The sequence below is a fragment of the Phyllostomus discolor genome, chromosome 4 (assembly GCF_004126475.2).
Source record: "Phyllostomus discolor isolate MPI-MPIP mPhyDis1 chromosome 4, mPhyDis1.pri.v3, whole genome shotgun sequence".
NCBI lineage: Eukaryota > Metazoa > Chordata > Mammalia > Chiroptera > Phyllostomidae > Phyllostomus > Phyllostomus discolor.
The window spans coordinates 91,524,588-91,585,535 of record NC_040906.2 but is presented as its reverse complement, the minus strand read 5'-3'; the positions used below and the strand labels follow the sequence as shown (position 1 = coordinate 91,585,535).

At 38.6% G+C, this 60,948-nt stretch overlaps 1 protein-coding gene across 7 annotated transcripts; it reads left to right on the top strand.

Moving 5' to 3' along the window:
* Nucleotides 1–7,734: 7,734 nt before the first annotated feature.
* Nucleotides 7,735–35,776, top strand: INSIG2 (insulin induced gene 2). Of its 7 annotated transcripts, none has more exons than XM_028533484.2 (6): nt 7,735–7,790; nt 17,460–17,835; nt 28,033–28,157; nt 32,411–32,577; nt 32,756–32,855; nt 33,926–35,776. In XM_028533484.2, the coding sequence occupies exons 2-6, from the start codon at nt 17,592–17,594 to the stop codon at nt 33,965–33,967; spliced, it is 678 nt and encodes a 225-aa protein (XP_028389285.1). In that variant the 5' UTR covers nt 7,735–7,790; nt 17,460–17,591; the 3' UTR covers nt 33,968–35,776. The 7 variants fall into 7 exon arrangements, with proteins under 7 accessions (XP_028389285.1, XP_035879524.1, XP_035879527.1 ...); XM_036023631.1 differs by having other exon boundaries at nt 7,744–7,852; XM_036023634.1 differs by lacking the exon at nt 7,735–7,790 and adding an exon at nt 7,862–7,882.
* The last annotated feature ends 25,172 nt before the right edge of the window (nt 35,777–60,948 follow it).

The following is a 60,948-nucleotide window of genomic DNA, read 5'->3' as shown; positions in this document are numbered from 1 at the left end:
CAGAAAAATCCAAACACCCCAAAATTTGACCCACAACCATAAAAGAACAGGATAGAGAAAATGTGGTTTGTGCACGTGAAGAGTATTTAAGTTTGTTTAAATTTAACAACTTAATACAACTTAATAATGAGATGTAGCTGCCAAAAGTGCTATGGTAAATGGATGTGTTAAAAGGAGGATCCAGAACAAGGGATGTGATGCTGCTGCACTCTTTTCTCTGGAAGTGATTCTAGGGAGGGGATATTGTCAGATTAAAGTATATCTATAAGAAAACAACAATTATGGTCAGAGGATAGAGAACCCTTCATATAGAAAATGACTATAGAAATGGGGTATATTTAGCCAGGACAAGAATCTTTGGTGAGTGCACTATGGGAGGAAGATTATAGAACTTTAAGGGTCATCATGTGAAATGGAGTCAAGGGATGGGTGCTGTAAAGGAGCTGAGTACAGATGAACCCTAGGAAAACCTTTCTCATATTTGGAGTTATGTAAAGATGAAAATAGTTACCTTAAGAGGTGATGAATTACTAATCTTGGAGGCAGTCAACAGAAATAAGGAGGTCATTTGTCAACAAGAATATCAAAGTGATTAATAATACCCACAAAACTACAACCTGTTTTGACTTCATGAGATATATTCCCTATAATTATAAGTAGTTTATAACAAAAAGTAGTTTAATGATGAGGAAATGAAGGCTCAGAGAAGTCAAGTATCTTGCCTAGCAGATTAACAGAGAGCAAAGACTGGAAACTGGATCTGCCTCATTCTAAACAGGGCATCCTTTCCTACTTCCCCAGCCTTCCTAAAATAGAACGGAGCTCTAGGAGAGGACATTGTGTCAATCTTTCAGTTAACAGAGGAGCTACTGGATCTACTGGAGCTTGAGGTCTGATAAACCCTCTGAGACTAGTAAGCATCACTAGGACTCTCCAAGCCATCATTTAGCTACACATATTGTGTCTCAGTTTGGAATGTCTTGTATGGTTCTATCATACTTCAATACTAAAATTAATTTTAGACTTCCGGCAAGATGGAGGAATAGGTGGACGCACCGTGCCTCCTCGCACAACCAAGATTAGAAAACCAATAATTTACAACAATAATTTACTATCAGAATAACACCCAGATCCGGCAGAGGATTTATCTGAATGGAAGTTGGGCAGCCAAGAAGTTGAAGTAGACGCGTTCATCCGGACTGGTAGGAGAAGACGAGCCAGGCAGACAGGCGCTAGGCTGGCTTGGGTCGGCGGCACGCGGAGGTCGGGGGAAGGTTTGGCGCGAAATCGGCGCAAAAGCCATCCAGCGCTCAAGAAGGCAGCGGTGATCCCTGAGTACGCGAGCTGCGGCTGGCAGACCCAGAGGGGTAGCAATTGTGGACCAGGGCAGAACTCGCGGCCCAGAAGCCCAGAAAAGGGTCTGAGTCCAGGGGAACGGAACTACCGCCATTGTTTTCTCCCGCCCCGCCCCCACATATAACGTCACAATCTAGCGACAGGGGTGCCCAGCCCCGGTGAGCACCTAAGGCTCTGCCCCCCACCGTAACAAAAGCAACCAGACCGGAAAAAAAAAAAAAGGAGAGACAGGGGGAAAAAACAAAAAACTATGTTTTCAACAGAGCAGATCAGTCCCCCAGGACTCATCCTTTTGAGTGACCAAGAACTAGCCAATCTATCAGATGTGCAGTTCAAAACACTGGTGATCAGAAAGCTCACGGAACTGGTGGATTTTGGACGAAATTTAGATGAAAGAATGCAGATTACCATAAAACAGATGCAGGAAGACACGCGGAGGAGAGCCAATAGTGAAAGGAAGGAATATGAGTCTCAAAACAATACAGTGGACCAGAAGGAAGATAGAATCAACCAAGCAGGAAAGCATGATGAAATAAGAATTCAAAAAATTGAGGAAAAGATTAAGAGCATCCAAGACACCTTTAAACGTTCCAACATCCGAATTATAGGGGTACCAGAATCGGAAGGGGAAAAGCAACAGATTGAGCACGTATTTGAACAAATAATAAAGGAGAACTTCCCCAATCTGGCAAAGGGAACAGTCTTCCAAGAAATCCAAGAAGCTCAGAGAGCCCCAAAGAAGTTGGACCCAAGAAGAAACACACCAAGGCACATCATAATTACATTAGCCAAGGTAAAAACGAAGGAGAGAATCCTAGAAGCAGCAAGAGGTAAGGGGACAGTCACCTACAAAGGAGTTCCCATCAGACTGTCAGCTGATTTCTCCAAAGAGACCTTACAGGCAAGAAGGGGCTGGAAAGAAATATTCCAAGTCATGAAAGACAAGGACCTACAACCCAGATTGCTCTATCCAGCAAAGCTTTCATTTAGAATGGAAGGGCAGATAAAGTGCTTCTCAGATAAGGTCAAGTTAAAGGAGCTCATCATCACCAAGCCCTTATTTTATGAAATGCTAAAGGGACTTATCTAAGAAAAGAAGATAAAGAAAAGACATGTATAGTAAAAGGGCAGCAAACTCACAAATATTAACAACCACACCTAAAGCAAAACCAAAAGAAACTAAGTAAACAATTAGAACAGGAACAGAACCACAGAAATGGAGGGCACATGGAGGGTTAGCATCGGGGGGTGGGAGGAGGAGAGAGGGGGAAAAGGTGTAGAAAATAAGTAGCATAGAATGTAGGTTGAAAATAGATAGGGGGAGGGCAAGAATAGTATGGGAAATGTAGAAACTAAAGAACTCATAAGTATGACATGGACATGAACTAAAGGGGGAAATGTGGGTGGGAGGGGGGTACAGGGTAGAGGGGAGAGAAGGGGGGAAATGGGACAACTGTAATAGCATAATCAATAAAATATATTAAAAAACAAAACAAAACAAAAACAAAAAAATAAATAAATAATAAAATTAATTTTATAAGTCTAAGATCTGCTTCTGAAAAGTCTAAGTTTTTAAAATTCTCTTTAATCACTACCAGAGCATTAATTCCTAGCCTTTGAAAAAATAAATCCTTCTCAAATTCCAAAGACATTAAATTTAAAATAATTTCAAATGCTTTATTTTTATGGAAAATTCTTTTGCTTTTGGCAAATCTGAGTCCCAGAAGAAATCTAAATTCAAGCCCAAGAGTTTCCATAAGTATGTTTTATGTCTATTATATCACCTAGCCTTATACATGTCTCTTGAAAAATTTTTAGCTATTTGATCTTTTGGGTCCTCCATCTATTATCAGATAAAATCCTCTGCTTTGTGAATCTCTCTCTACACACACACACACAGTTAGCAAATCACAGGAAATTCAATCTGAATGAGTCACAGAGCTGAATTAGCACAAGAAAAGTCTTTTAGAGAACACCTTATGTTTTTTTACCTCAAATTGTGTGGGCCCTTGTAATAACAGCTAGTGTTGCCTCTTTATCCTTGTTCTCTATTATTGCCTCTCTGACAAACAGTTTATAGCCTATGATCTTTCCAGTTGTCTTCTCACCCGATATTTTATACCTCAGGGACTTTGTCTTAGAGCTCTTCTGCATTTGCTTGCTCATCCATGGTGACCTTGTTTGGGCTTTGTTTAGTTTATTTGTTGCCCCACGATACATACCAAGCCTTACAGGGACCATTGACTTTATATACATTCAATTTATTAACTTTAGTCATCACTGCTTCCTTACAGACTCAAAAAGCACCCTGAAAGGGGTACGCCAAGGTCACCCTTTAAAGGTGAATGCCCTTTTCATTGCTGTCTTCTTTCAGAGATGTGGAGGTTCAACCTGTTCTATCCCGCATCCAGCCACAACCAGTCCCCCACTTTGGCCATGGTTTTTTTTTTTTTTTCTGAAACCAGCATTGATCTTACTGATAATCATAGATTGCAGCAATGCAACCATGAAAATTCAGGTTAGTTTGCTTGCTTGTGACTAGATTGATTTATAAGCACCTCTGTCATTCCCCCTACCCCTTTTTTCAGTTTGTTTGAATGCAGTATAGAGTTTGTCATTGATTTAAAAATTAAAATCAGGTCAGTAATAGCAGAAAACATTTAATGAATTTACATCCAAGAAGGTAAGCATCCCTATTAGGAAACCGCCTCACATTTGCTAACTACTTACTACTAAATGGTGGGTGACCTCAATATAGAGAGTTACAAGATGATAAGTAATACTGAATATTCTGGGCATATTATCAAGGAAATGTATAAAAGCTTTATCTACAAATATACCAAGAATTATCCATTACCATCTCAAAGTCCATTAAATTAATACAACAGAAAAAATTTTATTTTACATGATCTAAATGATTTAAAACATGGTCCTTTGTGGAAAAAAAATCACTGGATTAGGAAATAAAGGATCTTATACCTTTTTTGACCCAAGAACTAGTAAACCTTGAGCAAACTCTTCCTCTCTGTGAGCCTCTCTTGTCTATCTCACATCATTGACAAATGATGGTCCTGTGTGCTTAAAACAACAGCCTCTTTTCCCTGCTAGAATCTATTTATTCCTGGATCTAGTTGCCCCATGCACTCACAGCCCATCAACTAAGTTGTGTGTCTATTAAGAGTCTGTTGTGATTGTTGCCAGTTGTGTCCTTGTAATTACATATTGTAATACAAAATTTGTAAGTTGATGAACTGAAAATATAAAAGGGCAGTTTTATGTCTATGACAAATAAGTTAAAAGCTATGGAGACCTGGATAAGGAGAATGTTACAAAAGAAACGTGCATATGTATTTATTAACTGTGAGCTAGATATTTGTATAAGGCTGGACACAATATTTAGAAGGGTTCACATCACAGGCATTTTGGACCCTATATCAGTCTAAGACCATTTTAAACAAAATTAAGGACAGAAAGTTTTTGTATTTACTGAGCTGGGGTGTGAATTTGCAATGCAAATTTGCCCAAGGGCCAGCTGGTGGCCACGTTTCCACAGGTACTTATTTTTTATGCTTTTATTTCTCTCAGCTCTAGTCATTCTATGCTGTGGGACAGCGGTATACTTCATATTACTCTAATCGTGCTGTACTTTGGGGTCCTGCCTCTTAAATTTGAGGCCTCTGAATCTCAAGTTTAGCAGGCCCAATAATTTTATATTTGTTTTCTTATCTGAAAAAATCTGTCAAAGCAGAATTTCAATATTTTTCAATCAGTAAAAAATTTCACGGTAAGAGTGCCTTTCTTGCTCTGTTCAGTCTTATAGGGTCCTACTTTCTCTTAGATTTGGTTTTGTAATCCCTCTTCACTTTTTCAGCCCTTTGATGATACTTAAAATATATTCTAACGGTTTTGTTTTCAGCAGGATTTTTCTTTATAACCTGTTCTACATTATATGCCATAGACTTTCTATAGGCCACATACTCATGATTCTTGTTGAAAAACCAAATTGGCTTTTGAAATTGACACATCCCTCTGGAAGAGGTTGGTACCAGGTAAAACTTAATATTGCTGAAACTCAAACTTTTCCCGAAGTAAAACTAAAACTACTGAACTTTGCATTACCTAATTCTGTTTCCAATATGCTAAAAGACCTTATAAATTTTAGGTGGCCTGATTGTTGGTAGGTAATGATTTCATTTCACCTCCATGCCTTGATTTTCTTCTAACCTTATCAGCATTTTGAGAAAGCTAAATTTATATGAATCATCTAATACAGGGCTTTCCAGTAAAAGCCCCATGTGGGGCTTTTGTATACTTGTTACATGGCTAGTGTGACTGAGGAATTGGATTTTAAATTTATAAGCTGCACATGGCTAGGGCCTGCCCTACTTGGACGGCACAGATTCTAAGACAAATTTATTTATGATACTGTAGGGCAAATATTGGTTGTAGAAGAAGGCTTCATAAAAACATTTTTGTAAGCACGGTAGAACTGCAAACACTACACTCAATCTTACTTATTTGGTTTTTGGTCTTTGTTGTGGTGTTCTGATGAGGGCATCCACATTGACAGGGACACAAAAGTAGCCAAGGGATTTTGTCTTTTTGAGGTTATAGGAGGATCATTTATTAATCTATTCATCCCTCAAAATCTATCACCTGAATACCTAGCACATCCAAACACTTGGCACTGGACCTCCTAAGGAAAACAAAACAAGGTTCCTACTCCTTTGCAGTTTGCAGTCTAGTTGGGGAAACGTGCAGTAAACAGTTAATATATAATATACAATTTTAAATAGAGACAGGTGCTACAAAAATGATATCTCCATACTTTTTTTTTTTCCTGGATGTTTTTGAGTTAGGCATCCATTCAGGTCCAGGATTCTTAGAAGCTTACTAAAGGCTTAGTAATCAACCCCTGTACAATTATGTTAATCTAACAATATCTCACTTCAACAAGCCAAATAAATGTGTTTGTGTTTGTATTAGCTAAGCAAAGAGTTTTTTTTTTTTTTTTGGTTTGTTTTCTAGTTTACCTCTTGGCCCATTCAGTTGGAAGACCAAACATGTAAGGTTAAGGGAAAAAAACTTTCTCTGAAGTCACAGATTTACCAAATTGTTGATAACTTTGCCTCTGAAAAGGGCCCTAGAAATATCTAGACTAATCCTTTATTTTATAAATGAGAAAGGAAGCCTAAAAAATGAATTTACTGTACATGAATATGCAGTTGCTGTCACAGCATCAGGTTTTAAGGTCCTTCATCAGTGTTCTATTGACCATATTACACCAACTTTGGATCACATCAAAGTAATCCAAAGTAGTGGTGATTTCTCAAAGTTCTTAGTCAATTTACATTCTATCATCAATTAATTTAAGATTTTAATGTTTCCATTAAATTGTGTCTTTTCAGGGGATTCTTTTAAATTCCTGATCTATTTAGTATGTAATCAGCTCAGATTGTATTATTTACTTATTTTTAATTGGTAGTGTAAAAAGCTATAAAAGAGAAATTTAAGAGCTGTAGAAAACATTACAGAAACAAGGTCATATAAATTTAATTTCTCCTTTAATTTTATAAATAAATGTACCGCTAAAAAGGTCAGAAACATAAAAATCCATCTTATCACCAGTTCAAAGCAAAAACAACAAAGGAATTTCACCAATTGTCACGCTTTTGCAAAGCTTTTAAGCAATTATTCTAGGCCCAAATTTCATCTAAAACTTTCCTCAGCCCACTGTAACCTAACCACATCCATTCCACATCACTTTATGAGGATTGACAATCATTCAGCAGATTCAACCAGGTAACGTGGTTTTCATACGAACAGTTTGAGAGGTTTACAGCAAAGAAAGGAAGACATAGAACATTATAACTTATTTATCAGGAGTACAATAATATGGACGTGGTTAGATTACAACAGTCTTGAACAAGGAAAAAAGGTAAACAGCAGAGCCCAGCAAAAGCACAAAGGTACAGTCAGCATCCTTGGTGGGCCGGGTGGCCGGCACTCCAGAGCCATCTATTCGGCTCCGAGGAAAGGGACCTGCTGACAGGGGCGCCTTTGAAAGAGCGTGCGTGTGTCAGTGCCCATTACCTTACACAGCCCACAGGGTCTGGGCACTCGTCACAACCCACGACGGCCTAGTCAGCAAGTAAGAGCTGATCTGACACCCTCCCATTACCTAGACCGCCCACGCCTACAACCAACCGCCAATTTCGCGTGGACCGGATACCCTTTTGCCTCGGATACCCTTTTGCCTCGGTTCGCAGGTCTACCAACCAGGCAGGTCAGAACCGGAAGCTTTTCTGCCCCGGTCTTCGGGCGTGTCTACGTCAGCAGCACAGGCGCAGTAGAGCTCAGGCGGAGTTGTGGGAGGAGAAAAGGAAGAGGCGGAGGGGGGGTGGAACTGGTCCCAGAAGATGGCGGAGGCGGGGGTGAGTTGGGGTCTTCCTGCGAAGCGCCAGTGATTTGATCCTGAGGGAAGTGGCCCGAGGAAGTGGGTGGCCTGTGCGAAGAGGATCTGCTGGTGATTTTGCATTCTAGGAACTCTACTGCCAAGGGCGGGGAGCCAGGACTACAGATGGGGCCTGAAGGCCGAGGAGTTCCACTCACCTGGAGACTGGTCGGCGAGGTTCAAGGGGACAACGGGGTTGGGGAGAGGTGATAGGAGTGGTCGAGGCTCCCCAGACAGTGTAAGAGCGTCGTAGAGGAAAGAAGGCTGGGGGACGGCGCGAAGGGCGACTCTGGAGATCTGATGGGGGTGGAGAAGGTCGGCGAGCTGTCTAGCATAGAGCTGTTAGGACTTTGGAGGCTTGTAGCCAGGGAGAGTGGTGGATCCAAAAGGTAGATATTGCAGTAAGTTTGGAATCTACAGGACGGCAATGTTGACATTGGGTTGAGGAGTGGGGCTTTGGCATTTAGGATTGGAATTGGAAACTTTTGGAGAAGCTTTGGGTATGCCAAAGAGAATTCTCTCCAAGACCCAGAAGTCGGTTGGTGATAACTCTCACTACGCTATTCTAGAGTTGTCGATGGAAAATAGCTGTCTGGCAAAGGAAGGCAGTGTGGATGATGGGGGACGGGGAGAGGGTGCTAAAAGTGACAAGGACCAATGCGCAGTTAGTGTTGGAAAGAAGTTATTAAAGTGTTAGCTAGATCTGAAAATATACCATGAAGAGCTTACTATTTGGTAGGATTGATGAAGAAATGCTTTAAGAAGGATAGACTTGACAGCTGGGTCACTGGAAATGACCCGGATCAGTATTGCAGTGGAGCTGAGGATTGCAGGGAAGGCACACTCCTATCCTGGATGCAGGAAGAATGAAGGCAGCCAAGCAGTAGTTAGTGTTTCCCAACCTTTGGGTTTGGACTTGGTATAAGCCACTTTGTGAAAACAAAGAGGATGCTGACACTAACAGGGTTCCCACAGGAAAAAAAATAATAACTATATTGTCTTTCTACTTTCCACCGTCATTCTTTCTCTGGACATTTTGTCCAGCAGTGTGTTTTGTTAGAGTTCTCAGTAGATATTTGATATAAAGTGACCAACCTGTGAATTGGGTACATTTGGGAAAGAGATTGATTCTTTTTAAACTGACAACTGTTGCTTTTACAAATGATGGGCTGAAAAGGAAAGGATAAAATGTAACTCATAAGTTTAAAGACAGCTCGTTTTCATTGTTATCAGAAAATTACTCCCAAGCAGTGTAGGAACATTTTTAGAGTGAAATTTGACATTTAAAAGCAGTAATGGAATGTGAATGCTGCTTGGTTAATGGTTTCTGTGTCTGGATTTTAATGTGGAGAGGAAAGGTGAGTTTCAGTGTCTTCAAGGCAAACATTTTTCTTCCTGGAAGCTTTTAGTGTGTGTAGCCTATGATTCACATGTGTGTGCTTATATTTAAGAAGAGTTAATTTTTTTTTATTGATTTAAGTGTGTTTTTCCTAGTGCTAATGCTTATTCTATTTTGAGAATGCCATTCTAATTAAGAGACATATGATAAAAAAAGATGTGAGGTAGTAATTTAATTTAACTATTGAGTAGCTTTTGTGACCTAAGCACCTGAACAGACAGGATAATCCGAGGGAGCAAACATACTTCTGTGACTACTACTTATTGTATAGTGAATGATCTTGTTTGATTTTAGGGGTTGTTGCAATTATTAGATGCAACTGGTTCATAAGGTCACTAGGAGATTTTGTTTGTGTGTTTGTTTTCAGTAGCTTATTGCCTGAAATTGTTTTAGTGGCAAATGTCAATTTTGATTTTCATTCACAAAGTTCAGAATCACTTGTAATGCTCATTTATTTAGAAGTAATTAATATCAATCCACTAACAGGTAACCATGTACCTGGAATAATGTCTTTCCAGTTTTGATGATTTGTTACGTATCTATCCAAACTATTTGAACTGTTTTTCTTTTTGTTCAGTAATGTACGTGATGAAAATTGTAGGTCAAGTGAACAGAGGGGAGAGGGGAGGGAATTTCAGGGGAAAAGGGTAAGGGTTTACAGGAACAAGTATAAAAGACATGGCCAAATACAGGGGGGAGTGAAAATGGGAGGGAGGTGGGGAGGGCTGGGTGAGGGGTGGGCCGGGATGGGAGTAAAGGACAGAAAGCTGTACTTGAACAACAATTAAAATAAAAAAAAATTGTAGGTCAGGGCCCAAGGTAGAATTTTTCATGCCCTCTGGAAGTTTTTCTTTGTCAGTTGAAAAAAAAAGCTTATTTTGGTATTAACAGTTCTTGATCCACATGACTTTAAAAACTGTTTCTTGTGTAGCACTTAAATTGTTTTTGTGTGGTGTTTGTAGAGGGAGGCAAGGAAGTGAAATGGGAAGTGCTCTGGACATGGAACCAGAAGGCTTGAGGCTAATATTGGTACTAGCTGGTAACAGTTTTATGATCTCAGAAAGTTACTTAACCTATTTTATTTTATAAAGTGAGGATTAAAAACACCTGCCTACTTACCAAGATTATTGTTGAGGATCTATTGAGATATTATCCTCTAAAGGGTATCTTGTACCAGAGACTTCTTTCCTGATCAGCGAAGTGTTTCTCGAGTAATGAAAATTTTTCAAATAGTTATTTTTTAATTTTGGAGAATCAGATTTATTATTGATATAGGTAATATTTAAAGCTATATGTGTGCTTTGTTTAAAGAAAATAATTTCAACACATAATCAGAAAAACAAACTTTAAAACAAACAAATTAGGGAATACTTATTCTAAGAGCTTTCACTTTAAAATAATCCACTCCCTTTTTTTATCATTAATGCTATTACAGCTGTCCCCAATTTTCCCCCACTTTGTCCCCTTCCACCCAGTCTCCACCCCCCAAGCCTTCACCACAAAAAAACTGTGGTAATTTACATTACATATATTTACAAAAAAAAATCCACATCCCATAATTATAATATGACTGAATATTTTTCTAGAGAATTTTGTGTTAGGGATGTTCACCTGCTCCTAACTAAGCCAACTGTAGTCCCTTTCCCATCACAAGGGTTAGTACCAGTGGTAGGCAACTGGCTCAAAGAAGCCCTATAATAGTCCCTTATCTGAAGATTTGAAGTTAAGTTCCAGAGAGCCAAGACTGTATCATTATTTAACAAAATCTACTGTTTAGCTAAATTTTAAGTATGTATATTCACAAAATTATAATAATAAAGAGTACAAGAGACAACAAAATAAAATAACCCACTCCCCTAGTGTGTGACTAATATTATAAACAATATTATTTTCCAGTAACTTAATTGTTCCACAGTAGAGAATGAATGGTCTAGTGAAATTTCTTATCCCTTTGATGAGTATGGCCATTTCCAAGAATTCACTTTACATGTTTGTGGTAGTGAGATCCAGTAGAACACAGTCTTGACCTTGTCATTGCACATGACCACATTGAGTCTCATTTGCATCACGAGTAAAATGAGAGAACAGTCAGATCACTGGTTCTTAACTTCTTTGGGATTGTGGATTTTGTGAGTACCTGATATACCCTGCAGAACTCTCTTCCGAGAACAATGCATATATGCACAACTTTTTTGTTTGTTTTTGTTCTGCATTAGGCTCACATACCCCTTAGAATGGATGATCACCCATTTCACTGTCATTTCTTAAATTTTAGGATACTATGATTCTAAAGCATTTAACTTTTATTTTTGTCTACAGTAATTATATTCTATTATATAGTCAGAAAATTAGGGTTTTAGACTTTTCAAAGATCTTTAAAAAACTCATTCAAATTAACATCAAAGAAATATCATGCTATTTTTAAAGAAAACTTTTAGGGTGAAGGAGGAAACTATAAACAAGCACTACTAGGAAAGGTTGAATAAACAGCTGTGGTAGAATAACGTAAACAGTTTAGAAAGTCTCTAGCAGCCTTGAAACAGAATGAGGAAAGAGTCTCTAGCAATCAGTGGCTCTCAGTGGAGAGTATTGCATCTCTGGGGGCATTTGGAAATCTGCGGGGACATTTTTAATCGTCTCAAATTGGGAAAGAGGCATGTAGTGGCATCTGGTGGGCACAAGCCAGGGATGCCCAGTGTTTTGCAATGTTTAGGGAGGTTCCACATAACAAGGAATCGTCCAGCCCCAAATTACGAAGCCTTTTGACAGCCACTGGTGAGTGATTGTGAGATGGGGTCTATCACAACTGAAATAACTGCATGAACAAATGATTTACTAGAGCAGTTTGGGTAACTTAAAATGTATATACAGTTCATCCTTGAACAACACGGGTTTGAACTGCATGAGCCCATTCATATACAGATTCCCCCCCGCCACCCCAGTAAAATTCATTTGGCCCTTGGTACTGTGGGTTTTGCATCCACAGATTCAATCAACCCTGTATTGAAAACAGTATTTCCAATCCTTAGTTGGGAATCCACAGATGTGAGAACTGACTGTATGCATTGCTGTATGCCATATTATATAAGGAGCATGAACATCTGTGGATTTTGGTATCTGTGGGCAATCCTAGAACCAACCCCTTGTGGATACTGAGAGTCAACTGTAGTTAAGTTTTTTGGAGAGTCGGAAATTATACACAGACTTTCAACTGCAAGTACAGCACCCCCAACCCGTGTTGTACAAGGGTGAACTAGTTTTAACAGCAACAAAGGGGTTTTGCTGTGTCTACTCGAAGTTTGGAAAGTAAAGAGTCTATTGTTGGTCTAATGCAGCCTGTAAAGTTGGCAATACGGTTTTTTTTTTTTTCTTTAAAACATTTTTTTTATTCCTTGATTAGTACATTTAAAGAAAATTTTGCCCTGGCTGGTGTGGCTCAGAGTGGACTGAGTGCTGGCCTGCAGACTGAAAGAAAATTTCAGGATGTTTGTACATTTATTGTCATGGTCTTTGTGTTACTATATAGTCGCCTATTTATATTGGCATTAGTACCTTGAGAATGTATTGTAGTTGAGATTGTTTTCTAATGTCTACCTGTTAGCAGAGTGTTAGACCTTGGTTCAAGAGTTCAGCAAAGGAAGAATTCAGAACCAAGAACTCTAGTGCAAGAAGATTATTTAGAAAGTCACAGAGGTAGAAGAAGTGAGCCAGCTGGGCTGTGTGAACTCAGGAAACAAGTTACAGAGGCAAAAGAAGGACCCTTGGAGCTTAGAAGAAAGAAAACAAAGGTACACATGCCTGAGGGAAGAAAGTGGTGGAGGGGAGGTATGGACTTGCCCCAGAGAGAGAGCATACACTGGGTTCTTTGTCTTAGGGGTTTTTATCTGCTTTCTAAAGGTGAGAATTTTAGGGGAGATATCAGGGGAAGACCTCAGTAGAACATTCATCAACTTTCTAGGTGTGTTCTTTCAGGATCATGGTCTCTACTGATTGGTTAGTTCTGGGGTAGGTTTCATTAGTCATTGCATCTGGTCCTGATGTCATCCATGGCATTGCTTCATCTGCTTTTGTTGCTTTTCTGGGCCTGGAGCTGAAATACAGCTGTGGCCACAGAGACAGAGTTTTGGTCAACAGACTCAAGGCTTTGTTCCTAAGATTATTTGATGCTTCTCAGAACCCCCTTGTCCTGCGGACTTAAAACTTAAGGGAGTGGTCCTGCAAGGGAGGAGGAGGCAGGTGGGTAAGGGTTTTGGATGTGGCCAGCTTGAATCAACTTCTGCCCTGGCTGGTGTGGCTCAGTGGGTTGAGTGCCCGCCTACCAACCAAAGGGTTGCTGGTTTGATTCCCAGTCAGGGTGCATGCCTGGGTTGCAGGCTAGGGGTCAGAGGTGTGTGAGAGGCAACCACACATTGATGTTTCTCCCCCCCCCCCCCTCTAAAAATAAGTAAATAAAATCTTTCTAATTTTTTTTAAATCTTAAAAAAAAAAAAAGAACTAGCTTCTGTTTCAGTTTCCTCATTTCAATGGCCAAGGAATTTTCCAAGCTTCTTACTACCCTGCTTCATATCCATCTTTTCAGTAACCAAATCCTCTTCTATAGACCCAGGTGCCTGAGAAGTTAGGCTGGAATGAGACTCAAGGATTAGAGGGGAGAGAAAGGGCTTTGGAATCAGTCAAATATAAGGAAAAATCTCAGTTCTAATATTGCATATCATGTGACCATAAGCAAGTTGCTAAATCTCTTTGACTTAATATCTTCATTTATAAAATGGGGTGATAATACTTATGTTTAGGGTTATTTTGAAGATTAGAGTTACTATATGTCTGGCATGGACTAGGCCCTCTGTAAATGGGTGCTACATCAATAGTGATGATGATGATAATGAAGATGAAGAAGATTTCTGTAGCTACTGAATAGCTTGCTTAAGTGACTAGAACACATGACCTGCTGACATGCCACATACTTACAGCAAGAAATGGTCTGTGAGACCAGGTCAGGAGGAGGTGTTTTCTGGGCATTTTCAAATGGTGTTCAATCTATTTTCCCATGAGTCAGCTGTAATGTGTACCATTTTCTCTAGTTTCCTAAGCTGTGCAGGGGTGTCCAATCTTTTGGTGTTTTTAGGCCACACTAGAAGAAGAGTTGTCCTGGGCCACACATTAAATACACTGTGACACATAATCACACAAAAATCTTACAATGTTTTAAGTAAATTTACAGTTTTGTGTTGGGCCACATTCATAGCCACCCTTAGCGTCATGCAGCCTGCAGGCCACAGATTGGACACACCTGCTGAGAGCTTAGTTATGCTATAGACTAAATAGGTTTGTGAGGGCTGGCTTGAGGACAGAATTCCTCCCTTGATTGTTGAATACAGAGCTTCGGGTGTAGCAGAGGCTTAGTAAAAGAGTGTGCTGTTTGTTTTTATCATATGAAACTGATAGGCTGTGAAAATTGCTAGTACTTAACAGACATTTTCATACTGATTATTTCTAAAGGCAGTACCCCTTCCTGCCAATTCACACATGGGTTTTGTTCCAAAGTTCATTTGTAAGGTAATTTGAAACTTGGAAACTCAAGAGGAAATGCACTGTACTTTCCCATGTATAATGTGGTCCTATATATAATATATACCCATGGTTTTAGCACTGTACATCTATAATGCACACGAATCAGTACTACCCATGTAGAATGAGCATCCTTATTTTTCCCTTAAAAATTTGGTCAAAAAGTGTGCATTATACATGGCAATATACAGTATTTTAAATGATGATCAAGTGCTCAGTTTACTTTCCCAAAGGCCTGTTTAGCCCAGGGAATTTGATTCAAAAAGAATTAACCCAATTTCTTTAAACGAATGTGAATATATAGAACTCACACTGTGGTCTAGGCAAGTTACCTTTCTGGATACATAGGCACAGTAGTGACTTAATAGTGAATAGGACCTATATAAAAAGTTAATAATTCTTCGATTCCCAGCCAGGGTACATGCTTGGGTTGCAGGCCATAACCCCCAGCAACCGCACATTGATGTTTCTCTCTCTATCTCTGTCTCTATCTCTATCTCCCTCCCTTCCCTCTCTAAAATAAATAAATAAATAAATAAATAAAATCTTAAAAAAGTTAATAATTCATAAAACACTATACATATTATCATAAGATAGCTATTAGAAGTACCATCGTAACCGTTTAAATAAACTGCTTTGAGATTCAAGGGAAACATCATATATGTGCTGACTTGTGATGATATCCAAGATATGTTATTTTGGGGTGGGATAAAAATAAGTTACAAAAATAGTGTAATTAGTATTTTCCCATTAAAAATGATAATATTTATAGAAAACACACTTTGGGAGGAATTTCATGATTAGAATGAGGGCTTTGGAGTGAGATAGCATGGGTTTGGTTTCCAGCTCAGCTTCTTATTAGGGATGTAAACTTGGTTAAATGACTTAACTTATTTGGCTTTCTCATCTCACCTATAAAATGAATAATCGCACTTACCTTTTAGAGTTATTGTGAGAGTTCTATGAGTGACCATGTGTCAAATGCTTTGAACAGCTCATAGAAAGCCTCAAATGTTGTCTTAAACAAAAAAGAAAGATTACTTTGGTTAGAGGAGTGAACAAATACCTACACTGATTATACTAGCAAAATTCTAGCTTTTAGAAATCAGGATCTATGTGGATAAAATTTGTTAGAATCTAGCTTCTTTGTTAGAATCTAGGTTATTCTTCATTTCCTTAGCTTCCTTTCTTCTGCTTCCTACTCCAGCTTTCTCATAAAAGCTCCCATGATTACAATAAGGGTGGATTGAGTCAAGGCTGGGGTGGGACACAGCTGTGGCTGTGGAGAGAACAGGTCAGATCTGGTTTCTATGCTTGGTATTTGTGTAGGTGACTGGGTAGTGGTTTATGTTTGGTAAGACACTTTGTACAGAAATTCAAATATATATGCATTAAATACTAAAACATGTTGGGGACCGCCCTGCCTGGCCTCAGGAAGCTCTAACCCCCCTCCCCGTGACTTAGGCTGAGTGAGAGACGTCTGGACCAGGAGCCACTAAGGAGAGATGGGTAAGATGTCCCATGGAGGGAATCACTTAAGACAGGCATGATCACGAGGAGGCCTCTGGGAAGAGACTCGGGGCTGTGGAAATGAAGGGGTGATTGACATCAACTCCTGCCCCCTCGGCTTTGTCAAAACCTGAGTCCTTGTTCTTAGAAGTGAGAAATCCAAGTCTCCTGGCTGCCTTTGTCTCCTTTGTTGACTCAGGCCTGTGGAAATAACAGGGGCAGTGCACCCCAGACCAGAGACGGCGGACCCCTGGGGTAATCAGGCCTGGGACATAGAATATGCAAGATCCTGTGAGATCTGTTTGTTGAAGGATGTTATTAAATTAGAATATGAAGGCACAAGCAGGAAATGAGACTAGCCTTTTAGGTCCTGTAGTGATAAAACCCCAAACTCTGCCCAGAATCACAGCGGGGGTTCTGTCTGCACCTTTGTAAGTCACCTACTTCTTTTGATCTTTTCTGTCAGACTGTGAATCCACAAACTAAGTCTGTATTCTTAATAAAAATCTGCTTGGGAACAGACACAGGGCGCTCTCTACTAGAGAGAGTGGCCGTTCTGTCCCTATTTCCCCACAGGACCTGGAGGTCTCTGTGTATGTTTTTCTCGTGTTTCAATAAGCATCCGCAGCAGAGATGGATACTGCTGGCTGGTATCCGCCACAAAAACACATCATTGTGTCCCCCACTAAAGGTTATCCTCATGAGCAAGTCACAATTTATTGTGAACAATTCATCATTTTCAATCAGAATGTGTTAATTTTCTGTAAAGTATAAATTTCTGTGAAGTGTAAAGATTTAGGTATGAGAAACAGAAATCTGAATTTTGATCTTTCAGATTCTAATGGAAGTGTCTCATATAACCTGTTCTACTTTTCTCTCAGGTGGGGGAAGCTGTTCTTACTATTATTCTTGCTTTTGTCTCTTAAGTTACTTGTTCTGTCGTAGTCAATGTTAAGTGTTACACTTTAAAAAAAATTACATCATTCATATAGAAATTGTTTTAAACCTCAGAGAGGTTTAAATTGTTTTATTTAGTAACTAATTTAAATAATTATATGATTGTTAATTCATTATTTGTTCTTTTAAATTAATTAGTATTGAAATCAGAAAAATTATATAATCATTTATTCCGTATTAGACCCACATTGATTTTTTTTTTCTTATCTTTTGCAGGATTTCTGGTAGGTCCTATTTTTAGGACAAGATGTGGTACTATTGAAACGCCAATCTACTTTGATTCACAGACACTTACCTTTTCAGCTGGGAAGCCTTTTTTTCCCCCCAGCTTACTGAACCTATGAAACCATGGCGGAAGGAGAGACAGAGTCACCTGGGCCCAAAAAATGTGGCCCCTATATCTCATCTGTGACTAGTCGTAGTGTAAATTTGATGATTCGAGGAGTAGTGCTTTTTTTTATTGGAGTATTTCTGGCATTAGTGTTAAATTTACTTCAGATTCAGAGAAATGTGACGCTTTTTCCACCTGATGTGATTGCAAGCATCTTTTCTTCAGCATGGTGGGTACCACCATGCTGTGGCACAGCTTCAGGTATGTGTAGGTTATTTCTGTAATGCTTAGAAAGAAAATGGGGTGAGTGTGGATGTTGTCAGAGCAACACTTTGTTTAAAAATCAACTTTATTGAGGTATAATTTAAATGTAATCAATGTACCTGTTTTAAATGAACAGTTTGTTGAGTTAGAGCAAATACATACAGTCATGCAGCTACCACCACAATCCAATGATGGGACATTTCCATTACCCTCAGATTCTCTTGTGCCCTCTTATAGTCTACTTCCCACCCCCAGCTTTAGGCTTCCACTGATTTTTCTATAACTAGTGTATTTTTGCCTGTTATAAAATATAATACGAATGGAATCATGGAGTATGTACTCTTTTGTGTCTGATTTCTATCTGACCTGTGACTTTAAAGAATATAATCCTAAAAACCTGATTCCCTTAGGGATGATGCTTTCAACCTCTTAATTTTGTTCTATCTTCAACCCATCTCACGTAAGTCTTATTTTAAGTTATGTTGATGATCACCACTGTTTGGTTTGAAGGGTTTGGTTTTAAGGGTGTATTATGGTCTTCTTGAAGTAACTAAAAATTTGAAAGCCAGAATAGTTTGTTCAAGTTTACAGCTTCGTGTTATTTTTCAGGTTTTTGTATGTTTCTTTCTTTGGCATCATGTTTTTAAATGTACCTTACAAATAATGAATGCTTAAAGAGATCAATAAGGTAAATTCTCTTTGCTTAAAATCATTATAATCTTATACTTGGGATCCTTTTTTGGTGGACAGTATGTAGTGGATAAAGCTGTGCATTTCAGAAGCCCTATTGATGATGCTGATCTTTCGTAATGGGTAGCTCTTTAGCTTTTTCTAGTGACTGAGACCAATAGATTAATGATATTTTATACAATAAGGTAATGGAAGTCATACTTGTGTGGTAGGAGGGAGTTCTGATGAGGGAGAAAGTTGCTCATTTGAATTTGTATTTGGTGTCTCCTACTTAATATACACAAATAATTTACACTATAATGTAGATCCTTCTTGACTTACATCCTAGAGCTGGAGGTCAAAGGGTAAGGAGTTAGTTGTGAGATGTATTGAACAACCTCCTAAAACCTACCAGATAATTACATAATTCCATTGCTTGGATGGGTGTTGTCATGGTAAGATTTTAGTGTAGTTTATATGTTGATGTCTCACTATTATAATATTCACATCAAAAGAAAAGTTATAAAGGTGATGATTCTTAGCTTCCACAGGTTTATTATTCTCTGAGAGAATAGGTAAAATAGTCCAAAGACAAGACAGCATAAATGATAATTTGTCATTCTCTGTTGTAGCATGTACTTTCCTTTCTTTCATTTTAATTTGGAAAGAGGAAAAGTTTTCCCAACAACTTCTTCTAGTTCTTTCTTTATTTTCTACTGCAGTATAACTGCTGTCTGGCTACCAATAAAAACTTTTGGTGACTTGGAAGAACATGTCTTTTAAGAATAGACAAATGGAAAGTCAGAGGAGGGAAATAATTACTTACTGAATGTCTACTCATGTGCTAGGCCACATCCTTTAACCCCAAAGATCTTCAGGGCAACTTTGGGAGTCAGAAGTATGGCACCATGCCTGTTTTGGAGGGATGGGGAACCTGAAATGATGAGAGGATATTTTTTTGTTTGTTTTAAATTTTAATATATTTTATTGATTATGCTATTACAGTTCCATTTTTTTCTCCCCTTTATTCCCCTCTGCCCTTAACCCCCTGCCCACCATCAGTTCCCCACCTTTGTTTATGTCCATGGGTCATACATATAAATTATTTGACTTCTCCACTTCCCATATTATTCTTAACCTTCCCCTTTCTATTTTGTAGCTACTGTTCATGCTTCTTATCCCTGTACCTTTTCCCCCATTCTCCCACCTTCCCCCACTCCCTGCCCCGCTGAAAATCCTCCATCTGATCTCTATTTCTGTGAATCTTTTCCTATTCTAGTTGTTTGCTAAGTTTGTTTTTGTTTTTTTTTAGGTTCAGTTGTTGAAAGTTGTGAGTTTCTTGTCATTTTATGTTTGTGTTTTTGATCTTCTTCTTTATGTTAGATGAGTCCCTTTAACATTTCATATAATAAGAGCTTGGTGATGATGAACTCCTTTAACTTGACCTTATCTGAGAAGCATTTTATCTGCCCTTCCATTCTAAATGATAGCTTTGCTGGATAGAGTCATCTTGGATGTAGGTCTTTGCCTTTCATGACTTTGAATACTTCTTTCCAGCCTCTTCTTGCCTATAAGGTTTCTTTTGAGCAATCAGCTTACAGTCTTATGGGAACTCCTTTGTAGGTAACTGTCTCCTTTTCTCTTGCTGCTTTTAAGATTCTCTTCTTCTCTTTCATCTTGGGCAATGTAATTACGATGTGTCTTGGTGAGTGCTTCCGTGGGTCCCACTTCTTTGGGACTCTCTGAGCTTCCTGGACTTCCTGGAAGTCTATTTCCTTTGCCAGATTAGGGAAGTTCTTCATTAAGTTTTCAGTTATTTGCTGTTGTTCTTTTCCTTCTGGATCCCTGTAATTCAGATGTTGGAACACTGAAAGTTTTCCCGGCAGTTCCTAAGCCTGTCCTCATATTTTTGAATTCTTATTTTTTTATTCTGTTCTGGTTGAATGTTTATTTCTTCCTTCTGCTCCAAATTGTTGATATGAGTCCCTGTTTCCTTCCCATCACTGTTGGTTCCCTATGCATTTTCCTTTAATTCACTTTTTATGGCCTTTGCTTTCCTCTGTTTTGCAACCATACTCAACCATTTCTGTGTGCATCGGGATTACCAGTGTTTTGAGCTGTACGTCTGATAGGTTGGCTATCTCTTCATTGCTTAGTTGTATTTTTTCTGGAGCTTTGATCTGTTCTTTCATTTGGACCATATTTTTTGTCTCGGCATACCTGTTATGTAGTCAGAGGCGGATCCTTAGGTATTCACCAGGGCAGGGCAACTCAGGTCACTGTGTTATGGTGCTATATGTGGGGCAGGGGTCTGAGAGGGGACAGTGCCACTTGCTGAGTTTTCTGTGGGCTTTCAGTCACTTCCTCTGCTACCCACAAGCAAATTGGGCTCTTCTGGTGCTGATTCCCAGGTGGGTGGTTTTGTGTATGTTCTAGGACCCTGTGAGTCTCCCCAAAGAACTCTCCTATGAGGCTGGGAGTTTCTCTTGCCCCCCCAAACTCCTACAGGTTTCTCAGAGGTTTTGAGGCTTTATTTCCCTGTACTCAAGCCCTGGGTTGCATGGTCTCTCTGGCTCCCCAGTTGTTCCGATTTATCTGCATGTAAATGTGGGACCACCTGCTCCACCAGGAGCCACCTCGCCTGCCCTGTCCTCTAGCCACTGCCTTGCTGTGAGTCCTCTCCACCCTGGCTGCCTGTGTCTGCCCCTCGTACCCGTCTGGATGAATGTTTTTTCTTTAACATCTTGGTTGTTGGACTTCCATACAGTTTGATTTTCTAGCAGTTCTAGTTGGTTTTTTGTTTTTAAAAATGTTGTTGTCCTTTTGGTTGTGTGAGGAGGCGAAGCGTGTCTAACCTATGCCTCCATCTTGGCCGGAAGTCCCAAAATGATGAAAGGATATTAAAGGAATCCAGGGTCCCAGAGGCAGTGAATGGTGTGGCTAGGTCAAATGTCCTATGCTGGTGAAGGGGAAAGAGGGAGCTACTCTACACCTGGTGCATCTTTTTAACACCTGTGGCCTAATAAGTGTGAGGGAGGCTTGGATGGAATGCGCTGTCATGGGTTGCACATCCTGGCTGGGGTAAGAGAACTTAACTAAGGTTATATTGTACCTCCACTGCAGATATGAATGGAGCGATGTGGGCGCTTCTGCCACAAACTCACGGTTAGGAAGGAAAATTCTGAATATTAATGTCACTCACTTCGTCCCTGTTTTCCTTCCTTTTCCCAGCTACTAGGTTTCTCACACTTGCAAACTTAACATCATACCTTTTCATTTGGGAATTTGCAGTTCTTGCTAAATTGTTTCTTCTGAAAGCAGTGTATTCTGTGATGCACCTGGGCAAAAGAAATTAAGAGGCATTAGGAGATTTATATTTCATTTACCTGTGCTACTGATTCTTTTTGGAAGATTTGTGTTGTTTAGTAGATGAGGATGAAGATATCAGATTTGTGGAAGTTGCCAAGGATGGGCAACCTCCCATCCTTGGAAATGAATTCTTGCATAATTGCTGCTCCCCCAACCCTCAATTTTAGGGAAAATATCAAGGAAAAATAAATGATGTAAGAAACAATGTGTACAAGTTTGTGTGTATGTAGCATGCATATTTTTTCTGTATATGTGTTGGTATACATTTTCAAAACTGTCTAGGCTTTCACCATCTTAAATCAGAAAAACTGGTGATTGTCCTTTGATTTTCCTGTCCAGCTAATATAGACTGAGCAGCTACCTCCTGGAGGGTCTCTACAATAACCACTTTCTATGTGTAAACACAAGGGCCCCTGATTATCTGCTGCCTTTCTGTATAACACATAGGGCTGGGGAATTTGCTATGGGTGCTTTTGGAGAGACAGCTAGTAGAGAACGTTGTTAAATTGCTTTTGATATGATTTTCCTTTTCTTAGTTCTCTATTTTTAGGTTAGTAATGACTAGTGTTTTAAGTTGATTAACTTCTTTATGTTCAGTGAATTAGAATTGGCATTAGAAACCTCTTCAGCATTAGTGAGGGCCTCTAAAGGAACCTTTCTGAAGAATAAATAGAAAGAAAAAGATAACTGTAATTGTAGTGCAAAATAAGTAGAGAAATTGATTAAAAAATCATAAGTTTTACCAGATGGTACTCATACCTATGAAACCAACGTCTGATTTAAAAAGAAAAACAAGTCTTTCCTACTTAGCCATGTAGTCAGTTACCCAGTTTCTGGAGAGCCCTGCAAGACTCCTGTCTCTCTAACTCTCACATCCATTTTCCAAGTTTTACATCTTTCCTCTATCTCTTTCTTGGGCCAGGCCCTCAGCCATTCTGCTTAGAATTTTCAGCTTTTTCTTTGTCTACCTCTAATTTTGTCTTCTCCTTCAGCCTTCCATGTAAGAGCAGTTTCCTTTCCATTTGGTACAAGTGTGATGGCATTATTTTCCTGGCTCCCCAACATCTGTAGGGTAAAGTCTCTGTGATTTGGCTCTTGCCTTTTCTTATCTTCCTCAGAGTCTTTCTGTATCCTGAGCTCCCTTTCTGAGTAATGCTTACAATGTCTATGCAGTACTGGGTATTTTCTCTTCCCAAATGCTTCACTTTGGTTAGAAAGCTCTTTCTTTCTTTTTTTCTTTTTTTTTAAATTTTATTTTAATCATTGTTCAAATATAGTTTTCTCTTTTTTACTCCCAATCCAGCCCCTCTCCCACCCCTTCCCACTTCCCTCCCATTACCACCCTCCCCTTAGTTTATGACCATGTGTCCTTTAAGTTTGTTCCCGTGAACCCTTCCCACTGTCCCCTGAAATTCCCTCTGTTCTCTTCTGTGGGCACTGTCAGCCTGACCTCTATTTCAGTGTCTTTGATTATATTTTGCTTGTTTCTTTGTTTTGTTATTTAGGTTCCTGTTAAAGGTGAGATCATATGGTATTTGTCTTTCACTGCCTGGCTTGTTTCGCTAAGCATAATGTTTTCCAGCTCCATCTATGCTGTGGCAAAGGGTAGGAGCTCCTTCTTTCTTTCTGCTGCATAGAATTCCATTGTGTAAATGTACCATAGTTTTTTGATCCATTCATTTTACTGATGGGCATCTTGGTTGCTTCCAGCATCTAGCTATTGTAAATTGTGCTGCTATGAACATTGGGATGCATAGGTTCTTTTGGATTGGTGTTTTAGTATTCTTAGGATAGAGTCCCAGCAGTGGAATCGTGGGGTCAAAAGGCAGATCCACTTTTAGTTTTCTGAGGAAGTTCCATACTGCTTCGAAAGCTCTTTCTATACCACTTATCTGATGAATGCTCCTGCCTGAAGTAGCCCCTCTTCTGTGAAGCTTTCCTGACACCTCTCCTCCCCTCAGAGCATGCCAGGAGGAGCCTGGGACCTCACTGGACTCTGTCAGTGCTACCCCTAACACGTTACTCTATTAATTGTTTCTGTGGTCACTTTGGAAGCTTAAGTATTTGTTGAATGAAAACATTGCCTATCCTATAATATTCCATAGTTTTCCATGAAAGTACATCTCATTAAGTGGTTTTGTTTTTTTCAGTCTTTTTTCCTGACAAAATGGTTGATTTAACTGTTCCTTTTAGTGTATCACTGCACTAAACACATTACCATGAAAAAGATGATCATATTGATGTTTTACAAACTTTTCTTGCTTATAGCCTTAGTAGCCTGTCACTAGTCACTGGAAAATAAATATACAGGTGTACTTGGGAGATATTGTAGGTTTGATTCCAGACCACTAATAAAGCAATACTGCAATAAAATGAGTCACATGAATATTTTGGTTTTCTAGTGCATATAGAAATTATGTTTACATTATACTTTAGTATGTTAAGTGTGCAATAGCACTATGTCCAAAAAAATGTACATACCTTTATTAAAAAATACAATACCAGCTAAAAAATGCTAACTATTGTCTGAGCTTGCACTGAGTTGTAATCTTTTTGCTTAAATTGGTAAAAATCCCTCAATATCTGCAAAGCTCAGTAAAACAAAGTGTAAAAAATAAGGTATGTGGGTGTCCTAAGAAATATGATTTTGCATCAGAGAACCATCTAACTAACCAGGATTTGTTTGCATATGATTTTACGCAGGCAAGCTTATAACAATCTTTTTTGTTAAAATACAAAAGTAGAGAAAGAGGAAAAGAAGACCAAAATACCTATGCTGAGCTCGTAAATAGGAGAGCATCATTGTGCTGTAGATATTGCTATCAGACTCTGCCTTGCTTTTATGTAAAGGGAAGAGAGAAGACATTTAATGGGAAGTGACAAGCTTCCTTGAAATCTCCCTCTCAGTGAGCATTGGAGAACTGTGCACTCAATGGATTTGATTTTTATTGGCAAATCCCAAGGTTGGCAGCATGGCAGTTTGAATTCCTTTTGTGTTTTTTGCTTTCTCTCCTCAGTTGTCTCTCACTTTCGAGTCAGATATCAAATGCATAAAAATATAGTCAATTTTACTTATTTATATCTTTGCACACATGTCAGTCCTCTCTATGTGATAATTCTTTACCTATGGTGTCAACTGCTGAGGAAAATTGACTTGGAATGCCTGATCTTAGTTGGTTTTACTTAGCAGCAGACAAAGGGAGGAGAGAGAGGGCAAGAATGAGAGTGAGGAATGACATATGAGCTGTTAGTTTTATGACCCATTAAGAAAAAAAAGAGGTAATATTCATTTAGATACACTGCAGCTCTAGATACGCTTGTTGCCACTTTAATTTTGTAGAAATTTGGAAATGCTGTCAGTTAATTTTACAGGATTTTAGAGCATAGCCTTTCAAATAGGAATATGTAGTAAATTCTCATTCAAAGTCTTCAGTAGGTTCTGCAGTTTTAATTGAAATAACAGATAACAAAGCCAGTTCACAGGCTAATTGGTGTAAACAAGAGTTTAAGTTCCTACAGAGTTGTAATGAAATGGCAGTGAATGAAGTGACCTTATTCAAGGACCTGTTGTAATGTAAAACTTTTAAATTTACTGGTAGTCTTTGGAGCTCTGCATTACTGAAGTTTGTTGTTAATCTCTTGATAGTCTGTGAACCTATATAAAGCCAAAGCCTAACTCAAAAGAGCATATTCAAGTGTTTTGTGGATTACAAAATGCATACATCATTGCAGCATCTCACCTCCAGATGGAAGGGCAGTCCTACAGCCTATTTTTCATGCTGCCCCATTGGTCTGCTAGCCTGTGATTTTTGATATTAATTTCCATTTTCCTTGAAGATGGAATGCATCATTTGTGAGGTATAGCTACCCAGTATCAAGCCAAGCAGAAGCTTCTGACCCTCAGGCACATAGTTTGGTACAACAGTTTTGTGATATGTCATAGGTAGTATTGGATGTTTTAGACATGCTTTTCAACTGATGTGACAGTTGTGTCTTTGTTTCCTTATGGGAGCATAACCATTTTGTTTTTAGGAAGATTAATAGGAAGTAGCTAGGCAGCTTTGATGTGCTAAATTTAATCTGTGAAAATACATTTTCCTTATAACTTGTGAAGAAAGTTCTGGTTCATTAGTCTATTTTTTATGACTAAGCATTTTTAATCTTCTCCAACCAGATGAATAAAAAGTTCAGGATTGACAAGTATTTAAGTTAAAAATTGGGTGAGACTGATATGTTCCCTAGAGCAAGGGATATAAAAGAAAGAAACAAATAGGACTTTATCAAAATAAAAAGCTTCTGCACAGCTAAAGAAAACATCAGTAAAATGAAAAGGGAACCAACTGTATTGGAAAATATGTTTGCAAATGATAACTCGGACAAGGGTTTGATCTCCAAAATATGTAAAGAACTCACACGAGTCCACTCCAGGAAGATAAACAACCCAAGTAAAAAATGGGCAAAGGACTTGAACAGACACTTCTCCAAGGAGGACATGCAGAGGGCCCAGAGACACATGAAAGGATGCCCAGCATCACTGGCCATCAGAGAGATGTAAATTAAAACCACAATGAGATACTACTTCACACTGGTCAGAATGTCCATCACAAACAAATCAACAAACAACAAGTGCTGGTGAGGTTGTAGAGAAAAGGGAACCCTAGTGCACTGTTGGTGGGAATGTAGACTGTTGCAGCCACTATGGAAAACAGTATTGAATTTCCTCAGAAAGCTAAAATGGAACTGCCTTTTGACCCAAAAATTCCACTGCTGGGATTATACCCTAAGAATCCTGAAATACCAATTCAAAAGAACCTATGCACCCCAATGTTCATAGTAGCCAAGTGTTGGAAGCAACCTAAGTGCGCATCAGTAAATGAGTGGGTCAAAATATTATGGTACATTTACACAATGGGATGCTCTGCAGCAGAAAGAAAGAAGGAGCTCCTACCCTTCCCAACCACATGGATAGATCTGGAGAGTATTATGCTGAGTGAAATAAGTCAGGCAATGAAAGACAAATATCATATGATCTCACCTATAAGTGGAACCTAATCAACAAAACAAACAAGCAAGCAAAACAGAAGCAGAGACATTGAAATAAAGAACAAACTGATAGTAACCAGAGGGGAGGGAGATGAAGGATACTGGGGGAAAATAGAGGAAGGGTCGTCAAGGAACATGTATAAAGGACACATGGACAAAGCCAAAGGGGGTAGGACTGAGGGTGCGAGGCAGGGATAGGTGGGGCGGGGGGAGTATTGGGAGGAAAATGGAAACCACTGTACTTGAATGATAATAAAAGAATTAAAAAAAACTGGGTGAGAATATTTTGAGTCTCAATTGTAGACATTTTGCATATACTTTTTCATAGTTAATTACACAATTAGCAGTCAAGATGGTCTTTCCAAAAGTAAGTAATGTACTAAAACAATATGTTATATTTTAAGTGAATTTAAATTTTTACCAAAAATTTAGAATTCTTATATAGACCATGTTTTCTCCATATTTTTCTATGTGTAGATTGAATCTTATGTGTAGATTTGTGTTGCGAGTTTTTCTGCTTTAACAGTATGACCTAGTCTCATTATAGGGCCAGGGTGGGAGGGAGTGTCAGATCAAGGCACTAGAAGCAGGAGACTGAGACAAGATGATGAAGAGGCAAAGATGATCTGTGTAACAGGATAGCCATAGCCATTTGCATATTGTGTGTATGATGAACTTATTGTATGTGTTTAGCTCCTAGCTTTTCTTTAGGTTGATGGCGTTTAATACAATATTTCATGGTTACATACTTAGAACATTGCTTAACTGGCAAATAGTTTGATGCTTTTCAGGTCTCAGAGATATTGGTAGTAGAAAAGTAGCATGAATCATTGAGTCCAGTCTGCTAAATTGCGAATCATAGACTGAAATAGTGTTGTGCCTTTTATAATTTAGAATACTGTTGTACTCATTTACAGTACTTTCATCAGTAGTGTTCTCATATTTTATTCCTTTTGGAAGGTAAGTTTAAAATATCATCAGTTGTCATTAAGTAACTTAAAGAGTTTTTTAAAAGGATCTTTCAAATGCTTATGGTGATCGTAGTGACTCAGTGTTAAGTTTTGAGAGTATAGCACTGGAGATGACTTAATTTTTTTCTCTTTTTATCTGCAGCTGCAATTGGGTTATTATACCCCTGTATTGACAAGCATCTAGGAGAACCACATAAATTTAAAAGAGAGTGGTCCAGTGTAATGCGGTGTGTAGCTGTCTTTGTTGGTATAAATCATGCCAGCGCTGTATCCTTTTGCTATAATGAAATGCATAATAAAAAAGCAGCTCCCAACAAACCAAAGGTTAACCGATTTCTTGCAACTTAACTGTTGTCAGATTGTGATTATGCCCACTTAGTCATAAAAAGAATGTGTGTCCTATTGTTGAAACATCACGATAGCATCTGTACGATGCTGCTACTGTGTGGGGTTTAGCCTTTCATTTGAATGTCATTTTTTCAAATATAACTTAGAAAATTTGCATGTTTAAAACACATGTTTTTGTTAAATTAGGTCACTAAACTACTTATATACAGGTTTTTAATGCTAGCATTGAAAGAGGTAAATTTTCAAAGGATTCTGCTCCTCTCTCTTCATTTAATATTTGCCACGGAGGACATGTGGTGGCTTCATGTGCTGTTTTTTTGTTTTTTGTTTTTAATTTCAAGAACCTATAAATACTGCCTGCCCCCACCCCGACAGACTGTCATTTGTTGGTTTTAATTAACACCAGCAAACCACATAAATGTTCTTAAAGGTGCCATAGTAGAAATATCCAGCTTAGACCTTGGTTAAAAACAACTTTTTTCTCTAAGGTACATATTTTTATAGTTTGATCATTTAAGGATTCTCATGTTTGATTTAGTGATTAATGATCATTTTTATAACTAGGAGGGCAAGGTAGCCTCCCTCTACTTCCCTTCTCCCCTTCTGTTTTCTACCTCTCAGAAAAAAAAAATTTCTACCCTTAGAACAAAAGTTTTTGCTCAAATAAGGTTTTAATTTTGTCATCCTCATTACTTTCTTCGCTCTCGCCCCCAGCTTTCCTTTGTAGAAGAGGATTTGGGAAATGCCTATTCAATCTTCCCTTTTCTACAGGGGTGGCTTAGAGACCTGGTGGGAGTCTGGTATTGGGAAGAGCAGGAAGTGTGTGTGACTCAGGGCTACCCAATGTTTCCTCTTGTAACCCTGCACTAGGCTTAGGGCTGGCATTCAGTTGGAGATAGGGTGAGTCATGTGGCCAGTCGATTGCTGTGCCTTTTACGGAAAGTATTGACATGTTTTGAAGAAGCTTGGGGAAGAGGCAGGGTCTTACATGCTTGAGAACACATCTGCCTTTCTGTTCCCATTGTGTGTGGCCCTTGAATATCTGTGGATTTGGAAGGCCCTCAGGGGCTGTTACTATGTTGGTTTTCCATTTCCTTTTGTATGAAACAATTTCCTAATATGTTTAGTTTGGGGAAATCTTTGATATTTAGGATTTTATAGTGAACAAATCTAGTGGTTAGGAGGACTTAAAAAGATTGACTCATAGAATATTATATCTAGAAGAAAACTTAGAAATCACCTACTTCCATATGTTCTTTATAAAGATGATAAGACAAATAAAAGCTAGAGGGGTTAGGTACTTTGCTATGTCATTTGTGCTGCAAGGCTGTGCGAGAGCTGAGACTAGACCCCAGAGATCCTGACTCCAATCTGGGAATGTTCACTCTCCTACCAAGGAGCCCCACAAGTGTGTAAATTTTCTCTATCTAGCAGATTAGACCATTCTTTCTCAGACATTTTAGCTATTTAAAAAATATTTTATTTATTTATTTTTAGAGAGGGTAAGGGAGGGAGAAAGAGAAGGGGAGAAACCTCAGTGTGTGGTTGCTTCTTGCATACTCACTACTGGGCACCTGGCCTGCAACCCAGGCATGTGCTCTGACTGGGAATCAAACCAGTAACCCTTTGGTTTGCAGGCCAGCACTCAATCCACAGAGCCACACCAGCCAAGGCATTTTAGCTATTTTTAAGTTGAGAAACTTAAATAGCCTTTTTCTGGAATTTAAAAATGTTTATATATCTAAATTCTTTGCTTTGGTCTTTCTTTTTCATCTCCAGGAAATGCTTAAAGTATTTCAGTCTTATACTTAAACTGTGACGGTCTTAGGTGGACATCCTTTATGCAATATCCAAAGTGTTTACAAATTTGTAACATACAGTTAATTTGACTTCATAAAATCACATGGTACTATTTTTAAGATTGATGTTTTACCTGTTTGCATTTCCTTTACCTATTTCCATTTCCTTTTGTATGAAACAATTTCCTAATATGTTTAGTTTGGGGAAATCTTTGATATTTAGGATTTTATAGTGAACAAATCTAGTGGTTAGGAGGAGTAACCACTAACCATCTAGTTGGTCAGGTTTAGTATGTGTACCCTAGAAGCTTCCTTATTTTGTATTGACTCTTAATGAAGTTAATTTAGTTAGCAAAGGTAGTACCCAGTTAATGTCAAAATCTACTCTTTATGTCAACGTAAGAAATGGCCAACCCTGTAAGAATTTTTATGAGTTTATTTGAGCCAAACTGACAACAGTTGCTGGGGAAAAAAACCTCAATAGATTGAGAAAGTGCTCCGGAAAATGGCATTTTTGCATCTTATTTTATACATCAGAATCAAAGGAGAAGACATAAGGGGGTTAACATAAAATCTATTGATGATAGATTAGGGAGGTGGGAGAAAGCAAAGCAGGGAAAACCTCCGGGATTGAATAAAAGGTAACATGATAGACACATACTTTTACACAGGTGAGTAGCAGATCGTTTTCAGTTAACAATTAACATGATAACATTAACAATGAGGAGGCTCGTGGTCTATCCTTGTACAGTGCCTATGCTTTGAGGGGTCCTGAAAAAGAAAATCTGACATGCAAAAAGACAACCGACATGCTTCGTTGAGGTCAAGATCAACTTTTGTTGGGGAATATTCTAGCCTAGGACAGTGACTGTCCACTATGACTTGCTTTTAGTTAAAAGTTTTTAATTTCAGACCATCTTCTGTGGTTGCTTTCGGTCTCTGAGTTTGTAAGGCTACCATGCAGGCCTCCTCTGAGTTGGTCAGGTTTAGTATGTGGCCCTTTTTCTTCCACATTTACAATATTGTTTATTGCATAGAGAAATTAGAGTTTACAGCTCTTTGGGGAGTTTTGGGTATTAATGCCTGCTAAAGAATAAGAAAAGCTAAAAAAAAAAAAAGAATAAGAAAAGCTGGCCCTGACCAGTGTGGCTCAGTTGGTTGGAGTGTTGTCCTGCAGAGTGAAAGAATAAGAAAAGCTTTTTCTGAAAGCATACTCATAAACTATAGGTTTTTTTGATAAATCAAGCTTCAACAGGGAATGACCTTGGAGGAGTGCCCATAGCTGAGAAGTAAGCACTGGGTGTTCAGGATACTAGCTGGTTGGGTAGGGGAGGGAGAAGGGTGGTAAACAACAGAGTGTTAAAGGAAGTAGGGAGTGGTTTCTTATCTGGGTTTTGTTTGTTTGTTTGTTTGTTTGGTTTTTTGCAGTCTACTCTCTTCTCTGTAGTTGCAGCTTGATGAGTTAGTTTGGTGAGATACGTAGTTTCTGCTGGGGAGCTGGATATAAAACCACAATGTGGGCTTTGGGACATAGATAACATCCTTTTAGTGATACTTGAAATTAATTCTTTTAGTGTAATCCTCTAGCAAAGAAATGAGAAAACTGAATGTGTAAAGCTTCGTTTTGCTCAGAGATTTTGGAATATAAAAGGGCTGTACATTTGTGAAATAGTGCTTAAGTAGGTGATGGAAATAAAACATCATTTGAGCAAACTGTCCTATACCAGAATGTCTCAGGCACCAAACTAATTTGACAGGTTGCAAGATAATGTTCGCTTCAAGGCTTTATCCTCAACAAATTAAAACTAGAGCAGTTGACATAATAGAAAGGGATACTGTGTCCTTGGTACTCTTGTTTCCAAACTGCATTATTATAAAATGTGTCTGTCAGTAAATCATATAGAGAATGTAGACCCTGTTAAATAGCTGTCAGCTCTTCTATTTTCAAATTCCTGTTTCTCAACTAATTCTCAGCCTGTTTGAGAAGTAATATTGGTTTTCTTTTTAGCAAAAGCGTGTTTCTTTAGCAGAACTTGTGTTCTCAGGCTTCCTGGTAACACATGCAAAGAAAGCAGTTCTCAAATAATGAATCTGCTCTTATAATTGGCGGTGTGTATAGAGTGTTTTTGTTTTGTTTTAGGAATTACAGGTTGGTAGGATCTGTTAATGAAATGCTATGCCCTCTGTGTGTCTTTAATAAATATGAGAGACCATTTTAATCCCATCTAATCTCAGACATTGTATCAAAAGACTGAATGCACTGTAGAATAAGCAATTAATTTCCTTTTAACAGTAACATCTCTTATTTTGAGAAATGAATGGTTTAAATTATTTGGTTATAAATTTTAAGATGACTCTTTAACATGACCTCAGAAAGTGGACTTTGATAACAACATACAGTTGTCTCTCACATTGGCTGCACTATCCATTGGACTGTGGTGGACTTTTGATAGATCTAGAACTGGTTTTGGCCTTGGAGTAGGAATTGCTTTTTTGGCAACATTGGTCACTCAACTGCTAGTCTACAATGGTGTTTATCAGTAAGTATTCTTTTTGGTGCTTGTTTGGTAAAAGAGATCAGTGATAACTGAATTCAGAATTGAGATGTTAAAATTGGTTTAGCCAGATTAATCTGAAAAGTAACTTATTTTTATTGTAATTATTTTAATAAATGTCATTATACATTTATTAATGTTAAAAACATTTCTATTATTTTAGATATACATCTCCAGATTTTCTTTATGTTCGTTCTTGGTTACCATGTATATTTTTTGCTGGAGGTATAACAATGGGAAACATTGGCCGACAACTGGCAATGGTAAGCTAATGCTTATTTAATCACTTTTATTGAGATGTAAGACAAGTTTTCTTTAAATGATAGTCACTTTTTAAGGGAAAGCAATTTGTGAAGACAGCATTCTTTGATTTCTCTCTGCAATTCCACTGAAATAAGCCATTTAGAAGAATTTAGTCACAAGTGTATTAAAAGTTGAAGGAACCACTGGAAAGGAAAGCTAAAATGGATTATGAATAGGGTGATATGATTTATTTCCCCTCTTTTTTAAACTAATTTTATAGGTTTCTACTCCTCAAAAGGGAACAATTTTAAAAGTGAAAAGAGGCTCTATTAATAATGACATTGCAACAATAATATAAATTAGAACTATCTCCAGCAAATCAAGATGTTTCATCATTTTAGTTGAAAAAGAAAGGACATTATTTACAACCCCAATCATGAGTGGCAAAGGTTGGGCAGTAGCATTCAGCAGCCACATCAGTTTCCAGAATAAGTGGTGTGACTTTTACCATTTTATTGAGTAGGGGAATTGGGTAGTGTATGTTACTTTCTTTTTGATAATCCAAGTACCCAATTATTCTAAGTATACCTGTTCCCTTTATTTTGAATTGTGGGTGTACATTTTTATAGTTGTACTTTTAAAGTATTGCTTTGAATAGAAACTTTTGTTAATGTAATAGATATTTTCCTTTAAATTGTAAAGTGATTTGAAAATAAATTATCTGAATTCACTGTATAAGTCTTGTCCTTAAGTTCATAACCTTTCCTTCACTGATTGACCTTACTGAGCACTCAAAGAAACCTACTTTCATATTCTAGAACTCATCTGAATCATAAACTGTCACTATTTGCTTGTAATGCAGAAACTTCATCTTCTGCTTTTGGCTATGGCACTTTCACTTCTAGAATGTGATTTTTTTTTTTGCCCTGTCACATTTGTCATTTAATCCTTATAGTTGTGTAACTCTGATAGTCTTTGGGGAATAAAGTGAGCATAGATTAATAACATTAATTTTTTAAAATTTTTAGTTTAAATTGCTATTCAAAATAAACCTTTATTTGTTAACCTTTTAACCTTTTCAATTTTACAGTATGAATGTAAAGTTATCGCAGAAAAATCTCATCAGGAATGAAGAAGGCAAAAATGTGTTTTTTGTACAGAAAAACAAGTCGAAAAGGGCATGTAAATGATATATACCAATGAAACTATGGACTCTAAAATTGCTAGGATGCAGTTTTTACCTTGATTTTATATATATATATATATATATATATATATATATATATATACACACACACACATATATGCATATATTACTGCAATCTGTGATTGCTTCATCTGTAAATCAGTTACAAACCTTTATGTATTTGACTTAAATAATTGTAAAATATATATGCACTACATTAAAAATGTAGATTAATAAATGAAATTCTTAACTAATTTTTTAAACATACCATATATTGTATCGCAATGTTGATGTGCCAAAATATTCTGTTACTGTCAATCAGAGTATAAGAATGCTTTGAACAATTTATAAACTTAGTGTAATAAAACAAGAGGAAAGCCAAAAAAAGAAAAAAAAGGAAATGGAAAGCTGGTATATTCTCTTCGCTTACTGTTGTGCCTGTTTATCATAACAGTATGAGTATGAATGCCCTAGTTAGTGTCCACAGGGTGGGGCAAAAGTAGGTTTACAGTTGTTCATATGGAAAATAATATAATAAATAATACAAGAACAACTGTGTTTCACATGCTTGCAACTGTAAACCTACTTTTACCCTACCCTGTATTTTAATGTTGTTTCAGAGAACTTTGGATGTTTTAATTAAAATGTGATACAAATGAACTTCCATAGAACATTTTTCAAACTTGCATTACTGGAGAGAGTTCAGAGAGTAATTCTTCTTTTGACAGATTTTATTGGAGGTAAAAGTGATAAGTGGGAAAGGCTATCAGCATTAAATTGTTTTTAGTCTAAACCTAACATATATAATTAAAACTAAGGACCTCTGGGGAATTTAGTTTTAGAAATACAAAGACCTAATTCAGTGCTACAAAGTGTTAAGTCATAACTGTCATTTGCAATATAGAAACCTGCGGCTTTTGCACAAGGAACACCTAAAAACCTCCAAACAGATCTAGATGAAGTTTCTAATTCTATTGAGTTCTGTTCAATAGATTGTAAAATCTGTTGGTTTGCATAAATTAAATAACTTTGGTTGGGCTGCCTCATGTGACAGGTTGTAGAGGAATGCCATCTGGGGAATGGATGAGCACATAATTTCTTATGTATTCCTATGCCCATTAGTGGGTAGTTCAAACCAGTTTAAGAATGTATTGAGATGGCACACGTTAGAAATCTTGATAACAATTTTGTGCTTATCTTTTAAACAACTAGAGTCATTTAAATATGTTTGAACGTATTTTTAATTAATTTTCCCCACTTTTTATTTTTGAAATTGATGGCAATTATCAGATACACAAGGGTGAATGAAATCTGCTTACTCTGTGTGTGTTTGTGTGTGTATGTGCTGAATTGAGTGAGAGAGAATATATATGTGTATTTGGATGTTATGTACCTATGTTCTCTTAATGTGTTAACTGTGTATTCGTTTTTTGGTTTTAAAACCAATGCTGTCAGACTGAGGTCTTGTATGCCAAACTTTAATGTGCTTTTTACATTTTAAGGCTGAAAGTGTTAAAGTCCTAAGAGCATTTTATATTGAATATATGTATACATTCAAGACTATAGTGGTGATAAACATATTGCTGTAATTTATTATTCTGTCTTCCAGATAATGTTATTCATTTAGACCAAATAAGGTATATTTTTAGAATCAACTTTGTAAGCACTATAAATCTTTAATAAGTTATAAGGTCTATGATGTGTTTACTTTGAAAATTGCTGTTAAAAGCAAAGTACATTAAATATATAATTATATTCTTGGTTAAGAGTCATTTTTTCTTTTTCATGTTAAGTCATAGAATATAGTCCTGAGGATTAATTTAATTGATATTAACATGTATGGTTGAATTTACTAAGATATGAAAGGATATTAAGTTTAGCATTACAGGAATTGAATGATGTCATTTTGAGTGTTCTTAAATTATTTTCAGATTATCTAGAAAGCATGAAAATATCACAAAATTGTTTTGATATTTTGATAAATGTATAAATATATTACATCTTTATTTTGCAGTGAAAGTAAGTAGTAAAATGTTTTAATGTTGTTACATTGGCAGTGATTTCTTGATTTTATTATTTTAAAGTAATAGAAATTCAGGGGTTGGAACTGAGACTAAATTCTACAAAAACACAAGAATACAATTAAAATTAACTAGCCAGAACCCTGCTAATACTTTCTTATAAAATATTGAGCTGAACTATTTTAACATCTTTAATGTTGAAACCTAAGTGGTGCATAGACTTCACACATCTTGCATTTTCTAGATAGAATCTAGACTTGTTCAACATTTTTAAATACCTCTCTGGTTTTCTTGGCTAGCTCACCTGCATAATGAAGTATATTATTTGTAAGGCAATTCTTTCAGTGGTGGTCTTTGAACAGTAGAGTCTTATGTTCATGTGTCTGAAAAAGTCTACCATATTTTACCATGTATAATGCTCACTTTTTTGCCCAAATTTTTGAGGGAAAAATAAGGGTGCCCATTATACATGGGTGTAATGATTACCTACCGTGGGTGAAGTAATAGATATCCTGTATATAATGCACATAAAAATGTGGGTGCACATTGTACATGGCAAAATACAGTATTTCATTCTTTTTTATTTTTATTTTTTTAAATATATTTTATTGATTATGCAGTTGTCCCATTTTCCCCCCTTCACTCCCCTCCACCCTGCACACCCCCTCCCACCCACATTCCCCTCCTTTAGTTCATGGCCATGTGTCATACTTGTACGTTCTTTAGCTTCTACATTTCCCATACTATTCTTGCCCTCCCCCTGTCTATTTTCTACCTACCTTCTATGCTACTTATTCTCTATACCTTTTCCCCTTCTCTCCTCCTCCCACTCCCCTGTTGCTAACCCTCCATGTGATCTCCATTTCTATGGTTCTGTTCCTGTTCTAGTTGTTTGCTTAGTTTGGTTTTGTTTTCGGTGTGGTTGTTAATAATTGTGAGTTTGCTGTCATTTTACTATACATGTTTTTTGTCTTTTTCTTAGATAAGTCCCTTTAACATTTCATAAAATAAGGGCTTAGTGATGATGAGCTCCTTTAACTTGACCTTATCTGAGAAGCACTTTATCTGCCCTTCCATTCTAAATGAAAGCTTTGCTGGATAGAGCAATCTTAGATGGAGGTCCTTGCCTTTCATTACTTGGAATACTTCTTTCCAGCCCCTTCTTGCCTGCAAAGTCTCTTTTGAGAAATCAGCTGACAGTCTGATGGGAACCTCCTTTGTAGGTTACTGTCCCCCTATCTCTTGCTGCTTCTAGGATTCTCTGCTTCATTTTAATCTTGAGTAATGTAATTATGATGTGCCTTGGTGTGTTCCTCCTTGGGTCCAACTTTGGGACTCTCTAAGGTTCCTGGACTTCCTGGACGTCTATTTCCTTAGCCAGATTGGGGAAGTTCTCCTTTATTATTTGTTCAAATAACTTTTCCACTTGTTGCTCTTCCTCTTCTCCTTCTGGTACCCTTATAATTCAGACATTGGAATGTTTAAAGATGTCCTGGAGGTTCCTAAGCCTCTCCTCATTTTTTTAAATTCTTGTTTCTTCATTCTTTTCTGATTAGGTGTTTCTTTCTTCCTTCTGGTCTACTCCATTGATTTGAGTCACAGTTTCCTTCCCATCACTGTTGGTTCCCTGTACATTTTCCTTTATTTCACTTAGCATAGCCTTCACTTTTTCATCTAATTTGCAACCAAATTCAGCCAATTCTGTGAGCATCCTGATTACCAGTGTTTTGAACTGTGCATCTGATAGGTTGGCTATCTCTTCATCACTTAGTTATATTTTTTTCTGGAGCTTTGATCTGTTCTTTCATTTGAGCTATTTTTTTTTTTTGTCTCAACATGCCTGTTATGTAATGAAGGGTGGAGCCTTAGGTGTTCACCTGGGCAGGGAAACCCAGGTCACTATGTTGTGATAAATGTGGGGCAGGGATCCAACAGGGAACAGTGGCACTTGCTCCACTCTCTGCCAGATTTTAGTCACTTCCCCCGCTTTCCCCAAGCAAATTGGGCCCTTCTGGTGCTGATTCCCATGTGGGTGGGTTTGTGTACGTTCTAGGACCCTTTGGGTCTCTCCAGTGTGAGGCTGGGAGTTTCTCCCAGCACCTCAACCCCCACAGGTGTTTTTAGTTGGTGTTTTGAGGCTTTATTTGCCCACGCTGGGACCCTGGGTTATGTGGTCTGTCTTGCTCCCCAGTTTCGCCTGGTTTATCTGGGCATGAATGTGGGACTGCCTGGTCCGCCAGCCTCCTTGTGCGCAGCACTCCTCCACAATCCAACACCTCACTGGTCCGCCAGCTGCTGCCTTGTGCACCCGGGGTCCGCCAGCTATTGCTTTGCCGAGACCCCTCTCAGCCTGGCCGCCCAACTTTGCCCCTCCTACCGCTCTGGATGAATGTGTCTACTTTAACTCCTTGGTTGTTGGACTTCCATACAGTTCAATTTTCTGTCAGTACTGGTTGTTTTTTGTTTCTAAATTATTGTCCTTATTTTGGTTGTGCAGGGAGGCACAGTGTGTCTACCTACATCTCCATCTTGGCCAGAAGTCTGGTATTTCACTCTTGAGGAACAGCTTAGCAGACCATAGAATTCTAGGTTCACAGTGTCCTCTCTACTGCCATCACTTTGAAGATTTTTAAATCTTTGTCTTGTCATTTAATGTTACAGATATCAAGTCTACTATTGGTGTGATTTTCTTCCCTTTGTAGACAGTTTTTCTTTTCTCTCCAGGAACTTTATATGATTTTCTTTTTATTCCCAAGGTTTCTCATTTCCACTTTAAATTATAGGTTTGTTTTTAATTTTCTTGCTTGGTATTTGGTATGCATTTTCAATCTGTGGACTCATGTCTTCAATTTGGGAAGATTCTTAAATCCGGCTGCATATTGGAATCATATAGGAACGTATATAGATACTCTGATGCCTGGCTCAAATCCCCAGAGACTCTCATGCGATTGATCTAGAGTGTGTCCTGAGTGTTCGGAGTTTTAGAAGTTCCCCAGGTGATCCTAATGTGCAGTTCACGTTGCCAATTACTGGTGTAGATACATGTAAGAGAAGGTGGAGGGTGAGAGAGTAGTGACTTTGGAAATGAAGAGTGAGACACATTGAGCTAAATTTTGGATTGAATCATCTGAACTTGGTGACTTGAATGTGAAGGTTAAGGATGAAGAAGTATCAAAGGTAACTTAATTTTTCTTTCTTGGGAAAGTAGATAGGTGGTATTTCCATAAAAGCCAAAAGAAGTATGCAGAGAAGTAGGTGAATGGGTAAAGTTACTGAGTTGAGTTTATGTTGAAGTTGAGATAGGTAGGAGACATCTGGTAAAGATGAGTCATAATGAGTTGGATATTTGAGTTATCAGCATTTGGCAGATATAAATGAAGCTCTAGGAGTGAATGAGATCATGTAGGGAGCATGTTACAGTGAAAAGAGATGAGATCTGAGGCATACTGGCTTGTTGGCAGAGGAACTGGTGAAGGAAATAAAGGAGGTGTGTTCAGAAGTAGGAGGGAAAACAAGAGTGCTATGAATAAAGCTAAGGCAGGAGAGAGTTTCATGCAAAGGCTAATTGGTAGTATGAAGTGCAGTTGGAAGAAATAATTAACCTTAGAGATAAAGGAAGTAATATCTTGTAGGGAACCATTTCCCATGGTGTGGAAATGTAGCTCAGCACCCATGTGGAGAACCAGTAGGGAGTGAGTAGCACACAGGACCACACCCATGGAGAGGTTTTCACTTGGGGAATCAGGCCTGCATTGTACCTAAGCTGTTATGAGGCTTGCTTTTGCTAAAACTCCCTCACCCTGAACTGAGGCAGCAGGTGCTTATTGTAACTTCCTAAAGTCTGTGTTAAACCTTCCAAGTATGGAGTGTGACCGGTTCAACCACTTTTCCCCTTGGTATGCAACATCCTTCTCTTTGATGTAATTAGCAACATTCCTTCCTTTATTATCGGTGAAAGGTAATCACCTGTAGGAACCTGTGCATAGTCAATGAGGACTACCCTCCATGTAATGTACCCAGAGAAGCAATAGAGGCCTGTCCAGGCGTGGGCTGGGGCCCTCTTGCTCTCTCTCTCTCTCTCTCTCTCTCTCTCTGAGAGTGGTCATGCCGTCCCTTTTTCTCCACAGGATTTCTGTAGTCTGTGTGTATTTGTCCCGTGGCCACAATGCACAGATCCTGCCAGCTAGGATCCGCATCAGTATCTGATGTTTTACGTTGAAAATGCTTTTTTTAACCTGTTTTACCTTAACATTTAAAATATTATAAATTAATAGCTTACAAAATATATTTAAGAAAAGTCTGACAATATACTAAGTCATTTATTGTGAGTGAGAGGAACTGGAGGCAGCTAGAGATTTTGAAAGAATGGTGGAGATTTGGACAACATCTGTGAAGAAGGGACACAGGAAATGACTAGAGATGAAAGAATCGCCAGACAGTTTTGAGGCCATCGGGGACCCAGGTGAAACTAGAGATCAGATCAGTTTGGAGCCAATTGACATGACTATGCCCATCGAAGTGGGCTCAGTAGCTGAGGAATTTAGGCCAGTTGTGTTGAAGTAGATTGGTTGTAGTTGGGGATTCATTCATTGGTGATGTGGCACAAAACTATGTGAAAAATTAATGGAGGATCCAACTGAAGATCAAGAGATTTATTGTGGGATTCAGGAAAATTGGAGAAGGAAGTTGACTCAGCAGAGATGACCTGACAGCATGACAGAATAGGGTGAGGTAAAAGGACAGCAAGTCTTAAGATTAAAACCCTCTTTAATAGGAAGGGTGATAGGTTTGGAGTTCTATAGTTACAGAGGAATTCAGTGCAACATTTCCAGATCTTGAGGTCCAGGGAGTGGTCATAACTGTTTTTATAGTTTACTGAAGTGGGTGGAGATGAACAGCAGTGGAGTAGAGTTCAAAGGCCTGTATTACTAACTGTGAATACCAGTACCAGTATTTCTTGGAATGATCCACAGGTCAGATGGAAGGGTCTCATCTATGACCATTTAAATGAAATACTTATCCAGCTGCCTTGATTGTGTAGGCATACCTTGGAGACGGGATGGGTTTGGTTCCCAACCACCATAATAAAGCCAGTATCACAGAGAGAGTCATGTGAATATTTTGTTTTCTCAGTGCCTATAAAAGTTATGTTTATACTAGACTGTAATCTGTTAAGTGTGCAATAGCATTATGTATAAAAAAAGCACATGCCTTACTTTAAAAATGCTAAATTTTTATTGCTAAAAAAATTGCTAACCATTTGACCCTTCAGCAAGTCATAATCTTTTTGCTGGTAGAGGGTCTTGCCTCATTATTGTTGAAAACACAGCATCTGTGAAGCACAATAAAGTGAAGTACAATAAAACAAGGTATGCCTGTATTGGGGTTTTAATTAGAGCTTCTATTCACCTCCTTTTATTTATTTTTAGTATTTTTTTCATTGTGCTAGGTGTTCTGAAATTTTCCCATAGATTGTTTAGGAGTGGATCTTTTCCCATTAATCCTGTTTGTTCAGATATTTCTTTAATTCTGGGCAATTAAATTTGTCTTTGCTTTTATTATTCCTTTGTTCCCCCCCCCCCCCCCCCCCCCCCCCAAATTTCTTGATTCAAGAGATCTTTGACCTTTTGTGTTTTCTATGTATCCCTTAGCTTTTCTCTGTTGTGCTACATTCTGGGGTTTACTTAAGTGGATCTTCTGGCTCCAGAAGTTGCTCTTCAACTATATCCATTCAGTGTTCAGACCATCAGTTGAATTTTTAATTTCATTGATCACAGTTTTAATTTCTAAGATCTCTTTTATGTATGAATGTGGAAGTGTGTTGTCATTCTTGTATTTTCTGAGGATATTAATTCTTCTAAATTTCTACACTCTTTTAAAGAATGATTGTAGGGAAGGGAAAGATGAACCTGACCAGCCTTATCTCTGGATGTGAAGGCTCCCTGATTTGCTCTGGGCACACTGCCATGCCCCTCTGACCTAATGCTCACACTTACACTCGCCTCTGCAGGTAGATGCTGTGTTGTCTACTGAGTCCAAGGTGGGTCAGTGGAAGTCTGAGGGGTTGACCAGATAGCTGCTTCTGCAGGAGGCTGCTCAAACCTGTCAGATCATTTGTTTTTGTCATTTCCAGCTCTGGGTATCAACCACCTCTGAGCTTTGAATGTCCCTGGTTTCATATTTAGCAAGTCTTCTCCTGAGTGTTTTGGGTTTCAGCTTCTCTCCATCTATCTACTCTCAATGTTTTTTTGCTTTCAGGGATTTCTTGTGGTGTCACATCAATGGAGGATACTTGTCCTTATTTGGCAGAATAGTTGTGGATTTCTTTTCTTTTTAAAAATCTATTTTCTTGTTATTTCCATGGATTTGGGAAGGAGACAGGAGCTGTAGCTTGACTAGTCTGTTGCCCTGATTCAACCTTCCCCACCATTATTGTATACCACATAGTCATGTCATCTGCCTGATCATTTGTCTTTACATTTCAAAAACATAATTTAGTTGAGAGCTGAAGTAAATAGATGAAGTCTGTGGCTTCTTACTTGGTTTCAGTAAAAATTGGGGCATAGAGATTTTTCTCCCTTGAAATACATTTAGTTCATTGAGTTCATTGTGCCAGAAAGGATAGTGTACTAGAATCTGTTTTTTATGTATGCCTCTTTTCTTTTTTATCACTGATGAAATCTGTGAAACCTGTCATTTTTCTTTGTGATTTGTAAGACAGACTTTCCAGGGTATGTCAACTGTTCTGAAGACAATATTGTTAAGTATCAGATTTGGCAGATTTGATAGATAATGATGTGCCTGGGAAAGACTGGGCTATTGATGAGCCCCGTGTCAAAATGATCACCATATATGGACAATTTTCCCTCTCACCATTTTTCTGGTTACTGCCTCTGAGGATTTTCATCAATCAGGGGCAGTTTTGATTCCACATTGAAATTGTGTGCTGGTGCAACTGTGTCCTATTCTGCTTTCCCATGCTAGGGTTTGTGACTGCTAATGTGCTGTGGCCTCCCCAAAGGTGTGTTTCAAAAGTAATGAACATCCTGTTAAGAAAAGTATTACCTTTTAAAAACAGTCCTGTTTTATTACGGTTCTGAGGACAAATTCATCCAGCTCTACTGTGTTTCCATGAGATTGTTCATTTTCAAGATTTGTTTCTTCCAGAAACACTTCTTTAGGAAAATGTGATCATGGACTGATTCACTGTGGTGAGCAATTGAGTAGACAGAGGAAAGAAAGAATTCAAGGGCTGCATCTGTTTGTTTTAGAAGAAAAGTTTCTAAAATACATTACCTGGGAATTTCTGCTATTGAACAAAACTCATTTTATTCTCTTTATAGTCATCATATGTCACTCCTAGATTTTCCAGGAATGTCTGCTCAACCAAAGTATGATGGCAGCAGTTCTGTTTTGAAACAAGTCTTTCTGCTTTTATAAAAGCTTGAGAATTTCCAGCAGGACATTATAGAAAGACAAAGTGCTCCCCCTTCATCTTAGGATCAGTTGGATGCAGCTGCAGTGCAGTCTCTGCCACTCGGCCTGGGAAGCCTGCAGACTGACAAACAGCAGATAAAGTTTAAAGATGTATGTAAAGACAGGTCTTAGTGGAATTTTCTATGTCTGAGACCTAGTGTGTGTCAATATGCCTGTGCAAGAGAAAGCAGGGCAGTATATGTTGAAGCAGCTCTTTTCAAGTTATATATAAAATACATAATGACGTTAAGTCAGGTTCAGCTTTTTATCCCAGAAAAAATAAACTAGTGATCCTTACAAGTTTATTAGGATTAGTCCTGGTCCTATGGCCCCAACTAACTGCAAGGGGACTGGGATGTGTGAGGCCTCCCCCAAGGGGCAGAAGCACCAACCAAGTACAGGTGATCACTGGTAATGTCTAACACAGTTGGAGTAGTGTTTTGTAGCACTCTTTTTACTACTAGAATATTTTTCTTCCTAGGTGATTCATAGTGAACACAACTATAAGAAAATAAAACATTGTTTTTGGTGGTAAATTAAAAGTACAGTCTTTAAAATACATAAAATATAAACTCTATTCAATTCCTTGAAATGTGGGAAAGAAGAAAAGTGTTTGCTTTTGTCTTTTTTCATCATCTGAAAGGAGAAGTGAGGGGGCAGGAATGATTCAAGCTTTGCCTTTGTGTCTCCCATGAACATCTTCACCACACACCTGCAGATGTTGGCCAGTTTACAGCTGCCATGTCCACGTTTCCCTGAATGGCAGGACCATGTTTCAAACCCTGTTCTGACTTCACTGTAAAGGCCTAGGACTTTCTACCACACTGTACTGTCTGCAAGTTCCTGCAAGTGGTTCTTTATATGCATTTCCAACAGATTTCTAAAGCCATCATTTCAACTAAAGTTGACTTGGCACTGTAGGTGTTGCTGATGTGAATGCACACTTGACTTCATAGACACATGTTTAATATGTTACTTCACTCTGGAATCTGGGTTCTTTTGAAAGTTAATATAAGCCCTTTTAGAAATAGCCTAATGACTTCAGCCCTCAGTGATGCCTGGACTTGGACCTTGAGCCTCCCAGTAACAGATGTTCCGCTGCAGCCTCCACAGGCACAGTCCCATATGGAAATCTGACAGAACAGAAGGAGATAAATTTTTTGAACAGGTTTGATTTCTGACCTTTTAAAAAGTTCAATGTGAGAGAAATCTGTGAATTATTGTGCTGGTTGGTATAGTTTTTGATGTGCCCTGTAATACATAAGTACGGGCCTTGTGGGATCCATGCAAATGGGTTGTATAGATGGTACTCTCTGTAAGAGGAAGAACAGATGCTAGTGTGGGCAGGAAAGGCCTCTGAAAGGTTGGGCACAGGTACTTGACAGGGTTTGAAGGAAAAGTCAGACTCAGCTTGAGGACCTAAGGGCATTTCTCTTTGGCATGGGATGGACAGGAAAACCACGAAGACAGGTAAAAGTACTGAAGAATCTGTGGTCCAGTCTGGAAGTAGTGAAGATTGCAGGGGAGAAAGTGGTGGGAGGTAGGACTTAACAGACTTTACTTCTCTTTGGGGATTTAAATGACTTCCATGAAGCCTAGAAGCAGATATGCTTCCACTTAGGCAGGGTGCCTAAAATTTAGGAAGCCTGCAAACTGAGACTGTTGCACTACCACAGTTCATCACATTCCCATTAACATAATTATCACACTTTCACTGAAAAATAATGTTCTGTGGCTGATGATGATGTGGTCCTGAAGTGTAGCAGAGTCAGGAAAGAGCACTGAGATTAGACAACCCTAGACTTGAACACTGAGGCCCTACAGAAGTCTCCCAAGCTTTCTAACCTTCAGTTTTTCATCTGTAAAATGGAGATACACTACCAGTTTTCTTTGAGGCCTGTTAACATTAAATGCAGTATGTAAATGGACATCAGTGAAATATTAGTTCCTTTTATTTCCCTCTTCACTTCAGAGTATGGGTAAGAGGCAGTGCATTAACATTTCCTTTGCATTAGGGTACTTTTCTAATGACTCAGTCAAAATGAAAGGAAGCTTAATGTATGAATCCGCTATCCACAGCTTCTTCAGGATTAGTTAACAGAGCAGGTCCCTAAGGAAGTAGGGCAGCAAACTGGCTAGTTTTTACGTTGAGCAATTGATTGGTGGTTTGGAGATTTGGCCAGGTGCTGCTGGGGTGTTTTCCAGGAAGGGAAAGGCAAGGTGCTACAGGATGGCATGAAGACACCAGAGGAAAGGAAGGACATGGGAAATAGGAGCTAGGTTTTGTTAGTATCTTATTTTTGCCTAGGGATGATGGCTCTGTTCTCATACTTTACAATGTTACCTCTGTGAGAGTGCAGTTTCCTAATGAAGAGTTACATTTTAATTAGCCATAAGATACCTGATTTCTAATGTATCAGTTCTTTTCTTCAGACTTCAGCTTTTCGGATTCCCGCCACTTGCCTACCGCTTTCACATGTATCAGGAGGAAACCACCAAGCAGCCTGTAAATCCTATTACGAGACCTCGGGATATTAATTGTCAAGTTCTCCTCCTTGGTTACACAAGTGCTGAAAAAGTGGTTTTCTTTCAATAGTGCCTTGTCAAAACGCCAGGCACAGTTTGTTTTTGACATTTGCTGCTACTGTTAAATAATAGTCTTGCTTCTGTCATAGCTAATGTTGACTTGAAGGCATTTGGAGGGCATTGCTCAACTCCAACCTTAACAGTAAGACCTGGGTCTTGACAGGTATTTTTCTGGCTTGCGCACAGCAACTGAATGTAAGAGTTGTGACCTTTGCTTTTCTAAACTCAACAAAATTTCAGGTGGGCACACACCACTTAAAACTTTAGATCTAATTGTGCACATGTTTTGTACTCACAGATGTAAAAACACAAATGCACATACACAGACAAGTTAGAGTTCTTTAAGTTTTGCCATTCTAGGAATGACATTTGTATCAATTTAATAGTATCTCAGTTGAAGACCCCTTAAAGCCTGTCTGTGTGCCTTGGTACACCTTTATCTGTTAGAATGCCACACTTAATTACAGATCTCTTTAAAAAATCAATAAACAGTTTTATTGTTTCTGCATTTGCAATAGAGCAAGCCCCTAAGCACTGCCCAGCCAGCAGTGTGCACTGCCTGCCATCTGTCAGAGGGAATCAGGGCTCTTCACGTGCAGCATTTTCTTCTGTTGCTATCTATGTCCTTTAGAAATTTAATTGTGTACCATTTTTTCTAATTTTGTGTGATGGCATATTTTGAATTTTTTCTCCAGTGCCTTACGGACAAACATGTAGACACCTCTTTCTGATGGGATGATTATTTCTGAAATGTCCAACATTTATGAGATAATGAACTGAAAGATTTTTAAAAAATGGGCAGAATGAGAACTGTATAAGAATTCTGTGGAACTGCATAGGAGTTGGCATCATTTGTATATGAAGAGGCCAAGGAATGCACGGCTGGTTTCAAAATAAATAGCAAAGGAATGGTTAATTAGACAAGTCTGTTTTGCAGTTTCAGAAAAAGAGAAGTATATCAGTCATTAGGATTTCTAATAACTAAGACAACTTGGACTTGGAACTTTATATGTGAAGCAGTTGTAAACCTAATGGATAAGTTTCTGTCATGCCCTGCAACACACTTTTCTTTAACTCTATTTATGTCACCACATTTATCTTCAAATTTTGAGATAAAATTTTTAGAGATTTCCCAAGTTACAAAACCTGAGCATATGAATTCCTGTGCTGTTTTCTCTGTCTTCTTTTTCCTGAGGCTGATATTTGTTTGGGAGACTTGTTTTAAATTGCAGCAGTTTTTCTTCTGAGAAGAACATGGACTCATTTAGAATCAGGATTTAATTATCACATGCCAATTCATATATATTACATAGCCAATTAACTGAATTATGAGATTCACAGAGAAGAATGGTAGAGCTGGAAGGGACCCTAAATTCACCTAGGGCTGTCCAGCCTTATCATTTTACAAATGCAGAGGCAAAACTCACATTGGTTAAGTGCTTATCTGTGGTCACAATGCCAATTAATGGCAGAAAGGGACATTTTAGTAGCTTTAATGGGGCATTAACATTTCAATTCATGAAAAAAATGTAATTTAATTTTATAGCTATAGAAGATTTATGGCAATGTTGACAACTAGTAGGCAATGAAACATTCATGAATTATGAATGTTTGTATTATGAAGGACAATTATTTGTTACCTTAAATAACAGCTGGTAAATAACATTGAATATCTATTATATGCTTTACATATACCACTTCATTTACTAACCCCATTTAAACTATGGGGTAAATATAATTATAAAAGTATAAAGTCAGTCCTTTATATGTGAAGAAATGGGATTATAGAGATCAAGTGTAACCTGCCCATGTCACACAGGGAGACTCTGCTCTTAAAAAGCTGGGATGGAGCCCAGCCCTTGTCTTCCCCAGGCTGCACCTGTACTGCTTGTGATGTCAGCACAGGAACAGGTGGGTAGAACCTGGTTCATTTCTATGAAATGTTGGATGTGGAACTTAAACATATATGTGAAGATCATGCCCTTGCCCTTCCTAAGCAATTTTAAATTTCATTTGGAGCCATGAACAACTTCACTGGTACAGTTCTTGGCTAAGGAATAGGTTTAGAGCCTGAATATCATTATTTTTTGATGAAACAAATTGAATGTCTTGAAAGAAGAGGTGTAGGGAAGATTATTTGCATCATGACATTAAAATGGAGATATTTTTAAGTCAAGGAATTGGGTTAAATATTCTCATAATGAAATATGATAATACATTTTAATATATGACAAATTTAAACCTCTAAGCCATTCTATTCAAGTTTAAAATTAAAATTGAAATACTTTAAAAATTTTAAATGTTGTTAGCACGTCCATAACAGAATAACAATGAAATAGAGTCACTATTTTCTAAATTTTCATTAGACTTGCATATGAAAAAATAAGCATTTATGAAATTGAAAGTAATTGCTGCATATTATGCCTTATATTTTGAAGTTCATGACCTTAATGACAAGACAGAAGAAAAAAAGATTAGGCTAATTGTAAGATCAAAGACTAATTAATGAATATAAATGCAAGAGGTTAATTATTTCATCTCCCTCTGCCCCACCTTTAGATCTGAAAAGGATAGTCCTACATACCGTGTTAAGCTCCGCTTGTCCCCAACTTTGTCCTTCCTAACTAGGCCAATCAGAAAACTAGAGCCACAAGGTCATGTGGAGGAGTGGGGTTGGCTCAGTGGGAATTCTACTGATCTATCCCAGCTCTATCAGTTTGGGACTTTAGGGGTTATGCATGACAGAACACCTGATTCATAAATGACTTAAGCAAGAAAGAAAGTTACTGGCTCATGAAACTGAAGAGCAGTACTGGCTGCAAGTATGTATAGCTGGGATTCAGGTTGCAAAAATGGCCATCGCAATTTAGCTTCTTTCCATCCCTTTGTTCTATCTGCTGTGATGGCATTTGTCTGGGCTTCATGGAGGTGGGATGGTGTTGGCAACTCCAGCCTAAGATGCTCTCCCATTCAGGTCCCTATCTCAGAAGTCTCTGCAAAAATCTCATCATACCTTGTTGGCTCTGGACAGATCAGGTCCATTGCCAAATCAAATACCATGGCCGGTTCTCCACAGAGAAGATAGGATATGATGACAAAAATAAAGATAAATATTTTTTTTTACAAAAGATGTCCTCTATTAGAGCCAAAAAGTCATAACTAGAAGCTGAAAAAGCAGTAGAGAGTTGCTAATTGTAGAGAGAATCAGAGACTGTAAACAATGAGGAAAGAGAAGAGAGGAAAACCATGAATGCCTTCCTATTCCCATGAAACCTATATTTCTCTCCAATAAACTCTTTTTTTTTTTTTAATTTTTTATTTATTTATTTTTAGAGAGGGAAGGGAGGGAGATAGAGAGAGAGAAAGAGAGAGAAACATCAATGTGCGGTTGCTGGGGGTTATGGCCTGCAACCCAGGCATGTACCCTGGCTGGGAATCAAACCTGGGACACTTTGGTTCCCAGCCCGCGCTCAATCCACTGAGCTACGCCAGCCAGGGCTTAAACTCTTTAAAAAGGATTTAAACTGAGCAGTTTTCTGTTCTTTTAACTAAATGACCAAGACGAAGATAGTGTGGTAGCATTCTCTCTATTGAGTAAGGCTGAATTCTGGGTAATATGTAAACTATAGATGTCCTACAGATGAACTTGCGTTCCTCAATGGGAAGAGAAGCCTGCCTACTAAACAGATTATCCAAAGGTTATTTGGAGCAATTAGATGTACGGTTTGAACTAAATCAGCTTGGAGGCCCCATGAAACCTGAGGTTCGAAGGGTGTTTGATCCTCAGAAAATATCTACACTTGGTTTCATGTAAAACTCACCTTTTTTCAACCCTTTTATCACTTTTACCAAATATGTGTTCATTTATAACTTGAATTTCAAGCAAGTGGAAAAATTCCCAGCTTAACTTACTTGGTGTAATAGAAGGTCTATAAATAATAATCCATGTTTAAAGGATGAATTACCTATACTTCCTTTCAAATAGGATCTTCTTTTGCAAATAAGAACATTTAGTTAGGTCAATGGACCTGGAGACACCATTGAAAGTTCCTTGAATCTGAGCTAGGTCACAACTAAACCATTTCAGTCCCTTGAAAACTAGGAAGATTGGAAAAGGGGAGCATAGAACCTTTCCAAGAAGTCCATCCCAATTTTCCAGCAGCAATCATCCTCATTTGGCATTTACCAAATGCTAGGTTGGATGGCTTGGGAGATCAATTTGCCCTTTAAGATGATAGGAATGCATTTTATTTAGTTTCAGCTGCAGATTCCAAAGAAGGCAGTTTGTAGGACAAATCTTTTCATGATGTTGTCATTCAAGAGAAAGATTAGTTTTTCTGTTCTTATACTTCACAGAGATTTTGTGCAACCAGACGACAAATTTCCAGGGCTGCTTGTTTACCCTGTCTTTCTGGCTCATCATGAATGAATCCAAGTGGAACACCACCAACTCTAACATCAGGATCAGGTTCTCTAATCTGAATTTTTGAAAGCCTCTGTGTGGAGTTGCACCAGGAGTACCACCTCTGGTCATTTGGCTTAGATCTCTGCCCTAGCAAGTTATACAGCTTTGATTTTTGGCAAGCCAATTAATTCCACTGGGATAGGATGTCTTTACAATTTCAGAATGAAATTCTCTTGCCAAAACCATTATGTCCTTTCTTAGTAAAGTTGATATGCTGGGTCAGACTCCTCCCAAGTGTTATAAACTGCTTTCTCTTTCCATAATTACTGGAATAAGTATGGAATGAAGAAAAAGAATCTTGAAGAATCTGAAGCCAAGCAATGTAGGAAGATGTTAGATCACTTTTGGCAAGAGAGAAAGGCTCTGAGAGCTGGACTTAGATACAAGAAACTCATCCCTTTATGTGCTATTTTTTAATGGTCATACTCACCCCTGAGGGTTTGTTAGTATTGTTTTCCCTCATTGGCTATCTTTAGTTCCTACTTGTCCTGGGAAAGTGCCTGTTTTCATGCCTGACACCCACGATCCATAAGCAAAGAATAAAGGTCATGTGTATGGGAATAGGAGAGCACAGAAGATGCCTATTAAAAATTCATCCCCCTAGAAGGATTAATCCCTTGTAGAATTTTTGTTATTTGGCACATCTTAATCATATTAAAAGTGAACTTATTCTATAGCTGAGTGTTTGTTCAGGAGTCAAAAAGAATACATTATTGGCTTCTGGCCAAGATGGCTGTGTAGGTAAAGGAGGTACTAGCATCTTCCTATAACCACATAAAAAAAAAACCCAGCTAAACTACAGAACAAATATCATTTCAGAACCACCTGAAATCTAGCTACACAGAAGTGCTACAACTAGGGACTTAGAAGAAGCCACATTGAGACTGTAGGCAGGAGGGGCAGAGATGCTGAATAGGCTGGTCCCACACTCGTGTGGTGGATACAAATCAGGAGGGATCTTATCTGCAGTTTCCCCCTGAAGAGCAAAGTGGTCTAGGCCTACACCAGGCCCCCAGCCTAGGGTTCCAGTTCCAGAGAGAAGTCTCCATAACTTCCGGATGTAAAAACCATGGGGGATTGTGGCTGAGTGAGATGGAGGGCTTCTGGAGTTTCAGGTGTTCCTCTTAAAGGGCCTGTGCATGTCCTTACTCGGACTCACTCCTGAGCTCCAGCACTGAGGCAGCAGCTTGAAAGGCTCCAGGGGCATAAGGGAAGGAACTGAAGTGTCGGGCATCAGTGTGAGTACTGAAGAGTCCAGTTTCACCAAGAGAGAACTGCTAGCAGAAACCATTGTTTTTTTCTGAGCCCTTCCCTAACTGAACCTATTGGTGGGTACTATATCTGAGTCTCCATTAACCTGGCTAACATTGTTTGCCCTGCCCCTAGTGATTTCCTGAGATCCTACCCCACCAACTTGTGGGCCCACCCAACCTGTTTCCAGTGGCTTTTTCACACAAATGGCCTATCTAGGCTCATTCTTCAGACTTTCCTAAAATGTCTCAAGCAGAATCTGGCCTCACTGTGCCCTGTACCTCTCACCAAGTGGCCCCAGGCCTAGCACTAGCAGCAGCCAGCCTTGGTTTGCAGCTTAGCCTCTCCTGAGCACTTCCAAGCTCAGCACAAGTAGCAGCCATTTTTAGATTGCTCTGTAGCTCATGCGGGGTGGTTCCAGGAAGAATACAGGTGGTGACTGATCTTGGCCTGAATTTCTTGAAAGGCCCACAGCTGTCATTTGCAGTGGACAGCTTTAGACTATGTTAGAGCACCACCCAATCATCTCCACAAAGTGATACACTCAAGGGGTGGACTCAGCAGTCACCAGAGACTTGCTAAAGTAAGTAAAGGGGCTTCAGGAGGTAGGCCCTGAACAGTGTAATCTCCATAGTAGTCACAGCCTGGGTATAAATCCCTCCCATTGACATGCAAAGAGCAATCAAGGCTGAATTAGAAGGTGTACACAGCCCACGCAGGGTAGGGGGTACACCTGGAGTTCCCAGCTCTGGTGAATGGTGTGGCTGTGGCAGTGGATTCTACAGGACATCTACTACATTAGGCCCAAGCCTGAGAGATGTTGCAGCTTTACTTAATACATAGAAAGAAAAACAGGGAGGCTGCCAAAATATGGAGACAAAGAAACATGCCCCAAATGAAAGAATAGAACTAAACTCTAGAAAAAGAACTAAACAAAATGGAGACAAGCAATCTACTAGGTGTGGAGTTTAAAACACTAGCTATAAGAATCCTCAGTAAACTTAGGGGAAAGTAGATAGAAAGAACTTTAACAGCATAAAAAAGGCCATGAAAACCATAAAAAAGAACCAGTCAGAAATGAAGGACACACTAACTGACATGAAGAATAATTACAGAGAATCAACAGTATAGTAGATGAAGCTGAGAATCAAAACAGTGATTTGGAATATAGAGAAGCAAAGGGGAAAAAAAGACACCCACTCAGAATAGCAAAAGAAAAAAAAGAATTAAAAAAATGAGGATAGTACAAGGAGCCTCAGGAAAACTTCAAGTATATAAACATTTACATCATGGGGGTGCCAGATGAAGAGAGAGAGAGAAATTGATAACCTATTTTAAACAATGATGGAAAACTTCCCTAACCTGGTGAAGGAGATAGACATACCATCCCAGGAAGTGTAGAGGGTCCAGAACAAGATGAACCCAAAGAGGCTCACACCATGACACATCATAATTAAAATGCAGGAGGTTAAAGACAAGGAAAGAATCTTAAAAGCAGCAAGAGAAAGAGTTACCTACAAGGGAGTTCCCATTAGACTCTCAGCTGATATCTCAACAAAAGCATTGCAGGCCAGAAGGAATTGTCAAGAAATATTCAAAGTGATGAACAGCAAGCATCTACGGCCAAGATTACTCTACCCAACAAAGCTATCATTTAGAATAGAAGAATATATAAAGAGCTTCCCAGACAAAACTAAATGAGTTCATCACTACCAAACCATTATTATATGAAACATTAAGAAGAAGAAAAAAAGGTAAAAATATAAACAATGAAATGGCAATAAATACATATCTATCAATAATTGAATCTAAAAAGCAAAATAAACAAGCAGAACAGGAACAGACTCATAGATACAGAGAACATTTTGATAGTTGCCAGGGGGAGGGGGCTCGAAGGGATGGATAAAAAAGGTGAAGAGATTAAGAAATACAAATTGGTAGTTACAGAATGGTCACAGGGATGTAAAGTACAGTATAGGGAATATAGTCAATATTTTAATACTGTTATGGTGTCAGATGGATATGAGATTTATTGGGGCAATTGGTAAGTTATATAATGTCTAGTCACTGGATTGTACACCTGAAACTAACATAATATTATATGTCAACTGTAATTTAAAAATAAAAAATGATTTAAAAATGTATACATTATTTAGATAGCTTTGATTAAAACATTTTGCATTGACTCTGTTGTTAGCCCTGCAGTCCTGTGAAATGAGGCAGACAGAAGTTGCTATTCAATGATTAGCCCTTACCATCCAGCAAATTACAACCTTTTTGTATTACAAAGTATTGATTCTTTACATAGTCAGGGGTAGTGCTGTATGGTGAGAGGGGTCTGAATAAAGATCTGAATACCAGGGATATAGGTTCAGCTCTGCTGGTAGCTTAGTGGCTGACTCAACAACTTAATTTCACCTATAAAATGAAGCAACTGGATGAGTTGGTCTCTAAAAGAAGCAATAAATCATAGTGACTAATTGGGGTTCTGGCTCTGCCACTCAATAGCAGTTTGAACTTGGGAAAGTTATTTTACCTCTATTTGCCTTGTTGTTTAATCCATAAAGTGGGAAATATTATGAGTTGATGTGAGGGTTAAATAATCTAAGACATACTAAGTCTTAGAAGAGTCCTTGGTTCATAGTAAGTGTTAAAATGTTATTAGCAACATCACCACCTAAAACCCTCCCAACTCATGAAAGGATCTTGTCCTACTCACCATAGTAGTATAAAAGGAGGACTGGATTTTTCAACATGGTTTGAGAAACCACATCTGTCTAAGAAAAAATTAGAAAACAATACAAAATTACCTCCTGATTAAATAAAAAGTTCATTCTTCCTTCTTTCAAGTAATACCAATAGAAAAAAAAAATATATATATATATACCTTGGTCAAATTTAGGGAGCCCTTTTCATGGTAAGAGTGGTTTTTGGTAGGTGATGATCTAATAGACAGCAACAGACCTTATCACGTCTCCACACCCCGCTTCCCCTCAGAACTCGCTCCTCTTCAGCCTTTCCATATCTCAAGAGATTGCAATACATCCTCTCAGATCAATTAAACCAAAATTAAATAAGAGTACAGAAGATCTCAGAAACATAAGCATAAAAGTATATGTGATGGATATAAATCAAACTATGAGTCCTGTAGGTAGGGAATATATTTCTTGCTTTGAGTGCCCATGGAAAGCCACAGTAATTGAATACCATAAAAGAAGCCACAATAAATTTTAAAACTAGAGATAATATAGGCATCATTTTCTGTTCACAGTGCAATAAACTTAAAACTTAATTTAAAAAATCAGGATTTTAAGTTAGTTGTCATTTAAACAACTTTTGGGTTAAAGGGAAATTAAAAATCCAAATTACAGAAATTTTAAAAACCATTGAAAATGAAAATATTACATATGACTTTCTGAATCTAGAGGATAAATCTAATGCAATACTCATAGGAAATGTCATAGCATAAAATACATAGTTATATAAAGCATAAAAGGAATAAAATTGGGAATCAACTAAAAAAGTTAGAGAAAAGAACAACAAAATAAATTCAAGGAAAGCAAAAGGAATAAAATAAAGATACACAGAATAATAAGTTAAGATAATGGGGTTTGTGGAGACAAAGTAAGTGAATTCCTGAATCATTTGGGCAAAATCAGTAAAACAGGTAAGTTGTCTCAGAGAGAAAATTGTAAAGAAGTTAATTTTTTAAAAAAAAACAGGGCTAGCTGGGTGAAGAAATTTTAAAAAACCTCATAGACAATAGAATAGTGATTATTAGAGGGAAAGGGGCTTGGGGGAATTACGGGAGGGGATAAACGGTGATGGAAGGACACTTTACTTGGGGTGGTGAACACACAATACAATATGCAGATGATGTGTTATAGATTGTATCCCAATAAGTTCAATTAAAAAATTAAAAAATAAATAAATTGAAAAGCACCAGGGCTCAAAATTTCCCAGGCAAATTTAACTAAATACTTAAAGGATGGATGATCTCAACATTATTTAAATTGTTCCAGAACATAGACAAAGAAAAACAACTTCCAAATCCTTTTTATCCAGCAAGGATAGCATTGATAACTAAGGCTGTACAAAAAAGAAAAGATAAATGAATCTCTCACATGAATATTAAAGCATAAATCCTAAATAAAATATTAGCAATCAGAATGCAACAGTGCACTAACAGAACAATGCTTCATGACCAAGTGCAGCTTATTCTAAGGATACAAAGTCAGTTCATCAAAATAGATCTAAGGAGAAAAATTACATGAACATCTCCATAGATACTGAAGATCCATTTGACAAAATTCCACGCATGCTTATATTTGCATGAGAAAAAACTGGGAGGACAGGTAAGAAACTAATGAAATGGGTGATCATGGAGGCAGAGAGCAGGGATAGTAAATGGGGCACATACATCATGGGTGGGGCAAGTTTCTCAGTGTACATCTTATATTGTTTTTCTTTTTGAGCCATGTGATCATTTTACCTGTTCAAAAATTAAACTTCATCTTAACTGTTGAATAGTATTATTTTAACTACCACTGTATTCTATGCTAGGCACTTTGAACTGCTTTTGTTGAAAAACAAAGCTTCCAGTGAATCACTTGAAACTCAGAGCTAACTAAAAATAAAAACCAAACATGCTCGTTACTCCTCTTCTAGACAGTCTCTCTGCACCATCTTGAGTACAGGATGTAGGCTGACCTTGGAGTTGCTGTAGCACAAACAACCCTACTTGTAGGCTGTGGTAACTCCTCTGTTGTCACAAGCTCACAATGCTGGTCTAACCTGTCATTTGATAAGAGAGGAAAACAAAACTTTAAGTGATATACTTAAGTCATTCTGGCAGAACCCTGGTGGGGCCTCCAATCTTTCTACTACTTGCTACTCTCTTCCTCAAAAAGGAACTGTGAAGTGTTTAATGGGCAGTGTTGCTCAGGCCTAACAGGGATGCCAAACCTGCAGCATGCAGCCCAGGATGTCTGTGAATGTGGCCCAATACAAAATCATAAATTTACTTAAAACATTAAGAGAGTTCTTTTGTGATTACATGTCATAGTGTATTTAATGTGTGGTCCAAGAAAACCCCTCTTCTTCCAGTGTGGTGCAGAGATGCCAAAACATTGGAGACCCCTGAAGTGTCCTTAGAAATCCACTACAGGTATTACACTGTGTTTATCAAGGACCTACTCTGTCCTGGCATGGACGACATGGAGCTAAAGGATTCCTCTCTTTCCTGCAGAAAGCTTAGACTAGTAGCGGATACAGTCTGGGTTACCTGCTAATACCTGCTCCAGCAGACATATACAAAGGGCACAGAAGAACTGAGCCAGGGAGCTCAGGTCACCCAAACCTTCCCAAGTTTTAATGGGGAAGCTGGAGCTTGTAAGACAAAGAGGCAAAGGGGAAGAGTGTTGAAAACACCAAGTGAGAGCAATGGCCTTTGCTCAAACCTCCCCTCTGCTGAAAAGGCCTTCCACCTCCCCTCTGACCACTATCCTTCAAGTCCCCTCCACAAAGACAATTCAAGAAGGACATCCTCTGCTCTTCTCTCAACATGCTGGTGTGGTTGATTATGTCCACCATGTACTCCCAGGACTGAGCTCATTGCTAGGCATCCAATTGGTGCTTGGTAAAGATTTGTTAAATGGCCAATGAGTTTCATTCTTGAAGGAAATTTGGTGAAGAATTTATGCCTCCCATTTCTTTGGATAAATCTCTATGGCAAGCAGGGAAAACCATTGCAGTGCTTTTTTGTTTCCAAAAGAGACTATGTGGGACAGAGTGTTTGAGGGCAGGACTAAACTCAAAATCCTGGGCTTGAGACCAGGGGTACCCTGACCAAGTCCACTTAATTCTTTTTGTTTCCATTGCTCTACCTCCTCCTCACTCTTTACTTACCACACATAACTTCCCCTCTCCCCATGAATCATAGCAAAGATATCAAGGAAGTCAGTCATTTAGGTGAAAATACATTTCAAATGGCTGACTGAAGGAAGGCTCTACTCTTGGTGGGTAGCGCATGGATGTCCATTGCTATTTATTTACTGTGTGCTCTCCAGCTGCTCACTTAACTTCTCAAGCCTTAGTTTCTTCCCCTGTAAAAGAGAAATGTCATTTCTACTCTTTTTATTGGCAGCATTTATAAAACTCATAATGAAACACCTGGTGCATAATAGCTGCTCAATAAACGAGAGATGAGACTCTCATCTAATAATAGGGGTTGCTATTATTATTGGTGATGGTGATGGTGTGTTTATTGGTTCATGCATCAGTCTCAGCACATTACAATCCAATTAGCAGAAACACTTCCTTTATCCTGTGTCTATGTGTGCAGGGAGCAGTAATGAGTAAACAAAGATATTGAGAAATTAATTGAACATACTAAATGAGTGGGGCAGTGAAATGGAAATCTCAGAAAATGAAGATTAGAAAAAATAAGACTGAAACCAAAGATGTTTTAAGCCATAAGGAATAACAGCATCCTTTTCATATCTACTAAATCTGCATTTAAGTACTCAGAACTCTGTTGGTAGGAAATTCTGGATGTCTGAACTACATCCTCAACCTTTAACTTGCTTTGGTTTTGGGGAAAGCACTCACTTGTTTACCTCCTTCCTCTCTACTCACTCCTTCAATTGCCTCTGGGCTCTGTTCCTATGCTCTTTCTTAAAGGTTAGTGCTTCCCAGGTATTCCTCCTTAGGTCCTGTATGCCACTCTGACCTACCCATCATCTAGGCCAGGACCCAGTATGATTGATTCCTTTTCTTTTTCTTTCATTAATCTGTATCTCTTTTTTTTTTGTATTGTTGTTCAAGTACAGTTGTGTCCATTTTCACCCCACCATGACCCCCTGCCACACCTGTCCCCACCTCCTACCTCAAATCTACACCCTTTGGCATTAATCTCTATCTTAATTTTCAAACTTTTCATCCCCACTGGCATAGTCCACTTTCAGACACTAGTAGTAGGAATAACAGCTAGACTTCCAGGGTAGTCCCCAAACTGTCTCTCTGCCCTTAGCTATCACCTACTCCCCTCTCCCAGTATGTCTTTCATTCAGCCTGCAGTCAGACCCACCATTTCGACAATCTCTGCTACCCTCACATGACAGTCAGGGCTTGTTAGCATGCATGACTAAGGCCCTTCAGAACCTGGCTCCTGCTCACCTCTCCAACCATATTCAACTTCTCACCATTTTTCTTTCCTTGCCCACCCCTGCCTACAGTGCAAGACAGAAGCTCTGCTCTCACCCCTTAGCGTCTTTCTTCACATGCTTCTCTTGCTGATCATAACTTTCCCCACTTCCTCACCAGAACTCAGCACAGGGACCATCTCTAAGAAGCCTTTGCTGACAACACCCCACCCCTCACTCAACTTACAAGCTCTTATTGTCCTGGACATCAAGTACACTTACCGTATCATAACACTCATAGCACTTGTGACATGTGTTAAGGTCACCTCTTGACTGTCTGTCTCCCTGCATAGGGTAGTCCTGAAAAGTGGAGACTCTGGAGCCACCTCCCATCTTGGTGCTACCACCCATAAGCTGTAGAGCCTGACACAAATTTTTTTAACCCTTCTGTGCCTCAGTTTACACATATGCAAAATGGCTCCTGGTTCTCAGGTTGTTGTACAGATGAAATGAGCTAATACATAGAGAGTCCCAGAAACAGAGTATGGCCCATAAGCACACCTAAATGAGTGTTAACTATTATTATTAGACTATGATCACTTTGAGGACAGGGCCCTATTAGCCACCTCTGAATCTTCCACCTCCACCCAAGCCCCTGGTGCTGAATCGATGACTAATATTAACAGCATTATCAATGACAGTAGCATTGAGTGGCTGTAGAGGTAGCGCTTGATATAGACTGTAAATATGTTCACATACTGAATCTCAGTTTTCAGTACACTGCTGTCAGGTACCTCTGATTACCTATTTCACAGGTAAGGATACTAAGTCTAAGAGAGTCCTGGATAAGTCCAATTTTTTTGAGGAGTAAACAATAGAGATAATATTCAAACAAGTTCTTCTGACTTTAATACTCATACTCTTGGAATTTGGGGGTTTCAGTGTCTGAGATTTGGTCAGCATATTCTCTTTGCCTAGAAGTCTCTTGACCAGATTCCATCCGGCAAACTGTCGCTTGTACTTCAACTTTCAGCTTCTAAGTCACTGCTCCTGGGGAGCCCTGCTGACCCCTACCTTCTGTCCCAACTGTGTCATCTGTGCCACCCACAGCAGTTTTCTCTGTGTTCCTCTCTTTTTCTGATGTATCCAGTGCTCTGTGAACTCTTTAAAAGCAAGTACCATTTATGATTCATCTCAGTATCTCCCATGCTTAGCACTGGCACTGTCGAACGGTGGTGCCAGGACTAACTAAAACTTAGTTCCTGAATTCAGCATGTGATGTGCTAAATGGGTGGCATGGAATGTGGATCATAGGTAGAGATGCACTGTGGATATGGGGAGCTGGACAGGACTCCTCCTTCCTGTCTGATCACACCATTAAAGTTCCTGGGCATTGTTCTTCAACTCCTCCCATAGTTTCTGAACCCTTCCTTGGGAGAGCCACAATGACACCTCTGCTGGAGAGCTAGGCACAGCCCCCACTTCCCATCTTCTAGCACACATCCTGGCTTTTACCTTCACTACCTCAGACCTGCAAGTCTGAGGTAGTTTTGCTGAAGGTCACCAAGAACAGCTGTCAGTGCCACTTTTCCACCCCTTTTTCCCAAAAGAAACACAAAAGCAAAGGAAAATTTGATTTACCCTTTCTAAAGGCTGCCGACCCATTTTTGAGCTCATGGTAAGTGTATAACCTCAAATTCAGTGATATAACTTACTGACAGAAAGAAAAGGCAATGATTTGTATTTAAAATATTTCATTCTCCTCAGAGCCTGGCTCTCAGTGGCATACAAGTCTCAATAACCTAACCCAGGAATTCATCAACTCAGTGCAATAATGAAGACAATGTGTGGTGAGGATTTGGACCACTGATGAGGGACAGGTTCTGTCCTGCCATGTTTACAGCACTTTAGCAATTGATACTGGTGTTAAGAGTTCAGTTTGCAGGGCTATGCAATGTGAAAGGACAGATAATTTTAAGCTGTTTT

What these genes read in the sequence shown, in the direction of transcription:
- INSIG2 (XM_028533484.2), top strand. Translation starts at nt 17,592, where the DNA reads ATGGCGGAAGGAGAGACAGAGTCACCTGGGCCCAAAAAATGTGGCCCC. An exon ending in GTATAAATCATGCCAGCGCT is followed by an intron (nt 28,158 to 32,410) that starts GTATCCTTTTGC and finishes ACATGACCTCAG; the next exon opens with AAAGTGGACTTTGATAACAA. An exon ending in GTCTACAATGGTGTTTATCA is followed by an intron (nt 32,578 to 32,755) that starts GTAAGTATTCTT and finishes CTATTATTTTAG; the next exon opens with ATATACATCTCCAGATTTTC.